Raw genomic sequence first — 60,948 nt, 5'->3', positions numbered from 1 at the left:
TTAATAACCAACAAAAGAAAGAGACTCAACGGGCCATAGAGATTTGGGGCAAAGGGGCTCCTTCGCCCTCTTGCGATTGGCTTCTGTATCTCGCCCAAAAGGTAATCGGGAATCCGCGCTCTCGTCTTTCTCGGTCCATAAAGTCAAAGGGCCGAGATAAGAGGAGATAACGAGTCAGACTCTCTGTCAGGAGGACTCACTCTCGCGGTGTTTCCAGATCCGCCGGCTGAGAAGCTCGAAGGAATGGGTGGAAACGTTTCCCTCCGGGCAGGCCTCCCCCTACTTCTTTAAAACAGCCGCTGACGACCCAATCGCGCGCTCTTTCTGTCGGGTGTAGGTGGGGCTAATATTATGTAGGGTGTTGTAAAACCTGCCTACTAAAAGGGTTGTTGATCAGTTAATTTTTTTTCAAGGGGTGGGGTGAAATAAGATACATAAATAAAAAAGAAATTACAAATAATTGTAGAGGAAGCCAACAGAAAACTTCTTAGAAAGACGATAGGAAAAACAAAGTATGAAGTTCCCTGGTGGTCTAGTGGTTAGGATTCGGCGCTCTCACCGCCGCGGCCCGGGTTCGATTCCCGGTCAGGGAAGATCTTTTTAACTGCTCCTGGTGGTTTTTCTTTCTGATTACAATTTACCCGGATGTTAAACTACAAATTATTGTATATATAATGAACATTTGCTTTATTTAAAAGGTGTCGGGGGTCAAGACGGGGCTGTTTGCATCACTCTTTGTTTTTATTTAATGTGCAACTTGTTATTTTACAGATCGCGCGCTTTTTTCCCTGTCGCTCGTGCTGCTGTTTCTTTTTCCGCAGCCACGCAAAAGGATCCAGGTTTTCCGCGGAAGCGTCGCCTATTTAAACTTGTCTTGCAGTTGTTAAAAGCAGAGAGATGCAGGACCGGTTTTGAAAAACTGGTAACCGATTGTACTGCCTCGCTGATTAGCTGTGGCAGGCACTTTCTGAAGCGGACGCAAAACCGAACCAAAAGTGCACTTAGAATCGCAAGCTTTGAACAAGTCCCTGTGTCTTCAGAATTGGCTTGGTCTATGGGCAGTAGCAAACAAGTGATAAATAACGAAGAGCAGAACCAGCTAAACAGACCATGTTAAGGTTGTGTTTTTTTCTGGTCGGTTGGCAACCATAGCCAACTGCACCACTTATTCAAAAAAACTGTTTCTTTCTAAATGATCCATTACTCCTAAAGACATCGCAAAATAAAACAAAGAATATAATCAAAGTGTTGGAAATAGCAGAACACAGAGGCAACATTTTATCACATGTGATTAGGGTTGCCAGCCTCCAGGCAGTGGCTGGAGATCTCCCGGAATTACAACTGGTCTCCAGGCCACAGAGATCAGTTCACCTGGAGAAAATGGCTGCTTTGCAGGGTGGACTGTATGGAATTATGCCATGCCAAGGTCTTTTCCCTCCCTTAACTCCACTTTCTCCAGGTTTCTCCAGGTTTCACCCCCCAGATCTCCAGGAATTTCTCAACTTGGAGCTGGCAACCCTACATGTGATGGCCAAGCAAAAAAGCAAGAAAATATTGGATACAGATATATGAAGAAATGCAAAAGATATTAAAAGTAAAGTTTGTGATGGATCCGAAAAAACATGTAATTGAATATCTTACCAAGTAATATTACAAAAATACACAGTGAATTATTTAAGTATATGCTGATGGCAGCAAAAGTAATATTCGCAGCAAAATGAAAGGAAGTAAAATATACATATTTGAAGAAATGGAATAATAAAGTGAATTAATATGCGACAATGGCAAAATTAACATCTTTTATACACAATAGACCAATTCCAGAATTTCAAGAAAAATGGAAAGATTTTTTTTAAAATTATATAGCTGAAAATCAAGATTAAAATTAAATTAAAACAATGACAGAAAGAAAGTCTTGGGTAATGCATATCAACAGATATGAAGATAGATAGAAAAGACAGAATAAAGGTATTTAAACAAATATTAAGTAAATTTAAGTAAGTTCTATAATGTACGATTTAATTATAAAAGATTATAGATTATGAAGTTTATGTTTGCATATTTGTAAAATGAAATAAAAAAGGGAGGAACCTCTTTCTTTCCTCCCTCCCCGGACTGAAAGTGCCCTGGACAATGTTTGTTTTATGAAGACAGGAGGCGCTCTGTTGGATCAAGTCATTCTCTTTCCTGCCTACAACAATCCCCTAAGCAGAACATGATGAAAGAAGGTCATTCCATACAAAGAATATATTCCCCTCTCATGTTGATTCAGGGTAATAGCAAACCATCATATATACATTTTTTAAAGCAAGAGATACACATTTCTAGTGAATACTATGATATAGCCTTAGTCCAATGAAGCACTGGTAATCAATTCAATTAACAAAAGTGCTTGAATGTCCATCAGAACATGATGTCAGGCCAGAGTTCCTTTGGGCCATGCATACGGAAGCCAGCTGAAATGGTTTCAGCGTAACAGCCAGGGCGTAACCTGTTGAGCAGTTTGCCACATGAATCTCTTGCATCATATGAATGGTTTCCTTGACACCGCTAGATTATCCAGTCAAATGTAGTTAATGGCATGGAACACCTTAATGTGATGAATAGGAATGTATGGCAAGCTACAGTTCCCATTTATTGCAACTATGTCATGAAACACAGAAGATGTTTCAGCTGGTTACCACACAGATGGCATAGGGTGGCTGCCCCTGTCTGTGTGTGAGTCAATTATTTAAATCCCTTAAGGTCTATATCTAAAAGGCATAACACATGCTGTGGTGGTGGGAACCCCTCCTTCCTCTTCTTTGATCTGTTGGCCAGAGAATAAGTGGGCACTGCCTGGTAAATGACTGTATGATGTGGTTACTCTGAGGATACTTTAACAAGTTATTTTCCAATTCTGGAGAGGATCAAAGTGAATTGCAGAGTCCCTGCCATAAAAGAGAATTCAAGGAGCAAATTACTGAAAACCACTGCACAGGTATTCCACCAGGGGGCATGCTAGTTCCATAGTCCTACTTTGCTGTAGAGAAAGAATTTGTAATACGCACGCATGCACTCTCAAAGCAACTAGGCAACCGATGCAATTAATATAGAATAATAAATAAATAAGCCTAAATAATGGGCCAGCTTATTGAAATTGAAACGAGCTGCTCCTAGCAACAGCACTGCCCTGCTTATCCTTCAACAAGGCCTGATCCAAGAGCACCTCTAAGCTGTTAACTTGATCTACAAAAGAAAACTTTTATCTAGGTCAGGTAAATCAACATTCTGCCTTCCCAACCAGCATCACCACCATCTTGTCTTGATTAAGCTTCATTTTGTTAACCATCAGTCACTTGACCACAGCCTCCAACCACTGGCTGAGGACCTTCACGACTGCTTTTGGAGATTTAGATAGCTGGATGTCATCCACATCCATCTCTCCTATAGAAACTCTCTGCTTCCTACCAGCAAGAAAAGAGCAAATCCAACCAGGGACTTGACTGTAGTTGATCCACCAAATATCACAGTCGACTGTGTCAAATGCTGTTAATAAATCTAACAGTATCAACAGTGACATTGTCCTTATCCAACCATAGTTGGAGATCATCCATCACAATAAAACAGAAGTTCAGTAGCACCTTGAAGACTAACACACTTATTCCAGCTTGAGCTTTTGTGAGTCACTTCTTTGCACCAAACCTCTCTCTCTGCTCTGAGTCATCCTCATATTTTCCTTTTTTCTGAAATGATTTCCTTCGAATAAGCATCTGAAGAAGTAAACTCTGACTTACACAAACTCTTGCTGGAATAAAGTAACACAGCTAATCCTCTGAAATTATCATCTGTAAAAGCCAGTAATACTGATTCAGTCCTGAATCTTGGCCTGAGGCCAGACAGAAATGGGTCAAGGGCAAATATATATTTGATTTGGCTTAAAACTGCAAAGCCATGCACCCAAAGGAGAAAATAAAACATGCTTCAGGTCATTTTTAACTAAGCAATTTTGTGTGTCATTTTAATTTATCTGAGTATGTAGTTTTTGTAGGATTGATGTATTCATGTCTATTTTGAAGTACTTTGCCTTACATGAAATGTCCCTAAGAAATGGGTTTATAAGAGGAGTCTTTCTTACTGTACCCTTCTCAGCTTTATGAATAATACATTAAAAGACACTTCATAGGTTTGCATAAAGGAGGGCTTGAGTTTGATCCCCACATCTCCAGTTAAAAGCATCTCAGCTGAACTGGGGGGGCTTTTTCTACCCGAGGCCTGGCAGAGCCATTGCTGTGAGTGGAGAGTATTGGATGCACCAGTGTGGCCTTAAGGCAACTGCCTATGCATTGGATATAGTCAGGCACTTGTCATGGACCTGGGCATCCTAACTGAATGCAATGACATGAGTGATGCTTGGGGACAAAAGCCATTTGTGGCAGAGAGACTGGTTTATGTTTCAAATTGGAGGGAGGTGTTGGTTACAATAGGCTACAATCCACTTCCTAAAATGCAGAGGAGGGGTCTAGTCCGTGAAATCTTCTGCAAGAATAAAAACTTGTTAGTCTTTGAGGGGTCCAAGACTCCTGTTTGTTTTTGCTGCAGCAGACTTACCTGGCTATCTTGCCATCATGAGTGAGCTTGCTGCTATTTTCCCAGTTACAGCAGAAGCACACGTGGGTATGTAGAACTGGACTAGAAATTGCACTTAACAGTTGAGCATCGTGGCTTAACACATCACAATGCTGGCAGCTGGAGCTAACCAGGGCTTTAAGTTGAGCCAGGGTTCAGCAGGGGCAAGTTCTGGAACCTATTTCAGACCTGGTGTATATTTAATAATAAATATTTAAGCATGTTTGAAGTGTTCCCAACTTGTTTCCACAGATCTTAGATTTGGGGAAAGGGTTTCTAAGTAAGAGAATGTTACTCCCAGACAGGCCTGTGCCACAACATCACCCATTTTGGTACCTAAGTACTACTGTGCAAGCTGTGGTGAGAACAGAGTTAAACCACCAAAAACACCTCAGGTGATATAGAAGGACAACATGTCCTAAAACCATGCAGGAATCCAGACTGGTAAAGGTCAAGATAAGCCTCTTTATCCAAGATCTGACATGCAGATAAGCTGGGATGTTTGGAGCCTTAGTGGCTTAGGAAGATTTCCTTTTTGTTATTTATTTACTTTATTTATAGTCCACCTTTCTCACAGAGATTCAAGGCAGATTACATATGGCTGGGACATCTAATAAACAATGCAATAGGTTTTGGAATTGCAGAAAATTGAAAAACAAGCAAAACAATGCTGAAATAGAATTAAAACAATTTAATGTGACACACTGAACCATGCAAAAATTACCTAGGAGCATACTTATAGCAACAGACAGCACCTAGTAGTATAGTCTACAGTCCCTGACTTCTCCAGATTAGAATACCCTTTCCAAGAAGAATTAAACGTATCACTTTGTTGCTATAGGGGACAGCTAAAATATTTTAATTCACTAAGCATTTTGATGCTAATCCTTCTTTTATGATGTCGTCTTTTTAAAAATTGGACGTTTTAAGTTTTTGTTACATTGGGATTTTATATTGTTTTCAGTGTGAACCATTTGGATCAATGTGAACTAGCAACTTACCGATTTTAAAATCCTGTTACCACGTTACAATTTTGCAGCTCTCTCCCTCCACCCAAAAGAAATTTTGGGGAAGCATGTATTGCTTTGTAAGCGATAAATATTAAACACTTATGGGATCTTTGTAACATCTGCCTATTCATAGCAGAGGGAAGAAGGCAAGCACCCAGACAATCCAGCTAGAAAGCAACTCAGGTCCTTCAAAAGCCACCAGCATGCAGAAATGGGCTCACCCCCTTCTCCTGCCAGATACAGACAAGACACCTGCAAGAACTCTTTTGTTTACTTCATTTCAGATGACATACACTTGGTCTGCAACTCTGACCCAAGAAGCACAATGGTATCAGTAGCCACTAGACATCAGTGCTAATTTGAGGAAGTTCTCCTCTAGAGAATGATCAACTACCTATTTTATGCTCCACGTTTTTCCTGTACAGCCAGTACCTTCATAGAGGAGGAAAACATGTGCCATGTACCACACAAGTGCCTCTGTGAAAGGCCAGGTGTTTAGAAGGATCTTCTGATCTCAACCATGTAATTCTCTAAGCTTGTAAGGAAATAATAGTTGTGTCTTTTGTTTCTAGAACACTTGGCAAAACAGTTAAGAGCTAGTGTGGCAGCAGTTTCCTAGCATTGTCTTGACAAAGATTACTTCATGGATTACATGTTTCTTCCACAGGCAACATTCTATGTGATGATCACACACGTTTGTATTTAACAGAAGTGTACACACAAAAGATGGGGCTGAAAAACAAAACAGTTACAGGGAACAACTGGGGAAAAATGATCTGAAGTTAGGCCCTTTTAAATTCCCGTTTTACCCAATGAAAAAAATAAGTATGTGCTAAATTGCTTTAAAATGCTAGAATTTAGCTGGCTCGTGCTTAATATTGATATTAGGTTTAGAAATTTTATTGTTAAATAATGTTCCAAATACTACAGCAGTTACCTCCTTCTGTGATTTCTTTTGTACAGAAGGAAAAAAGTCTAGAGTGAAAATGACCGCTTAAATGTAGGCTTTACATATTTCTGCCAAATTATTACTTCCGTTTTGTTTTCCTTGTGGCTCCGGCTACTGCTGTTGGGCATCCTTGGGTTTTGATGGTCACATCAAAGGGGCTGTTGTGGCATGAGAACTGGTCAATGTGAGCCAGATAATGCCTGGATTTATTACCAAGGTTGGTTCCCATGATTGTCAGTGGGCAGCAGGCATTGGTGTCGTAATCCTCATTCTCTTGGAAAAGCACATTGTGCTGTTAAAAGGTTTAATGGTTGAATAGTGATTTACTAATGTGACTCATTCTTATGGGTTTACTAGGTCCTGACAGAGGATGCCGTGGCAAACACTCAAAGGTCATATTGCTAGCAGTAGTCAAATATGTTTTTCTCATTATTATTGCTTATAATTGTAGCTGTACAGATCAATGCTTGTAGCTTCATCAAAGGAATAGTTTTTATTCTTATTAATGGAAGTCCCTTTTTAAAAAATGATGCTGGATGACATTTGAGACTATGACAAACCCATTGTGATAAAGAGATAAATGCCACCCGTGTCTTTAGTATGGTTTGCTTCAAAAAGGTTTTCTTTATATATATGATTGGTTGACTGGTCTGACCCCTAGTTGTGGGGGAGGCCAAGAGGAGAAGGGTACAGGCCATGAATAAATTTTGTACTTCTATTAAATGTGCTGTGAAAAATGTAAGAGATATAGTTAAAGCCAAGCCCCTGCAATGTACAATCACACACGCAAATTGTATCTATCTTATGATTAAAGAATTTGTTCTCAGAAGTGAAAAAGCATCCCATGGAAGGTATGGATAGCTGTTAGAAGAGGGGCTATGGCTGTGCTCAAGTCCATGCTTTACAGGCACAAAGTCTAGTTCCAAGTCCTGGATTTCAGGTTAAAGATCTCAGAGAGCATGGAGAACCCATGTCCCTCCATCAGTTGGTTTTATTACTGAGTTTGGGGTACCAGCTGCCTAACAGTGTTAAGACAGTTTCACCTCTACGTTCAGGAGCCTCTAGCAGTTCCCGAGCCCTTCCAGGTCAGCTTCTTATAACTGAGTCAACCCATTTCGGTCCTGGTTAGTTCACTACAAGAAGATTGCCTCCTGTATGACTTTTCAGTGCTCAGGGTCCAGGGGGACTAGTTTTTTTTCTTCACAACGTACTTGAAGGATAAATGCAAATAATGCAAACCATCTCCTTGTTTCATCTTAGTGACAGATTTGAAAAACAGGACAATTCTTTCTTGAGGAACACAGCCACAGTTATCAGTCTTGTTACCTGTTTTGTCAAGGACAGCTATTTCTAAACATTTCAAACCAATACAAAACCATTTTTCCAGGCATTTGGAAAACGGGATTTAACAAAGAACATATTCTTTAGTGAGAAAACCCATTCCCATACTTGTACAAGTATGTTGCTGGCAGCAGCCATGCAGGAAGCTGCCATCTGGGCTTCCTGTAACGTTAAAGCCATTCAGACTTTTTATTCCCCGCAGGCATATCAAAACAATAAGCCACTTCTAGAAGTCTGTCAAAAAGGACTTCATTTAATTAGTGATATGTAAAGACTTTTGCATAGAAAAACAGTTAAAATAATGCACAATTCCACCCCCACCCCAATTTAGGAATAGTATTTTTAAAACAAATATTTTAAAAGTATACTTTGCATAATGTTTAACATTCTCAATGTTTATTGCTTTCTCCACACAGCAGAGAAATGAAGTGCATAATAATACATGCTGTGCTTTTATTTATTTCCCCTCCAACATAAACTCTCTAACTCTTGAGTCAATTAATTAAAATACTTAGGCTATTTCATGATGCTATAATAAAAAGCAAAACTTTTTTGCAGCACTGCTTGCCCAGGTACTGGAGAAATAACTTGCTTTCTCTAACAGATTTGTTTGAAAACATTGGCAAGGGAAAAGGTCAGCCCAAAAGGGTCCTCTTTATGCACACTATAGGTATTCATACCTAGGAAGAAAATTATTTCCAACAAGTGCCAAAGAGGAGAAGAAAGGGTTTGCATCCTGCCAGGAGGAGGCTAAGTATGAGTTTCCAAAAGGGAAAGACAAGTCAGCTATCGACAAGTCCAAGTGCAATCTCTTGGTGTGGTACAAGTATTCTGAAAGACGCAATTTCAGGCCAATTGTTTTTAAAGAAAATGGCCTGAAGCTTGCATTTTATAAAACCAAGCACTGGAAAGTACAGCACTTGTATTAATGCTATGTTGCCTATCACCATCTGACAATTCTGCACACACAGTGAGCCAAGTATGTAAATGTATAAAGCCTCAGAAGTCAAATTGGTTATTGCTTTAAGGTGGCAATCTTGTAGAGAGTTAAGGTTGTTTTAATCCCATTATATCAAAGGACTGAAGTCTGTAACCTTATGTACACCGTTTCAGAATAGTATCAAACGATTCCCCATCCCTTTTATTCTATTCAGTGTTGTTTTCATTTGCCATCAAAAGGAAAACATACGCATACAACCACACATTTGCAAAAGGTCAGGCACTTCTTCAGTTTGAATTTTGCATTCTTCTTTCTTGAAAATTGTTTTAGATATAATCCATGTCCCCCCTCCCCCACAAATGAAAACAGCTGGCAAGAGGATTCATTCTACTGGCAAGAGGACTATAAATTTCTTGGGCAATGTCTACATGGTAACATGAGAGTCATCGTTTTGGCAATCACCACTGTCCCGTATGATGCCTTAAGCAACAAAGAATAAAAATCTCATGTCCATTCTGAAAAGCTTTGCTGTGTCCCAACTGTTTTTTGGGCACCCCCAGGGCTACTTTACCTGTTAATCTACATTTTGTGTGAAGAAACTTCTGTTGTAACTTGAAGAAGAAACTTCTGTTGTAACTTGACAACATCCCAAGAAGGCTTATGAAGATTTAGAAAGCCCCAACTTCAGTTCCCCAGGGTCGGTAAGGTTTACTGTTTCCATTACTGCTTGCTTGCTGAGAGCTGGAAGTTGCAGATGCAGACAATGGTGGGCTGACTGCTGTTGCAGCTGCCACAGCTGCAGCTGCACTAGGTGGAAGCATTGGGAATGCCCCAGTGAATGACAGAGGGAAGCTTTGGGCAGCTGCTGCCGCTGCAGCATGTACAGTGGCAGAGAGCGAGAGAAGAGAGGTAGAAATCGGTGGTATGCAGGGAGCAATGCTGCCAGCAGAGGGCACTCTTAGTGTGGAATCGGCATGAGCAAAAGTGGCTGTAAGAAGAGCAGATCCGTGGGGAGGCACTTCTGATGCCGTTGAGAGTCTGCAAGGAGAGATGTCAGAGGAATGTAGTCCACTCTGCTGTAGTAAAGCTGTAGGAAGATGGTGAAAAGCTGCTGCCCAGTGGTGAGGATGCAAAGGATGGTGGTGGTGAGCCATAGACGAGGTCATTGCTGCAGCTTCCCTCTGAGAAGCACAGGAGCTGAGATGAGAAACTAGCCTAAGTCTTAGAGGGTCAGATGTGTCCAGACCTTCCACAGAGCTCAGATATCTTGCAACTTCAGTTAAACATTCTCGAAACCCGATACTAATAAAATCCATGGCAAGAGCATGTGCATCAAAGTAACCTGGAACACAGAAAGAGTAAAAATACTTTAATCACTCACATAATTTTTAATCTCATTTGAAAAAAAGAACAGATCTGTAATATCCTACTTCTGATTCTAGAGGTTTTTTTTAATGTAGTGTATATTATAATATGCAGTTACAGTTTTTATTGTTACAGTCAAGATCAGCACAACACAGAAACAGGAAAGCGCACCACCCCAAAGCATGATCCAAAAGTACAAAATCGACATATGATTAAAATATGATACCAATATACATTAGTGGTTAAAAGTTATATATATATATATATATATATATATATATATATATATATATTTACTAAAAAAAGTTGTAATAGTTATAGCAGCCTTATCCCTAAAATTGTGCTGTCTTGTTTGTCTTCCTTCAGTAATGGCTTACTACTACTGTTGATACTGTTCAATACGCTCCTGCTCTTATTAGAACACTCCAAGATAAATATTTGTATCTAGACTAGATAAACTGTAAGATACAACAAGTAATAAGTGCATTAATTTTAAAATTTACACATGTCTAAGAATTAAGTACAGCAGTGTACTAAAATGGATAAAATCATTAAAATCTTAATTAAAATTTCTAGAAGAAATAATAGCGTTCTGTCTGATTACACTAGCCAGAGCACAGAACCTTGCAATCTTAGCAGTAATTTCTTTGCAGCAATCAGTTAAGAGGAGGGCAGAATAAAACTGACTTGGTCTGCCTGGGTGGGCTGCAATAACTGGTGAAATGTACTTTGTTCGAATCTCCTGATAATACTGATAGTATAAAAGAACATGCTCTATTGTCTCTACCTTTCCAGATTGACAGGGGCAGAGGCGTTTTGCATATGAGATATGAATGTATCTCCCCTCCAAGACAGCAGATGGGAGAACATTAAAATGTGCTAAGGTAAAAGCTCTGCGGTATTTTGGAAACGCCAATGAAAAGATATAGCTGGGTGGAGTAATTTGTTTTCTGTTCCCCACTAACGTGACATTTAAGGCCCGTGCTCTATCTACTTGGAGAGAAGTGTCCCATAGTCTCTGTTTGATAATCGTTCTGGCTCCTTGATGGTCAGGGTGCATCAGAGCTGTGCTGGAGAAGCCCAGTAGTGACAATTTGCATTCTATTGTTGAGATCCAGCTTGAACAGAAACTGTCTAGGAAAATTAGAGGAATTAATCCTGAAGGGGGAAATTTTATCTTGAGCCATAGACAGATAGCATGGAACCAGGCCTGGGTTTCCAATGATACTAATCCAGCTTCTAGCCTAAGCAAAGCATTATTGATGCATCTTGGCACTCCTAATAAGGATCTTAGAAATTTTTATTGGATTACTTCAAGTTTGGAATAATCTTTGTACAGGGATACCTGCACGCCATACATAAGCTGAGGTATTGTCTTGCCTTGTGAGAGATGCACACAAAACAACTCATTGGATATTGAAAGTTTTGACTAAGATTTTGCTTTTTTCTCTCATGCATCTAAAACATGGCATTTAAATACTGTGTTTTCTCAGTTACAAAAAAGCCTTCACCCTACCCTTCACTCTTTTGCTTTTGGCATTATATTGTTGCGACAAATGAAAAGTCTTACATTTACTTCCCAAATGGCTTTGAACTATAAAAGAATTACCATAATCTAAGGATATTTTTTCCTGGCCTAGAATATTTCATATATTTCCAGCGGAAGAGATGTTGTAATTGATAGTGCCTCTTAGTCTAAGAGCAGCCAGAGCAGCTCAGTTTGGCCTGAGTACATTAGGGCCTGGGAGCTAAGCAGGGCTTGCCACAGTCAGTACTTGGATGGACCACCACCAGGAAGACAGGGGTTCTTATGCAGAGGAAGGCAATGGCACACCACCTCTGCTCCCCTCTTGCCTTGAATGCCCCATGGTTGGAGTCGCAGTGTCAGCTGTGACGCAACAGAGGGTTTTTCCCCCTGTTAGTCTAAGATCATGATCAATTTTGTGATACCAGGGTCTGTGATGTCCTGCTGAATCATAACGTTACTGCTATCATGTTAAAGCATAGGGCCAAAAGGAGATACTAACCCTAACGCTGAAGGTGTGGTATTGCTGGATCTGATAGTCTCTTGATCCATAATTTCAAAAATGCCAGCCTTCAAAATACTTCTGGAGAGGTCAGCATGCCTCCCTCGGTTTGTCTATATGCTTTTCATGGGCAATGCACATCACCTTTTATGAGTATATGACCAGTGAATGCAGAAGTAATTCATATTCCAACAATACTGCCTTAATACTTTAACCACCTCAATGTTAGGTTTCAACATTATCTTATACCTTGGCTATGTTTATGTGTACCAGGTTTGGGCCAGGTTTGCTTGCGTACTGAAGAATTTGATGCTAAAAACACCAGGGCCGTTTTCACACAGCCACGCACCTGGAAGATCGCATGAAGCTCACGGCATAAAAGCATCTTCCTAGCGTGATCTCCCAACACGATCCCATTTAATGGCCCTTTTTCTGACATCATCAGGCCATTAAAGGGGATCGTGCCAGGAGATCGTGCTAGTAAGATGCTTCATGCCCTGAGTTTGTGCCATCTCCCAGGGTGCATGTTAAAATGGCCCAGATAGCATCCAAAGGGTCATTTAAAATAATCATCATAGCTCTTCTTGGGAAAGGTGGCTTTGAAAACATACAAGCTAGGATTTTTAAAAGGTTTCTAATGGCTTTCATTAAAAATTTACAAACTGCCTGGTCATACAATCTCCCCTGTTATCACTCTGTGCCAATGGGCCTAGTCACCTTTTCCTACAGCAGTAATTATGGATTTTGATCATTTGCCAGGTTTACACAGTCTTAAATTCAGTTGCATGCTCCAAATCAACAAGACAGAAAGCAGAAAACTTGTCTTTCATGTGATCAAAAAAAATGCCCTACAAAGAAATTAGGTTAAAACAGATCCATTTCTATTGTAAGGTGACTGATTCTTAAAACAAACAACATGAATATCAGCCAGCTAAATCTGCTGCAATTAATAAATCCATCTATCAAGGTCATCCTCCGAAGCTCTGTATCACTGCAGCCGTGTTTGTTTGAGTATTACAGACAGTGACATATTTCTATAAACCGGGAGTGCAGAAAGATCCAAGCTACCACTTTGTTTTAAAAAAGTATGAAAATATAACTCTGAGCATAAAGCATACATCTAACAAAAAATCAAATTAGAGAATTTCTGCAATCCATTTTAACACAGTACAATTTTACAATCAAGATCTATCAAAATTTTACAAAACTGATGTTTCATTCTCTAATGGATAAACTTTGTTCCAGTAATTAATAAATGGCTTCTACTATAAGTAAACATCTACATATATTTTTTTCCAAAAGGTGATAATAATTGGTCATTTTGTTCATCATCATTACATGCCACACCTTCGAAGTCCACATATTAATACCTGGCAATAGTTTTGTTTTCAAAGCTGTACCCAGGGGATTCTTGCCATTATTAGTTTTTTTTCCGGTAAATTTATGTTTCTTTTCTATTATTTTTCACAAACAAAAAGAAGCTTCAAGAAGTGAAATTTAATATACCTGTAATTTCTGATTAATACTAACTTGCCAAAACTTTTCAGCTTCTAACCTGACAGGCTGCAAAACATCCTACAGCTATGTACACTTAACTGAAAATTAATTACTCTTTTTGAAAAATCTTATTTAATATGATGTGGAGGTAAGTTTCCTTTTTTGGAAAAGAGTTTGATTCGTCCCCCCAGCCCCAACACTTCATGAGCAAAATTCTAAGAAAGATCTGTAGGAGTGTGACACTAAGCTGAGTTGCCCAATTGTAAGCCTACTGAAGTTAATGCCTCAAGGAGAATAGCCTAGATGGAATGTTTCAGCATGACAATGCCCATTTTAAGCTCACCTGTGTTTACATGAAATATCATGGGTAGGTAATTTCAAATCAGTAGCCATGCTAAAGACTATCATTCAAATTAAAAAGCTGCCACATTAATCTTAGTCATAAGGTCTACCTTTTCCCAACAAATTGCTTGCCTAACAAACAATATTAGCAGAAAATATTAACTACACATTATGTTTTCCCCAGGTAGATCCCTATTTCAGGTTACAGGCATAGTCAGAGAGTTTTGTGCTTCTCAAATTCACAGTTCAGATCAGGAAAGAAGCATGAGTGGAGAAGAAAGCTGAGGAAACTGGGGATATCATCTATCGTATCCATATCTATGTTTGCTTCAAAGCCTCAAAGTCACTTGTATCCTCACAACAAACATGTGAGACAGGTTGTGCTAAAAAGCCTACTGTCTTGCTTAAGAAAAGTGTGTACAATCTCCTTGGGACCTAAAATCCTGTCCAATGATAACGTTTAATATTTTCATAGTTCAAGCGCCATCTATATTATTTCAAATTTTCACAACTCCATTAGACAAGTAGGCATTGTTGTGATAGAGGAATGGGGATACCTTGATTAACTCTCAGGAAGGCCCTGATCTTAGAAAAAACGTTCTTTTCTGGAAAAGAAGCAATAATCTCCTTGGATTTCAGGCTCAGACGAAATGACTTCTCCTTTTTTGAGACAAATAGACAGGACGGAGTTTACCATTTGCCAACTTGCCATGAAGGTGCAAGAGAGATGGCTACTTGGATAACTTGAACTGTGCTGTAAAAAGTTTGGGGATGTGCACCTTGATATGACCTAGGGTTGCCAGGTCGCCCTGGCAACCATTGGGAGGGTGCGTGAGAGCACGGGGGTGGAACTCTTACTGTGTGTTCTGTGTCCTGCCACTATGATGTCACTTCCAGAAGTGACATGGTTGCATGGGAATGAGGAGTGTGTATGCTTTGTGCTTGGGCCGATTCCTTAAAAATCAGCCTGAAACTCTGTATTTCTTTCATGCCCTGTCAGAAGTGATGTCACTGTGGAGTGGCGAAGAGGCACATACACCCATTTGCCTGGGATGCCTGCTGATGGCACGCAATCACTAGGCAGCTTGCCACCTCCTATTGATTGCCAGAGATCAGTGGGCAGAGGGGCAAACTGCCAAGAGTTTGCCTGCCACTGGCAGGCACGTGGCAACCCTAATATGACTGGAGAAGGGTAAAAGGCAGTGCATGTGGTGACTCACATCAATTTCAAAATGAAAACCTCCCTGCTGGAAAAGGAAATGGGAAAGCACACAAACAAAGCACCAGGGAAGGAGGGAGAAACTGAATGGACTTGACCAGCTTCTCTTTCAAAGTTTCAGCAGACTTCTGTTCACTCCACAGGAGAGGCTAAGGTAACACCGGTGACTTGTACAACTTAGCCTCACGTTTTTGTTTCTTAGTTCTATAACACCCTCTAGTGTTTTGATGTGGTTTTTCCAGTGCTCTTGAGCCCTAGTGAATTGAGACTAGTAAATAAAGATCTTTTCCATCTAAAAATCCCAGGCTGTGTTCAAAGATCTCACCCAGGGTGCCTTCTGCTTGTCTATGCTTAGACCAGAAACTCCTGACTGGACCAAGGTCAGTTAGCAAGCAGGGAAGGAGGGGATGTGGAGCAGTGCGCGCGCGCGCACACACACACACACACACAGCCTCTATCTGCACCTCAAGTCAGAGCTTGAGTGGTCTCATACTTCCTGCTGCACGGAGAAAGGGCAAGCCCTCTTACATACATCAACCTTCTCTATTGCCTCTTGCTTACATTAGGGTAAGGAGAGCAAGGAAGAGGGGGGTGGAGGATCATTTTTATAGGCAATACAGTCCGTGGGGGGGGGGATGGTGAGGCCAAGAGAAAAGCATGTATAAGGCTATCCAGGAAGCTCATGGCTCAGGATAAAATTGAATTGGTTTCACAGGACACAATTGTAGCCGTTATGCTAATCACTTAAAATGATCTTCCACATAAAACATTTTTCAATACTTTTAGAACAGTAGCATAACATGATAATATGTTAAAACTGCATAAATTTTCAAAGGTTTCAGAATCTTTGGCATGTATATTTTCAAAAACCTCTAGAACAACAGCAATATTTGATATATATATATCGCCCTTCAGAACAACTGAACAACAGCTAGTGACTTACTCTTGCATAAAAGCAAAGAGAATTCCCTTGGAAACCACACTCTCTTTAAATTCCCTATTGCACAAGGTGCACATGCAGGCCCACAGAATGAGCACCAACTGTGGAATGTTCTTTTTTTAAAATTAATACTGGATCTCCCCTTAAATGTCCAACAAAACCCAGAAGACCCAAGCATAGATGTTGCCCTGGTGAATCAATGGCACAGCCTAATTTTGCATGGAAAACACCCTTTTTAAAACAAAATGTAATACATAAACAATAGGGAAAGTTTCCTCTGAATCCACCTCCCATGGCATAGCAGCTGCATAATGAATTTTAACTTTGGTTTTGTTTCTTGCTGCACAATCGTTGCTGAAACCCTCCTTGTTTATGTTTGGGGGTATTTGTTTTGTCTCCCTTGTGCTGTTTTCAGTGCTCTTTGGAAACCCCAAACAAATCTCTGACGGGGCTGCCTGTGAATGAAGGCTTTACTCTCCCACAGTGTTATGAAAGCAAACACAAGCCTAGGGTCAAGTGCTTCTTTTGTCCCACTGGTTCTTTCCCACGAGTTCAGCCCTGCCTTTAGCATTGATTTCCACTCCTCTAATCTAGAACTGTCTATTCCAGCTTGTCAAAAAGAGGGTTTGCTAAGATTTCCCCAAATAGTATTAGAAACAGTGCAAAAATCAATTCCTTACCTTTCCCGCCCGTTGCCTGGAGCATCTTCAAATGATCCACTGTCATTTGCAGGATTTCTGCTTTTTCTAATTTGGCAGATCCCTTTAAGATAAGAGGCACAACCAATAAAGGCTTAAAAGTATTGCGTGCTTTGATTTGGTATACTCTTTTGAGCTCCATCTTATGTTTTCAATTTTCCCAACCATTAGAGCATTCTCAGCTTAAATCTTCTACAGAGCATCTGTATCCCAGACTTCTTTTGAGCACAAGGACTCTATCACAGCATCTAGCATGACAACTATTCACCCACTTAGATGTAGTACATAACAGCACAGACTAGGGGGAAAGGTATAGGGAGTATGCACATAAAGACACCTGCAACTTTTTTAAAAAAAAAACAATTTTAAAACAAGGTACAAAGATCTAGTCAAATTCTGAGCAGCACAGAAAATTTTAAAAAGCATAATCCACTGGAAACTTCTCATAACTACAATGAAATGAATGGGACTATAAACAGCACCACACCTCATTCCTGAGACTTGCCCAAAGGCTAACCACAAGAGTCCATATATTGGTTAGAATTTTAAACTGGATCTGCAGTAAGAAAACTGATTTTTCTCCTTCAAAATGTATTTTTATCACCAAGCAATATTCATTATACTGCTGGAAGACTGAAAAAGAAATAAATAAAAAATGGTTTTTAAAGGCAAGGGGACTTTTCAATTTACACCTCCCCCCCCCCCCACGAAAGAGAGGTTGGAGGGGGGGGGGATGTTGTGATATCATGGGTGATGATACAGGTTCACCACAGCTAGGGTATCACAAGTTAATTTCTCTTTCACAAAAGTAATCAGCTGTTCCCTACCCAAAACTTGTAGGCAGTGTATAAATAAAGTAAATAAATAAATAATAAGGAGGTTCAAGTGACTGTTATTTCCAAGTAAGGTGTTCAGAATGTGATACAAAGTTCAGGGCAATGTTGGAAACCTTAAAATATTTAAATATTATTACATGGATAAAATCAGTAGTATTCTCATGGCTGTTAATTGATTTTATAGTTTCAGGGATAGCCAAAAACCAGGCGGCCACAATTTTTTACAACAATTTTCCATGACTGCTATGTGCATTCAGCCAGCTTCTCAAAAGAAAAGGTTGATATTTCTCCTTAAAAACTGATCCAAAGAACCACATGAGCAGCTCTGCTGATGTGACACAGAGCTTTCCTATCTCCATCTTCCTGCTGCAGTTCTTTGCTCCCTGAAAGGTTTCTCTGGAGGCTCAGAGGATCTGAAAGACTGCCACTCGAGAGAGAGGTCTGCAGAAATTTCAGACTTCCCTCTTGAGGAAACAGAAGCACACTCTATTCTTGCAAGTGCTAATCTGGATCCTACCCTGGACTCTTTTTGTCTATCTTTGTAAAATACTTCTGTACCTTTCTGCTGGGTGGCTTGGATTACATCAGACCAGAATACTAATACTTGAGGGGAAACAGCATTTTATAGGAATGTATAAACTACAACTAGGTCAGAACACAACAGCCTAACTACTGTCAGAGGCTAGCTAATGGGAATGCATCTCGCCTATTTGAAAAGATCTATACTGGCTACCAGTCTGTTTCCAAGTGCAATTCAGGTTGCTAACTATAACCTCTAAAGCCCTTCACAGATTGGGACTCCTGTATCTGAAGAACTGTCTCTCCTCATATGTCCCCATGTAACAACTATGGTTTTCTAGTTTTCACATTCTAGTTATCGCCCCACTTAAGGCTCCTACTGTGTGGAACAGACTCCCCAAATAATTGAGGGGGTGCACCATCTTGAGACGTTTCTAGGAGGTGACTGTTCAGTTTGTGAAGGCTATTAATGTGGTTTAAGCTGCAGGCATTTTCTTGCAGATAAATAGGAGTTTGCCATATTTTTATGTTTTTAATCTTTGCACTGTAAATGACCTTAAGGTCCAAGTGAAAGGTGGGATATAAATATTTTAATTAATCAATAAAGACATCTGATTTAAAGAGTTAATAAAAAACAATAATAATAATGAGGCATGGGGCCTAGCATATCATATGAAGACTATTCTTCCTCCCACTGTTGTTGCTTAGTTGATATCTACAGAACCACGGTAGTTATAGAGTTTGTGTGTTTGGGGTTCTTGGACTGTTTTATAAAATGTTATTTTAAAATTCACACGCTCGCACTAACTTACAATGTGCTGTTTTCTGGGTGCTATGCTTTTCTGTCATCCCAATACAAGCAATTTCAGTGATGGTTGAGTAAAACTCCTGAGCAATTTCAAAGGAAAGGGGTCTGGAGACCTTGCTTCCTAATGTTTGTCCCACTGCATTGTTTACTTCTTGAAAACCACAAACAACTCTTGTCTCTTGACCCAGTTTCTTTGACTAGCTTCCATTCTTCCATGCTGCCAAAGCCTGCTAAATGGTGCTGCTTTGCAAATTGCTCTAAGTAGCCTGGCTGCCTACTCTTTGTCAGCATGTAGAGTTAGGCATGAGGCAGACATAGTGTCTTCTCTGTACTATAGGCCTGTTCTGTAATATACTGTGCCCAACTATAATTTATATAGACTTTCTCTACCCTGATAGAGAAGTTGAAAAAACTAGGAACATTATATGTGATCTAGATAAATAAGTGTTTGTTTTTTAAAACATGCATTACAGTCTTAATGGAATGTATGGATTTAAGTCAAATGCTTAATGCTATCCCATGAACTACTCTAGCATTAAGTGATGGAGAACTTCTAACATGTGGATTTAATTTATATGGTTTCTCAAACATTGTTAAATAGTTACACTGATGCATGTTGATTACTTGTTGTATTGACATTCCTGCTTTCTTCTGTGTAAGCAAGACTTCTACTCCAGCCACAATCTCCAAACTTCTTTCTCCAAAGCAGTTGTGAGGTAAACTCACTGAACCTGGCATACATTTTGAACAACTGAAATCTCAAGGTTTAAATAAAACTTATGACTTCTTATATCAAAGAAGACCTTTATTTTCATCCCGAGAAATCAAAATGGCTTCTTCCCCTTCTGTCAGGCACCAGAAAAAATTACAACTGAATACAGGACAGCCAGAAAGCACTAAAAATAAAAACATTGTAATCATTTTAATGCATGGGCTTTGTGTGTATGCATGCACATGTGTGCATACTTAAAATCTAACCAATCAACCAATGCGGAATAGTAAAGGGATTTTCTTCCAACTCATATAGCTTGCGAGTGTGGTAGGGTTTAACTTTCCCCTCTGCATAGGGCACAGCTCACTGAGAGTACTTGTCTATACTTCCTCAGTTGATTCCATAGGTGCTTCCAGTGTTGTGTGCTCTGCCCCTCTTACTCCCACCTTTGGCATACTAAAACTTGGAGAATAAAGTTTATTTTTAAAAAATAGGGTGGGTTGACATAGAATCATAAAGTTGGAAGGGATAGACCATCTAGTCCAACCCCCTGCCCAGTGCAGGAACAGCCTAAAGCATCTCCAATAAGTATTCATCTAGCCACTCCTTGAAGACTTCCAATGAGTCCCCTACATGTTACAAATCCAAATGTGCAGCTGAAGTCTTTTGAAGTCAATGGTCATCTCTCAGTGGCAGAGGCATCCTGTCATCTTGTACAGTTGTATGATCTTACGAAGTTAGTGAGAATCTTTGTATTGAAACTTCCCACTTTTCACTTTGTATTCAACAATATCATTAATGATATAGCACATGTGCTTTCATCAGGATCAATAACTAATGTTTAACAGTGAAATCCTAAGCAGAGTTACTCCACTGAAATCAATGGCCTTAGACTGGAGTAATTCTTAGGATTTCACTCTTGAGTATGGGGATTGTCTAGACCACGTATTTCATCAAAAAATATTCTGCTCTCGCTGTGATTTTTTTCAAAGAGATCCTATGATGACATATACATACCCATGGGAATCTAAAAGACTTCTTGAGTGAATTGCAAAGTGGAGTAGGGGGGGGGGAATCCCTGATTTTCGCCTCCAGCTGTAGGTTTCCCTATGTCTCACACCATACTGTCGTGAGAAAGAAGGGAGAGAGGGTCTGCAAAGGTGAGCAGAAAGAGGATGGGGGATAACCCTGCTTTGCAAGCAGTCACGATAGTCTGGATCCAAACTATTATGCTGGAACGTTTTGCATGTAACTTTTGCTGGGACGATTCCATGAATGGGATACAAGTTTCTGTTGCATCTTACTTGTGCAATTATCCTGGGAAAGCTAACATTAGACATAACTTTTCCACGTATATAGAAATGTGTATGTCTCAAGACCCCTGAAAAGGTAATCATTATCTGAGAAAAAGCACAGCAAGAATTGTTACATTCCTTTGCAGACATTTTATAAATATTACAGGAAGTGAGCCCATACGACCATCTACATATTAGGCAAACTAATCATATAATTGAAAGAATGAAAGTGCAAGAGAAAATTATAATGCTGTTACAAGGTTTATCCAAAAGGGAATATGACATTTTTTAAACTATAAGGAATAAAGCATTTAAAAAGGGGAAAAAACCCACAACCAGAATGCATCTAAAGAACAGAGGCAACATGAATACTGTTGCCCTTAAGGAATTAGCAAACCAAAGTATGGAAATGTTTTTCAGCTTTGTAGAGGATTTTTCTTTTTAATAGTTTTGCCACAACAAAGCATTTTACTGAAGTTCCTGTTTTGTGCCAGATCAGGATACATCAAGTCTCATTTTAATGAGCTTTATGAAACATCCAACATGGCCAGCTAGATGAAATGAGATTCAGAATATATATATTTATGTATGCTTACTTGTTTTTCAAACGCTGTAGGCACAAGCCGCCTCAGTTCAGACAAACTGTTATTTATACGATCTCGGCGCCTTTTCTCTATAATCTATTCCCAAAATAAAATGAGATATATAAAAGGTGAAAATGTACATGTTAAAAAATAACACAATAAATGTGACTGTAGGACTCATAATACTGTTAGAAGAAAACCTACCCCTCTTCTTTTTTTCCTGGCCATAATCTGTGATGTTGTAGTAGGAGAATTTGATCGGATCACAGAACTGACGCTATGCCTGAAGAACAGTTGAAAAGACATGTCAGGTGTTGAATCTCATTACTGTTTATATCATATGTCTCATTCACTTCCATCCCCCAAAATAATACACATACATTGTACACTAAAAAAATCTGAAAGCAGTCAGAGTAAAAGTCTCACTTTAACCTTACCATGTCCATTAGATTTTATGGCAAAGCAACGTGATGAAACACTCCACAGTCTGAATTGATATCGACTGAGTCGTTTCAACTATATACCAAACATTCAGTCTAATAGCACGTGACCATGAGTTTAACTGATAAAGTGAGACTTCATACACTCAAAGAAGCATTACTATTAAAAGTCTGCTTCTAAGTACATTCAAGGCTGCTGCTTACAGTCGTTTTTTGTACTCAGCTGCTTATGCTGTAGTACAAAGTACATAAGCCTTCTGTCACTTTTAAGAAGGGCACAAGTTTGGTGCAAGCTACAACTTTTTCAAGCTGTAAAGGCCTGGGATCACTCCCATGTGTTTGGCTGAGAAAACCAGCAATTTAAATGTGCAAGAAATGTTCTTGCACATATATGCAGGTATATATTCCCTCATTCGACACTGTTACGGTTATGCCAATAAAGGTTCTGTCTCGTCTTGTCTATTTCCTCATACAAGAAGCATTGTTAACTTGTGGGCATATGTATGTTCCACTAAGATGAATGGAACTTTCTTCCAAGCATACATATTCAGGATCCTAATATAAAGTTCTTCATCCGTATGGCCTTAATTATTAATTCCATTTTTAGGACCTTTTAGTGCTCATAATCCAGTGAAACAGTTGGGTTGCAAGCCACATCTTCTGTTCAGCATCTGCTTCGATAAGGCATTTACAACCTGAACTTAACATCCACAGTCCCACTCTGTAGGTTGAAGCACTACGCTGCTTGGAATTTAACCAAGCAATCATATGCAGGTCTACTCAGAATCCTACTAAAGTCTATTAATGGGGTTTACTCCCAAGAAAGCATTGTTAAAATTGCATTGTAAGGCAGCCTGACAGTATTATTTTCTCATAAGTCTCATTGCTGTATTCCACTCCAGTTTAAACATCTTAAAACTTTTTGGCATGATCCAGCTGAGATCAAATACTTGAATATTTCATTTCTTTCAGTGGGTGAGACTAAAGACATGTTTGCCTCAGCTTTGTTGAGACTATACTATCTGTTTTAAAATTATTGATTACACACACACACACACACACATATATATATAATGTCAAATATACCTAGCTATCAACAGACGGGAAATTTTGTCTGAAGTAAGTTTCTCAAATATTGACCATAGAACTTGATTTAAAAAAAAAAAGATTGCTAGAATTTTCCATCCATTTCACCCAATTAATTTTTGGCTTTAGCCTAATAGTGACATCAATTGGAACTAGCTTTTCCCTTAGGTTGATGATTCTACAATCCACTTAACTCTAAAGCAGACCCACTAGTTTTATGTTATAGTAAGACATTTAGAGCATGTCATTTCAACGGGGTTTAAAATTTAGAGTATACATATTGCTTTTATAAAATTATGAATGAGTTAAGAATAATTAAGAATTATAGCTTGGTTGGGATCAAGACTGAATTGGTCCACTGTACAGCAAATGTGTCAAACTGGTGATCATTAAATGCTAATACTATGTATACGCCCTGAAGCACAATATTAATACAGGTTAATTTAAAATGGATTAGAAAAAGTGATCGGATTAAATCCATCATGTGAGCAATGCCTTTTAATACTCATATTCTACTTTAGCAAACCTGGGAAAAATTACAAGTCAAAAGGAACTATTGTTCTAAAGATGAATTTTTATCAGTTTTTACTTCTAAAAGTTTCTCTGTTGAGAGAAATCAAAAACTGCTGCACTGTACTGGCAATATTTAATTAAGCTCTTTCTAGTATCATTAACTTCAGTGGGACAGTTTTAATTATGCCTTTAATCTTCCATTGAAATCAATGGGATTTCTCAGTGCCTAGCTTTGGCTGATCTGTTGTTCTGCTCTCCTATTTTGATTCTGGTGTGTTACTGTAATACAGAATTAAGGTGAAGACAAGGAGTGTTATCTGTGGTTTAGCTGTTAAACTATCTTATGCAGAAACACAAAAATAAGCCCTATATTGAATTTTTCATAATACTCGCATTTATCTAGGTGAATAACAATGCTATCCCCTAAGCATATACTCAGAAGTAAATCTTAGTGTCTTCAATGGGACTTGCTCCTTATTAAGTGTAGTACAACAGTCTAACAGTTAAGTGTAGTACAACAGTCTAACAGTTAACAGCACTCTTGTCTTGCTTCTTCTCCCAGTAACATCATTGGCATCTTGAGTATTGTTAGATAAGCAGCAGAGCAGTGCTGAGTAACAGATGCTCTGAAGTGTACCTTGCTGAAAAAAATGTTCCGCCTATTCTGAAGCAAAATAAAATCAGATGCGTTTTAGACCAGATCAGCAATAGTACAATCTATTAACCCCTTTATTTCATCAGATAAAACCCTGGTTATCTCAAAACAACATTCATGGATTATCTCTTACACATGCAGAAAGATTCTAGCAACACACATCATTCAAGAACACAAGAAAGGATTGTCCAAAAGCCCTAGCTCAAGAGTTGATTCCTGTTGTAAATGATTGCCCTTTAGGACAAGGAAGCATTTCTTCCCTTGCATCCTTTCAATACTGCTCCAGAATCAACAGTGTGTTGCTAGGTGCTGTACAGGCCATACAGGTGACACCATTTAGATCTTATACATATATTTCTTAAAATACTTCTAAACATCTGACCTAGAAATTTCCTTTTACTCAGAAGGATATTCCACACATACCTTTGAGATAATTGGTAGTTTATTTATTATTTAATTGCTTCATTTACACCAGACCTTTCTCCTCAGTGGGTCCCCAAAACAGCTTCACTTTATCCTCACAACAACCCTGTGAGGTAGATTAGGCAAGAGGTGAAAAATATATAAAGGATTTGCTTGGTAAAGAAACAGTGAGGTCAGGATAAGCTACAGGGGCCGTGGCCAAAACTCAACAGATCCTCCATTCTTCTAATCTTACAGCATATCTGTTTACCAGGATGCTACACAGAAGCCCAGGATTCCACATTAAGGGGGCATCAAGGTTCCACTGACGCACGTGCGCACATTTTGATGGTCTCATTTCTAGAAGATGATGTTTTTTTTTAAAAAAATCCATCCATTCACCAACAACCCGCACCCTGACAAACACACACATGCACGAAGCAGGAGAGATACATGCCAGACAATCTGCTTACCCAGAGTAATTATTTTCACTTCCTACGTCTATAGTCTCGTCCATATCGCTGTCTGAGGTAGTTTCCTCGCAAGGCCGCTTCATTGTGGTCAAAAGAGAGAGTCCAGCTTGCAACGCAGGAGGTAAATAATGCCAATTTCAGAGGGGGGGGGTAATTCCCTTTTGGACACCCTCTGGATTAAGTTCGCCTGTTCCTCCCCAGCCGGCGCCAGCAAACCAAATGAATATCTGCGGCGTTTTCCCACGCTGCAGCTCAGCCTCAAGCACCAAGCCCCACCCCATTACCCTCTCAAACCACACCCCTCTCCCTCGGGATTGGAGAAGAGGAGGAGTGAGTGACAGGCCTTCTTCCCGAGCGCGTTTTCATTGGCTAAAGCGCTGAACGCTCCCAGCGCCAAAGAGTCTTGGGTGTCTTGGAAGCGTGGGAAAGCCCCGAGCGCCTCTTGCACACAAGGGAGACGGGGGGCGGGGGCGGCTGGCGCTGTCTGGGAGGCACCTTTAGGTCTGCGGAGCCTGGACGGGAGAGTAAGGGGAGGAACCGATCACAACGTTTGTTTTTCGTTGGCTTCACAGATCTCATAAAACCAAAGAATGGCGCTCAGCACAGCTAGCGAAGCAAACCACACATGCACACACAAATCCGCCGGATTGTTTGGATTTGTTTCACTTCTCCAATCTGACAGAGCATGGAAAGAAAAGTGACACCAAAAATAAAGCGCGAGGCGACAAAACTGTCGTCGGTTATTCGTGTTTCTATGTAGCGCGTTGGAGTTATTGGGGACGGGAGCGGTTTTCTTTCTCTGGTGCGGCTCTCCGAAACGATAAGCGCCGAGCCTTCTCTTTTTACTTGCCAGGCTGAGAGCGTATGGCGGGAAGAGGTCCGCGCGGTCAGGCTGGCTAGGGGGAGGGGAAAGTAGGGGTATCCAACGCAGCGGAGTGGATTAATTTAATCACCGTAGTTAATTTGAGCGCCCTTGATGTGGGAATTTCCCTTATGATCACTTGCGCAGCCAGGCGAGTTGGCGGAGCTCTGCTTCTTCGGACAGCCCCATTAAGGGATCAGTGTGAGACGGATGCGAGGCACAGAGGTCTAGGCAGGCTGAGTTGGCTCACTCGAGCATTGAGTGTCTTTAAGGAGAACGAGGGTGACATCCTGACTGACAGCAGCCTCACACTTTTACTTGATCTTTTGCTGGGAAAGTTTGCCACCTCGTTATCGAAACCTTCTTCTCTCTCGGGTCACATTTGGCTTTGTAGCCCAATGCACACCCCAGTCACAAAACAAAACTGAAAGAGCTTGCTTTAAATTCTTTAAGACTCCATAAACGAAAGCGCACGAGCGGGGCTATATCTCTGCCTCAGCGGACAGGGACTCGCCCGGGGCTTAGCCGTGATCACGCGAATCCTCTTCTCAAAGGGTTCTTTGTCTTGATGGGTGGAACTGACAGGTGAAAACGAGTAGACCTACATTCACTTGGCTAATCACCACCATCACCGCCATTATTTCTTAAGTTTCTTCCTGGACAGAGATAGGAGGCGTGGCAGGCACAGAAGAGCGGGAATAGATAAGGCGACGGATAATAGGAAACATGACCAGTCTTATTTTCTGCTGTCGCTTCATCGGTTCCTCTTACTTTCCGCTACCACTCCTGCTATACTAATATTATTGCTAATAATGATGGCGTTAATAGAGCGCGCGTACGTTTCTAAAATACATCCTAAAGAAGGGCCGGGGCAAGAAAACTGAAATCGGAGTGGGAGGACAACTGGGACGCAATTCAGCAAAAGGACAGAGGGTGAAGTTAGAGAAAAATAAAAAAAGACGTTACCAGGGCCGTGAGTTTGTTTAAAATATTTATATGCTGCCTCTTTAGGAACCTGCCGAAGGCGATTCACAAAATAAAATAAAATCGTAACTATGTAAAACCATTAAATGTAGATGAACGCAGAGATTTAGGATGCAAAAACAAACGCCATGTTTATTAAGAACAACTACAATAACACAAAACTGTGCACAAGCTTTCTCCTTCTCTTGAACTCTTCATCAGGGGGGCTAGATCATGTTGTTAAAAGGTAGTGGAGATGCTTCAGGGCCTCTCTTGACTGTATCCTGTACAGAATGCTAGGTAGACCCGAAAAAATGGTGCCGGTGGATGGAGGTGTTATCAGTTGCGCCCCGGGCCTGATGAAGGGTTCAGCCGTGTTTGCAGGCTCGCACACTGTTCTGTGTTATTTTGGTCGGTATTTACAGGACTTAGGTGTTTAGATTTTGCTTTAGGCTGATCTGTCTAGTGTAACAACTGAGACCCAGAAGTGAAGGGCGATTGCAAGGAGTCTGGGAGTGGTGAAAGAGGAGGCTCGTAGAAACGTGGAGGAGGTGCGGTGGGAGGAGTACTGTCTTGGGTCGTTTGTCCGTTTTGCTGGCGGCGGCTTGGCGCCTTCCCCGTGTGAACAGAAATCCAACCCGTTTCAGCGCGGGTGGCTTTTGAAATGCGACCTCCGCCGCACAATTACCCAGCTCTTCTAGCATGATCCGCCCGGCCGCCCCCTGTCCCGAGAAGGGTGCGCGCGGCGGTCGTTCTGCTGCTCTCAGACCAGTCCGCTGGCCAAGCCCTGTCCTCTCCTCTTCCTCCCGCACAGTCAGCCTCTTCCCAGCCAAATACATTACTGCGGGGACCCTTCGCGGTCAAACGAAAGGAGCTTTAGATCTGAGAAGGAAGGCGTTCTTGTTGGGGTGGTGGGAGGGAGAGAAACAGGGATTTGGCAGTGATCTTAAATGGCACAGAAATACGTTGCAACTGAGTCTTTCCGACTTATCGTATTTAGGACCGAAGTGAACAAGTCGACTCGCTAGTCCTTCCATTCCTCCTGTGAACACGTTGAGGGGGAAAGGGAGGTGGAATCTCCCCTTCTTCCCTAAGAATGGCTTGCCCGTCGGCCTTCCTTCTCCCCTAACGTATCATGAAAGAAAACTTTCGCTATTCCTTTTAGAAGGTAATTAGGCTGCCTGCTAGTTAATTTTCTTTCTCGTTTTTATGAGATGTGACAATATACGCACAGTTATTATTATTATTACTATTAAAAAGGCCTAGAAAGGTTCACGAATGAAATTTATTGCACAGCATCTAAGATTTGCTCCATTTTGGTTGGTGATGCATAATGTTTCAGGTCCGAACGTTCAAGGTGGCCACCACATTTATGAAGCTCGCAGAGGCAAGAAGGATCCTGGGTTTAGGGAGCTGTGAGGTCAAATTCCTTCTCAGCTCAATGGGTTGCCTCCTCCTGTTATTCTCACCCTAACCTTCCTCACAGAGTTGATGCGGGGATTGAAACCGGGTAACCACGCACACTACCCAGAGGACAGGTGGGATATAAGGCAACAAATAATATTAGTATCGAATCATTTGGATTTGGAGAACACATCTATAAATATTATTCCTGTTCCGAAGATGTTTAAAAGTTGGATTTTAAGGAATTACTGAAGGGAGGAGGGGGAAAACCGCAAAGCATGTAAAATCCTGAATTAAGATGAACTAACATAAAAGGGCGCAATGTGTAGGGGTCAAGGAATAGAAGAATCATATATTGGCTAGTAATGGCGAAGTTAATCTGCCCCTGTTGGACGCCAGGGGGTTTCAAAGTGCTCCCGTTTTGCGGAAGCATCTCCTGCATAGCGTATGGCTTCTTCTGACCATGCATTCTCTCAGCCGCTCTCTCACACTGTACGCGCACGTATAGTCAAGCGAGCGACTCCCCTAGAGAAGGCGTGCGGCGAATTCTTCTCAGAGAGGCAGACTCGCAGCGCGCGCGCTCGCGCGCGTCAGTCACCCACTTTTTTGGCGCCACGCTTCCAGTCGAGCATCTTTGCAAGGCCGCGCGCGCGGTACTTTTCTGTCCTGTTTACTGAGGCGCGGAGGTTGGGTGGGCAGGGGCGGGTTACGTGCGCGACCCCTCCAAAAGGCCGACACTGAAGTCCAGAAAAGTCCCCGGCCAAAAATCCTGCAAGAGAAAAAGATTCGACGCGAAAGTTCTGGGCGCTTCACAGTGAATGGGGCCGCCAGCGGCTCAGGTGTGCAGCGAGTTCAAAGCGAGCCGCATCTGTGTCAAAAGCCTGAGGGCAAAAGATGTGTGAGCGCGAGATGTTTTGTACTTAGGGAAACAGCTTTCAAAAGTCAGACTTAGTTGTATGCCTGCTCGGTTTTAGGAGGGAGTAAATCGTCAGGGACAGTATGTCTGTTAAATGCGAGCGTATGTGCTTAAAGTCGGTGGGAAAATGTTGGCTATGTGAATTGGGGGTGGTTTGCCTCCACGCGCTCGCCTGTGTGAAGCGTTAACGTGTGTGAAATGAGAAGGGGATGGGAGGGCATGAGTGCAATAAATTACAAGCGAGAAGCAACCCAGAATCTTGTGTGTGCGTGCGTGCGCGTGTCTTCTGCGTTCGAAAAGAAAGCCTTCCCAGTTCCTTTTCCACCAACGCCCCAGGCAGCGTAATTATAGATAGTGACATGTTGCATGTTGTTCTTTCATGTGGCTGTTGTTACTGCGTAAAGGAACTGTGGGATTTCATGCCTCATTGCCTCTACAGGGACATCCTTTTCATGCTAATGTTTGTAGAGTTACTAAAAACTGCACTGCTAACTCAGACACAACAAAAGCAACAGTCCTTCTCCCCCCCCACCCCCAAGCAAAAACAAGCTGCAGTTCTCAGGGGTTTTAAAAACATTCCCAACAATGGGCTGATTTAAGGAACTAGACACACTCTTGCAGTTTTAGGGACTTTCACAGAAAATGAAAGAGTAAGGAAGGGAGCATGTGGTGGCAGAATTCTGAAACAGTTTAAAAATGAGAATGATCAGCTTTTTCATTTTAAAGGGCTTTCACTTGGGGGAGGCAGGATTGGGAAAAAAATAACTGAGTTTTCCAGCATGTGAGTTTAAGTAGGATTCCAGTCATTTAAATTATAATTAAATATTCATTACGTTGGATTTCTTTACTACCATTTCTTCTGCTCTTTCTGCTGCATCTTTTAAATTAAACCAAGCTGAGCAACTAATCTTTCAAATGAATATGATTTAACTAATAGAATGCTAAACTGACACATTATGGAGAAGATTAAAAACTTCAAACTAGTTGAAAATTGACTCTTTTCAGTTTTCCATTTTAAAATATTTTAATCTGCTTTTATATACCAGTCGGTCCATCTCACTCATTTTGATAGCAATTTCTTCCAAATAAGTGCAAGCAGGGAGCAAATTCCACTTTTGCCATGGACTGTGATGCTTTTAGCAGATAATTGTCAGCCACAAAAGATAAATAACAGTTAATTGCTTTTTGCATTGTGTAGAGGGCTAACACATTAACAGCACAATCCTAAGAAAAGTTACTCCAGTCTAAGCCCTTTGATTTCAGTAAGCTTAGATTGGAGTAACTCTTCTTAGGATTGCTCTTTAAAAGTAGTAAAGTAGTGTGCAAAACTTATAATGCTACATACACAAGTGCAGTAGTAATGTTGCTACTAAACATGATTTTTATATTTTGGCTGCTCCTAGAAACAGTGCATAGTGAAAAAAGAAGAGTGACTCTAGATGTTTCTAAATTAGTAACATTTTGACATACATTTCACCTAGCTCCCAGAATATTTGGTCTAAATTCTTGGGGAAATGTATCTATATTAAAACTGTTTCCTTTCAAACATTTTCAAGAGATTTTAAAAATCATTTTGATGAAATTGTAACTCTTTATTATTGTAGTTTGATCTATTCAAGTGTTGAACACAGCTCATCTGGGGCAGCAATACGAAGCATTCTTGTGTGAAAATTTCTACATAAACATCATTTACTTATTTATTAGAAGCATTTTTACTTAGCTCGTCCATCTTCAAAACAGATCCTAAGGTGGAATATAATAGATTTAAACAATGTAAACTACAGCTTTAACACAGTTCTTAAAAAAAAAACCTGGCCAAAATCTGCCCCCAATTTCCGAATGTAAAACTAATAAAAATAATTGACAGACTCATTACATGCACATATTAGACACCAGCAAAAATAATTATAGAAAATAAGTAATCCTTCCTTTCAGAGACTGACCACAAGTTAAACCTATTTACAATATTTGACCTCAGTGTAAAAAATGAATATAAGCCAAAGACCCTTTTAATGATGATTATCTTCTGCAGTCTATGGCACATCAGTAAAGCTGCAACCTGGCAGATTTCCTTTGGGAGGATGTTCCAGATTTGGGATGCTTAGATCAAGAAGTGCTTCACTCACATAGCCTAACATAATTAGAACTGGGCTATAAATTCTACTATATGGAATTAAAAGAAGAAGGCTGGAGCCTAAATAGATCTTTTTGGAAGCAGATTCCACTGAAAGAACAATGACTGCTTCCAAATCCAGATTCTTGGCTTTATACACACACACATGAATGGAACGTTTCTTAGTAAATTTATTTAAGATCAGAATAGCAGACTCATTCTGTAGCTCATCTAAAATACATTAAAGCAAAACACTAGGGTTTAAGTCAATTATAACTTTAATCGGAAACATTTCCATGAACAATTTTTAGGGAAAGAGTTTAGGGGGGGAAATGGCAATATAGATTTTGAAAGGTTGAACTCTGGCAAGCATGAGCTTTTAGATAGGGAGTCATATGACTACATTTTCTTGTTTGATTCTGTTAATGTTCAGCTATGACTCACATCCTGGTTGGGTTCCAGTTCAGGCCAATAAAGGTCCATAAGAGACCCAAGGGCTAGATGCTGAGCAATCAGTTAAATGTGCTATCTTCATGAATTATTCTGAAGTTTCCTCCTGTTTTAGAATATATTATTCAATTCAACACATTTGCTTTAAACTCTGCCAGGGATGATGCCTACAGGAAACTACATAGTCTGACAAGAACCTGAACAGTGCTTACTGCTTTGACTTGTATTGATTCTCCAGTGCCAGGTAGTATTGGCACTTGCATTCTTGGCTGTGGGGCAACTGGGACAGCTCCAGCCACCATGCAGATAACCAAGTTGCCTCTACCCTTTCTGTTACTGCTGCCACAGTGACTCATGGAGCAACGAAGAGGGCAGAGGCTGCCCTCTTACTACTGTGCTGCAGTCCTGTACTTGCTTGTGCCACACAGGAACTGAGTCAAAGTGGGAAGCAGAGAAAGAAGGGATGCAGTGCAGTGCCTGCTTGCTTCTCTGCCTGCTGAGCCAGCTAGTTCCAGCAGACCACTGACTGGCAGGTGGTTGAATGAGATGGGGGGCATTGTATAGTGACCACTTTCATTGTATATCCCCCACCAGTCCTTCTTTGTTGCTGGTATAACCTCTTTTCTTGTAGGTTCTATGTGGCTAACTTTGGGACACACGTTTTTAAAAAACATAATGATCCTCCAAGATGCAGATCAGTGCAATATAATAAAGTACAATAAAGATAGTTAAACACAAAGATGTAACAGCAATCAGAAACTTGCAAAATATATTGTTTCTATTAATAATTGAATATTCATACCACTTCTGCAGCTTGATAATAATAGCTCTGAAATAACAATGTGGTTACCATAATCTTCCCACCCATTCTAAATTTACCTCATTTTCCAATCAACATTTCACATGTAACTATTTCAGTGATCCTATGCAAGATGATAAAAGCCCAACATTTTATAGAGCTCCCAGACAAATGGACTCTCCTTGGGCTATGAGCCTCCTCTCACTGACTCCGCCCCTGCTGGGTTAAACCATTTAATTCCTGCTGGGCTAAAACATTTAGTTCCTAGGGGTTACATTAGCAAAGAAGGCCTGCACTTGCACAGCCAGCTGCATTTACTGTCATACTATCAAGCGCACCAGGCTGCAGCTGTACCAAAAAAAGACAGCATGTGACATACGACTGTGCTGTGCTCCTTCATGTCTATAGTGCAGCCACGTAGTGGCCATTCACACACTGCCCACTGTCACTGCAACAAGCAACTCATAGGTGACAGAGATATATGATGGTGGGAATAAAGGAGGCATGGGGGGGGGTCCCCATTGTTGATTTTTTCTGTGGGATTGACCAGGGATTACCATGTTGAATGCAAAGCAAACACTTCTCCTCCTCCTGGGAACAAATTATCTGAAATGGCAAACGTGTGCCTGGACTGAACTATTTTGAAATGTTAATGGAGGATGTCATGATTTAATGCTTCTGCACAGAAAATTAGATGCCAGTTTTCTACGCAGGAAGGGTTTTTTCTATATGGAGAGGAGTATTCATGAGATCTGCAACCTTGAGTCTGAAGTGGTACATTCTAAGTACTGGTAATTCTAACCCTAGGGAGACTAATACGAAAGTTAAATCAGAAGTCCCCAACCTTTTTGAGCCTGTGAACACCTTTAGAAATTTCACAAAAAGTGGAGTCAACCACAAAGTGACTGCTGTGAAAAGTGAAACTACATTCCCAGAGGAAGCCCAAGTGCAGATGAGAAGAGGGGGGGATTTTAAAAAATGCACTGGGAAAGAGAGATGAGAGAATAACCAACACTGTAGTGGTAGCTGCCACTTAAACAAGGTTATTTTAGTCTGCACAGCCAATCAGATGTCCATAGGGCAATCAGAAGCCCTACTGGACAAGAGCTGAACAGAGCCCCACCCACTTTCTAAAAACACGTGGTGGACACCAGAAAAGGTGTTGGTGGGCACCATGGAGAACCCCCTGAGTTAAACTAATTTAAATATATGTAGCATAAATTATATACTGTATTGTATTTTATACATGCACATACAATGTGTGTGTTCTACATTTTCTACATTTTACATTTTAATCCCCAAGGAAACACCAAATGGAACACCAATCTCAAGCCAAAGCTCTGTTCTGTGATAAATACTGCATAATATCCCTAATGGACATGCAGTTCAATACTGGGATTTCATTGTCAGAATCCTAAAGACAATGATTTCAGAAAACTTCATTGCCGCTGTCTAGATGCTTGCAAGAACCAAATCAATGCAGGAAATCATGACATACTGAGACTAGCTATGTGTGAGCCACCTTGAGACAAGAAGAAAGGCAGGACATATCTTAATACATAAAACAATATTTACTAGTTTCTTCCGTATACTATACTTGGTCCAGAGATCAGTGTGTACCCTAAAGCCCACATGGGGGATTTATTTAAGAAGACTTCCCTATTTTCTTCAATGGTTGCAACTTTGCAAGTAGTATCACTATGGAAGTAAGAGGTAAAGGTCTTGTACATATGAAAGTTTTGTGTACAATAGACACAATAACTACTAAACAGAGCAAATATATTAAATTATTAAATTAAACAAATATAGCTTCACTTGTGCCTTAGATAGGTTATGAATTAGGCTGTAAATATGTTCTGGCATGTTGTTTTGAAATCCCATTGTCAGAATATTTAATTGCATTTTCTTGCTATAGATAAGTTGCCTTAGCTGTTCAAAATAATGGAAAACCCTTTTTCTTCCTTGCTTACTTTGCAGAGTCAAATTAGATGTTTCATTTAAGTGTGTTGAATGAGGATGGAAAGCTAGTGGTGAGATGAAAACATTCATTTTATATGTGTCCTTCATACTTATTTGCTTTAAATACCAACAGAGCAATGGTTGTATTAGTGTCTAAACCACTAACTATTCCCAAAGAAATGAATAAACAAAAATCCAGCGATTCAAAAAACAAGTTTGTTTGGATCTTCGCCAGAAAAATAAACCAAACTTCTTTCTGAAAAACTTTTTTTCTTTAAATATCACAAAGCAACATGGAAATGAAGAATGTCACAATTTAGAACCAAAATCATGCCCATAAAGCAAACTTTAAATATTGTTCTCTTAAGTTATATTAAATACATTTTCTGACTTTCCCCATCTTACATGCACACACATACATTTTGTTCCAGTCCCAATAAAGTTATGTTTGATAGATCACAAACAGTACCACATCCATACTTTGGGGGTGGGTGGGTGGGAAGCATTCATGTACGTTATATGAAAACTAGCTTGATATCCGTGCTTTGCAACTGTGTTTAACTACTTTAAATCCATTTATAATACTTACAGGTATGTATATGTAACAATTTTTTGGTTTGTGTATTTTTTTAGTTAGTTTTGTAGTATAATAGCATAGTACCTGAGCTTCACAAAGGTGTTTAAATAAAGTGAAGTATGTTGAGGCCAAAAAGCGATGAAGTAAATTTTGAAATGTAACATTTATTGAAGAGGTTTAAAAAAGAAAAGATTTTAGTATAATAAATAAAGTGAAAAATATGTACAACTGGGTTTTTTTCCTACTGAAGGACCTCTTTGTAGACCACATTGGTGGTTTCCTCCTCAGATGCTAAGATCACCAGGCTGCTGGTTGAGCTCACTCTGGAGCAGACCACGTAGAACTGCCCATGTGAGAAGCAGTGGCCCCTAGAAAGGTTGTGCAACATCTCCCCATGAACTTTTAAAAACTCAGTTGCCATACTGACTTTTATATAAAATCCCTATTCAGGATGGAGTCTTGTACCGCCTTTCTTCAATGGTCTGCAGCTTCCTTTACCTGATTTTTACCTCAGAACACAGAGTTCCACAGCTGACCAATCAGAGGGAGAGGGGTGCATGCAGGCAGGAGCCTGCCAGCCACGCAGGAAGACCAGGCCCCACAGGGAGATTGGCAGCCCTAGTGAAATTTTAGGGGAAGATTGGGAGGTGCATTTTATCTCAGGATGCATTCAATGACTCCCAGTACCAACTGCATACTGTTTAGAATGTTGGGGGTGAGGATCAATCGGGCTGCATATGTAAATAGCTTCTGTGTTCCAACTGTCTGGGGGGGAGGGAGGGATGAGGCATGGAATGTTGTAAGCCCCAATCAGCCCACATATGCAAATGACTTTGAAAGGCTGGGCCAATCAGGGAAGAATTGCCAAGCTGGCAGTGGACGAGGTGCAAGCAGGCAGCAGTCTGCCAGCCACACAGGGAAACTGTATCCATTTGGGAAAACACTTTTTACTCCTTTTTACCCCCTTAGGGGGTGAAATTCAGAAAATCCCTTCTTAGGGGGTGTTTACATCATGAAAGGAATGTTCTCAAATTTCATGTTTCTAGGTCCAGGGGTTTGGGCTGGCCATTGATGAGTCAGTCAGGACACTTGTCTTTACATATATAGATTATATTATTTTGTTGTCTGTTCTCAAGTAGGCATTCATTGCTATGGACTTCAAAATCTGAATGCATTTTGTATTAATGAATTACATCGTCTGCTTTTCTGAAAATACTCTTTGAATGCACACAATAGCTGGGCAGTCAGGTCCTTTAAAGTAATGTTCATGCCAGATCCTGGATATTTTTATTTACTTTCTCAGCAAAAAGAAATACAGGAATTATTGCTGGCTGCTGTACAGTGACTGAAAAAGAGACTTTGCTGAATAAGCAAAGGAAGAAGCCAGAATACCTCATGGTAATTTATATCTCATAACTAAAGTGGTGGCAATGGTGGTGGCAAAAATATAGGAAATACGGTAGACCTACAAATACCCTAGTTAAATACAGGGTGAAGAGGCAATAGCATACATCACTGACATGCAAACTTAGCTCTCCCAGTGTAGATAAAATGTCAGTTTCTCTGAACTCCCTGTTATCTACACATTAATGTTTCTCCAAGCCATTCAGTCTTTATGTAACTGCATCAGAGAGACAAATTTGAAACTTGTTAAAAGGGCCAAGCTAGTCATATCACAAAAAGTCTTTCCCTTTTGGAGCTTGTCAGTCATGCATTCAAGTAAACTGCACCAATAGTCATTTCACTAATTTGTGTTTTTATTTTACAGCACTTAAAGACTCAAAGTGGTTTAAGCCAGGCAACCCTTCAAACTTGTTTTGGGGCATAAACCAAATGTTCAGGCTCTAGATTTGGGGCAAAACCTGGGCACTTTTGAATGGATCTTTGAACACCTGGCAGGACCAACCTGCTGTTTTCCTAACTTGTTGAACTCAGGATGGATAGGGATTGCATTGATTCTACTTTGGGAACACCATTCCCTTGTAATTTATGAATGTATAAATAAACACATTTGCCCAAATCATCGTGAGGCTCCAGGGTTCTCTCAGCTTTGAAGGAAACATATTTTATGCTACTTTAAATTGACCATCAAATTTTGCATTGTTGTTTGATGTAGCAAGATTAATTTGTATGCAATGAAAATTCCCTACCTTAATTATGCCTCCTCTCTCTCCTGTTTTTCCTCTGCCACACTTGTTGTCTGATAATTTTTCATGTCATTATATCGTTGCATAACATTGTTACCAAAAGTTTCCATTAATTTTTAGCCAGGCATCCTTTAACGTGTCAAGGACTCTCCTCATCTTTCCCCACAGCTACCTATCACCAAATAGTAGCATCAGCACATCCTGCAATGATGCATGCCAGGAACAGTTCACAGGTTATGTTTTTCTTGTATGCCATTGCTTGTCTCATCTTCCAGGCAACATCTATATCGTCATGGTGTGGTGATTTGTTGAACTCTCATTCAACGTGCACTTGGCAAATTGATGTGGTTGGGAGGTAATCCAGTGCAATTCTATGGAGAGTAACTCCAGTCTAAATCCATTGACTTCAATGGGTTTACACTGGAGTAACTAAGCAGAGGATGCACTGTTATAGCATATATACTGCAGGTCCACAATTAATGTAAGAAGGGGAAATAATTTGGAATTCCCTGCCACCAAAATTTTCCTCACCAAAGACCTATAAACCTTCAGGGGCTTGTGCAGACTAATCTTTTCTTCTCCCATTTCCCTTTAATCTTGCTCTCAATATTTTGTGTTCCTGGAGCATATTCAGAACTCATCAGGCTACTATGGATGTATTATTATCTTGACTGGTGGTGGAGAGTGCCCTCAAGTCAGAATTGACTTATGGCGACCCCTGGTGAAGTTTTAATGGCAAGAGACTAACAGAGATGATTTTCCATTGCCTGCCTCTGCAACCCTGGTCTTTGCTGGAGGTCTCCCATCCAATTACTAACCAATGCTGACCCTGCTTAGCTCCTCAAATTTGATGAGATCAGGCTCACAATTACAAAATAATATTTTATACACACTTGGAGAATATATAGAAACCCCTCATAAGTGGGAAGCCTCAAGGTGCTGTTTTTACTCAGCCATCAAGTTTACAATTAGATATAATCAGGGATCATTGCGTGGAAAAAGAACTGCAGCAACTCATTAGCATATCTCATTAGCATTTGCCACACCCCCTGACATCACCGGAAGTGTGTCAGAAGGCAACACCCACCCCTCAGGCCCCTTTCTCCAAAAATCTCCAGGTATTTCCTGAAAATAAAACAGAATGAACTCAAAGCAGCTTACCCTCCTCTGGAGAGCCAGCCCCAGCTTGCACGGATGCACTCACTCACTAGTCACGAATGAAAATAAAGCAGCAGAATGAATTGAAGCAGCTTACCCTCCTCCTTTGGAGATCCAGGCCCAGTAGCCTGGCTTGCACTCATTCTCTCTCTCTCTCTCTCTCTCTCTCTCTCTCTCTCTCTCTCTCTCTCTCTCTCTCTCTCTCTCTCTCTCTCTCTCTCTCTCTCTCTCTCTCTCTCTCTCTCATCACGAACGGAAATAAAGCAGCAGAATGAACTGAAGCAGCTTACCCTCCTTTGGAGAGCCAAGCCCAGCAGCCCAACTTGCACTCTCTCTCTCTCTCTCTCTCTCTCTATCATGAGTCATGAATGAAAATAAAGCAGCAGAATGAATTGAAGCAGCTTACTCTCCTTTGGAGATCCCGGCCCAGCAGCCCAGCTTGCACTCACTCACTCACTCACGAATGAAAATAAAGCAGCAGAATGAATCGAAGCAGTTTACCCTCCTTTGGAAATCCTGGCCCAGCAGCCCATCTTGCACTCACTCACTCGCTCACTCTCATGAATGAAAATAAAGCAGCAGAATGAATTGAAGCAGCTTAGCCTCCTTTGGAGGGGAGGCAGAGGGAAGGAAAAGGAATCACGTGGGCAGGGCCAAAACCCACGTGACCACTTTTCAGCTCTACTGGAACGCAGTTCCGGCATGTTCCCCCTCCAAATGAGCCCTGAATGATGAATAGGTGACTTGTAAGTCATCAGCAGGGCATGTCCCCCACCCCATATTCTATAACTCTCCAGGATTAGAGCAAGCTAATTTCTTCTCTCACCTCTCATTTTTCTTTGCCCTTTTCTTTCAGATACTCTCAGAAATCTGTCCCCAGTTCTCAGCTGTTATTTTAGGATCTCCCCTGCCTCTTTTCTTCTAGTATATTTACATAAGTCATATTTAATTGTCCGTCTTCTTGTGCAGTCCCACAAGAAGAGCAAGGTTCTTTAAAGCTATTGTCCACTAGGGGGCACACATCTCCTCAGTGTGCATGCACAGCATTTCCCGCCGAACATGCCACCAGGAGATGGCACTCCCTTACCCTCAGTTCCTTCTTCGCTGCTGGCCAGGAAGGTTCTTGCAACTGCTCTGCTTCTACCTAAAATGAGAACAAGAGAGAAAAGATTATTGAAAGTACAGCAGAGGAAGCACTTTTCAAATGTTGCACTACATGTGCAACAAAAATGACAAACGCTGATGGGCACTCCATTTGTCTGGAATATCTGGGGGAAGGGCACAATGTGCAAAATTGCAAGCATTGCCGTAAATTTACCCTAAAAGCTTGGACTAAAAGAACTGCAAGACTGAAAGCGCTCCTCTGGGAGAGGGCCATGAAAGCCTCCGATATACTGAAGGTTGCATTCCCCTTGGCGGGAAGCAGAGAGCAGCTCAGACTTTGACTTCGAGGACTATATCCCCTGTTCATCCTTTGAATCAGTTGGCTAAAACGGTTCCGATGACTTCAGATCCGGCTCAGAGCTGTCAAGGACATCAATATCTCTAGACTCAGAGCCTTACTGAGGTCCCTCAGATCTGACGACTGCCTTTGAGATCGTCATCTAGATCGAAGCTGGCCTCGGCTCCATGAAGCTGAAGAAGAGACATGCTGAACCAACATCCATTTGAGATCTTCGGATCTGGCCGCCGTCTCAAATCCACTTGAAGAACACGGAACTGAGATCTGCAAGCCACACTAGGGCACCATCAGAGGGTGTGAGCCAGGGGATTACTGATTTCATAGAACCCCCAGGAAAAAAGGCAGAAAGTAACAAAAACACAAGGAGAAATGAAAAGAGCAAGTGGAGAGCATTATGATAGAAATACCATCATTCCACTCCAGGTCTCTCTCCTACCACTCCCCGGCGGAGGAAAGGGAAATTGAAGAGGTTATTCCAATGGACCTACTCTGGACCAGAAGGTATGACAACAAGCAACCGTGCTGCTCCCATTCCTACTGAGAATGGCCTCAACACACCCACCAACTAAGATATGGGCTTGAGATGGGAGAACCTTACGGGATCCAGTCCATAACATCAAATTTCAGAAGTTTTGACCAACCAGGGGGATCTGGGATGCAATATGAAATCCCATGCTCATCCCTATTGTACCAGCCTTCTTAACTCAACAGAGAAAGGAGCCCCAGTCCTGCATCCAACCCATCTCTGGACAAAGTGGTGATGGGAACCGGTCAAGTCTCCCCTACAGGCGATTATTGCCTATATGCAGGACAAATTGTCAGGATGGCACAGTCCCTTGATATTGAGATTTCAGTGGTGGATTCAAAACCAAAAGACAAGGTCCTACAATACCTGTGTTCAGGGCATATGGCCAATATCACCTTCCCTGTCATTGAAGGTTTTGTAGAACTCATCAACTCTATCTGTGAGAAACCAGCGTCAACCCATGCTACAGCCAAGAAATCTCAAGGGCTGTACAAAACAAAGGAGGACATCTGTTTGTTTCTATTCAGTCACCTGCCTCCATCATCTTTGGTGACCGAAGAAATGTAGGCAAGACAACAACAGGGATCATACTTGGCACCTATGGATAAAGAAAGTAGAAAACGGGACACTCTTGGCAGAAAGCTCTACTCTTGATCAGCGCTCAGCATAAAGATTGCAAACTACACCATGATCATTGGGGCCTACCAGGTGCTCCTATGGAACCACATGTCCATCTTTATCGATAAACTGCCCAAGGACCAAAAGGTATTAGCCTTTTGGTCCTTGGGCAGATAAAAGGATATACTGGAAGAGGCCCTAAAGCTGTCTAAACAGCAAATTAATGCAGGGTGGAATACAGTGGAAACATCTGCCAGGTCCCTTGCATTATCCATAGTAGGATACATGCCTGGCTACAAACTACCGCGCTACCGCTTGAGATGAGGGCCAAGATAGAAGATCTACCATTTGAGAGGCAAAAGTTATACTCTTCCAAGATAGATGACTACCTTTCACAGAATAAAAAAGATAAGCAGACTGCCCGCTCATATGGGGTACTTCTCCTGAAACAGCAATTTACCCAATGTTACCCTTATCACCCTCAGCAACCCTAAAAGGGCACAGTACCATTATCAAATGTATCCTCAGTATACTCACAGTACAGACAACCCCAACCTCAGCAGAAGCAATATCAGTGCAGAAGATCGAATAACAGATCTCACCAAGTGCAGCATGTCTCAAAGAGCAAAGAGCCTCAGGGCCAACAGAAGCAGTTCTGGCTAGGTGTAGAACAGTCAGTCGTGTTTGAGAACTGGTTAATCAAATATTATGCAGCCTGGGCAGAAATTACCTCTGACATTTGGGTATTGAAGATTGTTAAAGTTGGTTATAAAGTTGAGTTTTCCAGTTACCTTGTTCAGAGTCCTCCTGATTTTTCTGCAAGTGTTTCCTCTGATAAATTACAAGCAGAGCTGATAGAGTTACAAAGCAAGGGGGCTATACAGGTAGCCCAGACATGTGGACCCCAATGGGGTTTCTATTCCAGAATGTTCCTTATGGACAAAAAGGATGGGGATGTTAGACCCATATTGGTCCTCAGGGGCCTGAACAAGTTCATATGTACTAGGAAGTTTAGAATGGTAACATCAATATGATGTTACAATCACTCCCCCTTAATACCTGGTTTGTAGTCCTAGACCTAAAGGATGCATATTTTCATATTTCTATCCTTCCGGCTCATAGAAAATTTCTGAGATTCACCTGTAATGGCAGAATTTTTCAATACCACGTTTTACCCACCAGCCTCTCCATAGCCCCTAGGGTCTTTACAAAATGCATGGTGGCTTACCTAAGAAAAGAGGAATGTTCTATTTACCCCTACTTAGATGACTGGCTGATCTCAGCCCCGTCAAGTGAAACTCTAGAACAACATGTAGGGCTAGTGATTAACACCTGCAAAAGGCTAGGATTGGTGGTTAACTTTAAAAAATCTGCACGTACTCTCTCAAAGGGCACAATTCTTAGGAGCCGTTTGGACAGAGTTGCTAAAACGGGTTTTCTGCCCCAAGAGAGGGTGAACAGAATTTTTTTATTGGTGAGACGGATTACCTGCTGTAGGTTTCAATCAGCGTTGACCATTCAGACCCTACTGGGACTTATGGCAGCCACCACAGTTGTGACACCTATAATAAGAAATATACAGTCCCCTAGGGCAGTACTTAAGTCACTGGAATAGTGGAGTAGGGACTACAACTTACTAGCGGGAATAGAATTCAGGTTACCACAGGTGGAGATAACCATATCCACAGATGCTTCTACATCCGTTTGGGGGCCCATTGCAGTTCACTCAGCACTCGTGGGAAATGGCTGAAACATGAACAGGAGTTACATATTAATGTTCTCAAATTAATTTAATCAATTATACCCTTACTGTTTTTGCAGATATCGTAAAACAGAAAAGAGTACAGGTGTTGACCAACAACTGTAATGCTATGTTTTATTTAAACAAGCAGGGAGGCACTACTTCCAGAATACTATGTGAAGAAGCAATTCTTATTTGGGAATGGGCATCAAAATGAGAAACAACCCTCCAGACTGTACACATACTAGACACTCTAAATGTAGTGGCAGACAAATTGAGCAGACTCATCACAGAGAACCACAAGTGGTCTCTAAAGGACACATATTTAGAGCAAGTGTTTCAGGAGTAGGGACACCTGGATATAGACCAATTTGTGAAGGAGGGGAATCAGAAAGCACCAACGTTTTGCTTAAGGGGAGGCATAGGCCAGAATTCCCTAGAGGATGCATTCCAACTATGTTGGAAGGGAGAACCACCTTTTCTATGCCTTTCCCCCTATTCCCCTGATTGCCAGGACAATCAGCAAAATACAGAGGCAAGTCAAACATAATCCTAGTAACACCATACTGGCCCAGACAGCCCTGGTTCTGGCACGTGATGCACCTCTACAGGGGTTCACTGTTTCACTTTGGATCAGTGAAAAAAGGAGTATGGTATCACAATTCATCCAGATTAAAGCTGACAGCCTGGCAGATAACAAGACAAGGGGACTCTCAGACAGAGTAGCAGAAATCACTCTTAATTCTAGAACAGAGAATACCAGGAAATCCTATGGCTTTAAGTGGAACAGATTTAGCACATGGGCTACACAAAAGGGGTTAGACCCCACTGATGGTCCATTATCACAGGTGTTGGAATTTTTACTAACCCTCAAGGATGAAGGACTATCTGACTCATCAATTAAAGTGTACTTAGCTGTCATATTGGCCTTTTACCCCAGAATCAATGGGAAAACAGTTTTTTCACATCACATTTCTAAGTATTTCCTCAGAGGATTAGGGAATCTGTTTCCACCCATCAAAGAAATTGTACCATAGTGGTCTTTGGAATTGGAACTAGCCAGACTTACTTTGTCTCCTTTTGAGCCAATGGCTAGTTGTACCTTGAAATACTTTCATTGAAAGTATCCTTCCTAGTGGCCATTATGTCCACAAGATGGGTGAGTGAGTTAGTGGCTCTCAGGTCAGACTCTCCTTTTCTCAAGATACATCAGGGTAAAGTAGTACTACGCCCCTGTACCAAATTCAGACTCGTGGTGGTGAGCCAGTTCCATTTATCTCAAGACATAGTACTCCAGGTGTTTCCCCCCACACCTACTACCACAAATTCAGAGAGGGCCTTACACATGCTTGATGTATGTAGAGTGATTCTATTTTACTTAGGTCACACAAAACTCTTCAGAAAAGACAAACAACTTTTTGTTTGCTATGCTGGCCTAAAAAAGGCGAAGTGGCCACAGCACAATCCATAGCGAGATGGGTAACATTGGCCATCAAAACATGTTACACAACAGTACACTTACGTTGTCCTTTGCACTCAATGAGATCCCAGGCGTCTTCAGCAGCTTGGATGAGAGGAGTGCCCATCCATGACATCTGTAATGCAGTGACTTGGTCCTCTTCAGACACGTTTGCGAAGCACTATGTGCTGGATATGATGAAGAGAAAAGAATCAGCAGTAGGACAAGTTGTACTCCATTCACTCTTTCAATAGAGCACACCCATCTTCAGGGTAAGAAGCTTGGAAGTCTCCCATGTGGGACTGCACAAGAAGATGGACAATGAAAACAGAGTTGCACTTACTGTAACTGTTGTTCATTGACGTCTTCTATGCAGGCGCACACACCCTCCCTCCTGCCCTGCTGTGCCTGTTGAATACTTACTTGGGCTGGTGACTCAGGAGAACTGAGGGTAAGGGGGCGCTGCCTCCTGGTGGCATGCTTGGTGGAAAAAGCTGCACATGCGCACTGAAGAGACGTGCGCCTCCTAGTGGACGATAGCTTTAAAGAACCTTGCCGATCGCCAGGCCTATTCATGCACAGTCCCATGTGTGCTTGTATAGAAGACATCAATGAACAACAGTTACTAGCAACTCTATTTTTTATACATACCCAAGGTTTCCCAAAGTATGTTGAGATCTTTACCTTGTTCTGAACTAATTTGCTGCTTTTATTATTCACACAGAAACCAGCCAATTATAATTATTTTGAATGATTTCAGGTATTTAAAGCACTTTGCATGACTGTTTCATTATTTTTTTACACCAGCCCTTTATGTTATGCCATTATTATTACCACATTGCCTCTGGTGAACTGAGGGTATTAAAAATAGGGATGTCTAATGCCCCAACCTTATGTAGAGTTGCCTCAATCTAAGCCTAGTGAAAGTGAATTTGTGAACTGGGCACTATTGACACTATTACATACAATTAGTCTCAATATGGAGAAATGGCTATGCTGCAGTTACAGCTGAAAAGAAATAATAAAAGCTCCTCTCCAAAAAAGCTCATTTCTATAATTTCTTTAATTTGCAGTTTATTCAGCTTCTACTAGACACAGGCTGGAGTCATGATGAGCCATGTACTATGCAGAAGTCTTGGTTATATACTGTAAAGTCTACCTTACCAGCATTAAAAACAGATTTTTTTTTCTTACAAAAAGGAAGTTGAGATTTTGAGGTGAAAACTAGACAAGACACTGGCAGAGTTACCCCCTTCTAATTCCATTGAGTTCTTAGGATTGCACTGTGGGAGATTCAAGTTCTTCTCGGTATTTTGAAATGCAACTGCATGAGTTCACAATTCAGATCAAGGCCATGCTGCTAGTGGAGAAGAGGCTTAACCCATCTCCCAATCAAAACCATCATCACCCTGGGCTGTTTAGCCCTGGAAAGAGGGAAAGACAGGCATCATCTGCTTGATCTTTTCTAATTGGGTAGTTATGCTGATTTCTGTAGCCAAGATCAAATGCTGTGACTTTTATGGCCCTTGCATGGAATTGCTAAACTCACACTTAAAAAGAAAGTAACACACCACTAATAAGTTACTTATCTTTATATCCCTGTTATAGATAGTATAGTATTTCTGAGTACCTGGCATAATAATATAGGTTTGAAGGTAGTCCCAAATATTCCTAGGTTTTATTAGTACATGACTTTATGAGTATCTCCTCACTGACCTCTCACCTCAGAGTCACCTTTTTATCAGGCATGCCACAGTTGCAGTCTCTGAGCGTGCCACGGAGGTATCGCAGGGTGCCAGATGTGGGATGTGACATTTTAGAGAAGTGCTTCTTAGTCAATTGGTTTCTTGCCTCTGTTTTTTTTAAAACACAATCAGTGGGGATTTTGTTTTCTTGATAGGTGGATTCCAAGCATTAGACAAAGCTCTTTTGATTTTGGCACCCAAGGGGTGAGAGGAACAGTCTACAGTAGCCTCGCTGTTGCTATCCTTTAACAGAAGCCCTTCTGTTGATGGTAGAAGATGAGGGACTGAGGCTGGTTCTAGTATTCTCATTACTGCTTCTTTAATTGGCACAAAAGTCAAAAGGCTAAACTAGTGGAGCTTTAACTGTATTATTACAGACTTTATGGGATGTTTTCTTTCCATTACAAGAACTAAAGAAAAAAGAGCTTGCTTACAATTTTATCCCACAACAATGTGTAATATTTAATTTTCATACTGATACAAAAGGGAACCTCCAAAATAGGATTGTATAAAAGCAACTGCCGTGCTACATTAACATTTATAGAATAAAGGTTATAGAGAAAGAACAAAATTCTGTCCCCCCCCCCCATCTTTTAAACTGATAAACTTTGATATGGAACCTAAATTTAACCCTTAAAATTTTTGTCAGACCTGTTTTACAGGATTAAATTTTGAGATTTCAGGAATGGTGATAAAGTACTGTTCAACATTTGTAGCATAAATGATTTAATGTGGGAGCTTCTTTCAGGTTAGAGAAGATTGTTTCCAAGACGTATGATACTTACACCGTATGTATCCATAGTATTACCCAAAATATATCAGCCATACTTGCCTTCTTGACTTCTGGTGAACTGCATCTTTATGCTGAGAGAACCTAGGCCAATGATACCTCTCCACAGAGGTTACTGGACTCAATTCAGGGTTTTGGCTACCACATACAAAGCCCTTCATGTCCTTGGTTCCCCATATCTGCTGGATTGCTTCTCCCTCTATGCTTCCTCACAGCAGCTGCGCTCATCTGATCAGGGCCTTCTGCAGATCCCACCCTGCAAATGGGCAAAATTAACAGCTGCCTGTATATGGGCATTCTCTGTGGTGGCCCCACATTATGGAACGGTCTGGTTGATGAGGTTAGGAAGGCTCCCACCATCCTGGCTTTCCACAAACTATGCAAAACTCAATTATTCAAGATTTTTTTGTGCAAGGATGTACTATAACAACATGGTTTAGAAAGAGGCTTTGGTAAAGGGATAGGGATTGTAGACTATAGTACTCTGTATTGTCTGTTGCTGTAAGTATGCTCCTATTAGATAATTTCTGTCTTGTATAAATGCCATGTTTAAATTGCTTATGCTTTGCTTCAGTATTGTTTAGTTCTGTATCAGATTTCTGCTTGCTTCTGCTTTGTTTCTGCTCTATATTAGACTTATGCTCATTTTCAAATTTTCTGCTGTCCAAAACTCTATTGCATTGAATGTCCCAGCCATAGATCATATGGACTTACACTATTTATTTGTTTGTCTTATTGTGTTTATTTCTTACTGAGACAACAGATTACACAGAGTACGTTAATATGATCACCAGCTGGGACATTCAATAAATAATGCAATAGGGTATGTAAATGAAAATTTGCAAAGATTTGAAAACAAGCAGAAATCTGATACAGAATTGAAACAATGCTGAAACAGAGAATAAGCAATTAAATTCTAAAGGAAAAAAGCCCTTGCTACTTAGTACACCCTTGCCCTCACTTTCTCATCCCCTTTGATTTAATAGGAAATTTATTCAAAGGAAGGGTGAAATTGGTGGTCTTTAGATAGGGTTGCCAACCTCCAGATGGGACCTGGAGACCTCTCAGAATTACAACTGATCTCCAGACTGAAGTTCCTATGGAGAAAATGGCTGATTTGTATTATACACTTGAGGTCCCTCCCTTCCCTAAATTTTGCCCTCCTTGGTCACTGCCCCGAAAACTCCAGGTATTTCCTAGCACAGAGTTAGCAACCCTAACTACAGGTCATGTGCACAGGAAAAACCCACTTTCTGTTTCATTTTGCCACCTTGAGAGCCTTAATTGTGTGAAAAGGCATCATACATTATATTTTATTTATTTAAAACATTTGTATGTTTCTTGAATACAAAAATGTCACAATGCACTCCATTCTCAGAATGAATTCACCTTATACTCTGTAAGCATTTATTCACATTTATGTTGCTAGCAGAAATCCAGCCCCTCTTCCTTGACTGTTTCATCTGTGTGAAGATGTAATGCATCTCCTATAGTTCAGCATTCTGATCTTATGCATGTTTTTGCTTAGTCTTATGTGGAATACTGCTTTTTGTTAATGTACTGCATGGCCTGAATTTTGATTTTATGTGAAAGAATTTTTAAGTATGTCTAATAATCAGGATACCTTGGACTATGTATGTACTATGTATTTCAACTTCATTAAGTACTTTAATTTTGAAGCACATTTTCAGTCCTTTCATTTGAGGGACAGATGCATCAACATCCTTTTTCCAGATTGTTTAGTAACCAAAATTCATATGTACAAAACTTAACTTTTCTAAGGGCAAAGGCATTTTTAGAGAAGTAGGGCCAGTCTGGAAGCATCTTTCATTGTGTTTAATTCAAATTTAATTTTTTTTCAGGAGTTTCATGATGGAAGAAAAATCAGTTCTGTTTTTGAAATAAATGCTATCTAATGTTACTGATTGGTCTTCTCTTCAGTAAAGGCATCTTAAACCTTAATTTTCCATTCTCAGGGCAGTTTTGCCATCAAAACAGAATTCCCTAATGATAAATGAAGAGATAAATGCATGAAATAAATGCCTCTGTCCCATAACTCCTTAGGCGCTTAAAAAGGCACGGGGAGAGGAAACACTTGTGCCTGGTCCTGTCACGTCAGCCCTCCCATCATTTTCAAATGGCCAAAATCTACTTTAAAATGGCATTGGCAGCCACTGGTTGAATTTATGGCCACTGTAATATGTAGTTTGGCCCTGACACTGACCAATGATTGAGAACATATTTTAATCGTAAGCTACCTCAAGCAGGACTCTGAAGAGGAGGTATAGAGAAAAGTTAGACAGGAGTTTGAAGATAGTAGAAACTGCCTGCTAGGACATATTTGTGTGCACTTTTGTTGCCAAGTAGGCCCCCTCCCCTGCTTTGAAGCCTGCTATGAACTGTGTTAAAGTTTCCTGCATTACTGTTTCACTGCTACACAAAGACTGCTTTGCACGCGTGTGTTCTGATACACGTGTCAGTTTCCTGCCTGCGTGTCAATTACCTTGCTGCTGCAATAGACTGTGTAGTTCGCTGACTCCATGTTTGGTTAACTGCACAAAAGACTCTTTTCCTGGGCAGCCTTGCCCTGACCTGTATCTGGACTTCCCAGTGTGCTTTGAACTGTGTTCCCCGTGCCTGCACTACCATCTGCCATGGACCGTGCCTGTTCCCTGCTTTGGACTGTGTTTTAAAGTGTTGTTCCCGCTGCCTCCATGGAAGCCTGCCTCATATGGGCCCAAGCCGCTGCTAGCAGCCGGGCGCCTGCCGGGGAAACCTCCAGCGAGCCTGGCTAGGCGCTCCCTGGTCAGTTCCCGCCTGGAGCCTCCCGCGGGCCGGTCGCCGAGCTTGCCCTCGCTACCGGGCAGCCTGCTATCCAGCCCCAGCTATGCCCAAGCCAGCATCCATGTTCTTAGGCAGCCAGAAGACCCTGGGAAGAAGACTGCTTTGAGAAGCCATTTCGGCGAAGCGGGCACACCACGTCCGCAGCGAGAGCCCCTCGCCCCGCTCTGCATATCTTAGGAGCCGCCCCGGAGAAGGAACTAAGTGCCGACCATCCCAAGCACTTAAAGAATGCATCTCAAAGAAACCTCCGCATTCCAAAGCTGATGACATCAGGACAAGCCCTGTCCGCTGGAACATCCTTTCAGCCCACTTGGATTTCCCCCTCCCTCTTTTGTCCCCTCTTCCTGAGGTGTCACTTATCACAATCTGATTACCAAAGTGGCCCATCCAAGCCATTCAGTAGCCCATTAGACCCTTTGTTTTAATCTGTGAGAACCACCAAGTACAGCACCAGCCCCAGGGTACGTTTTGGGGTATTTAAGCTGGTCTCTCAGACCACTCGGTGCCTCGGCCATTCCCATCCAGAACCCCTCGCTGTCTGTGGCCTCGGCCATTCCCTATCCAGACCTCCTTGCTGTCCGTCTGTGGTCCCAGTGCTGGCATTGGGCCACCCTCGCTGCTGTGTCTCTGCTTCGCTCCAGGATAAGTGAGTATTTCCCCTATCATCGTTGGGAACCAGCTAATGTGAACGTCTCTGTATTTCATACCCTGTATTTCTTAGGTCTTGTGTGTTCTCTGTATGCTTGTGCAAGTTTAGGCATTACGCCACACTAAATACACGTGTTTGGAACTTATTCGCTGTCTGCCTCTTTTTCACTAGAGTGTCTGGGATCGGGACCTCCGTAAACATAGGTTATGATCCTCGCTTAATATTAATAGTTACAGACTGCTATAGCTAATTCCCCATTATAACAAAGAGCAGTTCTGGTAACAGTTTACTGGTGGAGAATGCGGGCATAACCCAGTTCGTGTGAATACACGTGAGTCGACACGCGTGTTTTCGGCGAACTGACGTAGAGGAAAATTTTCCAGACCTCAGTGTAAAGAGCGCAATTTAGCTTAGGGAATTAAAAGTGTGATTGTGTGTGGCTCTAGTGAGCATTTCTATCTTGTGGGTTGGCTTTTCCCCATTTCCTCCTTCAGCCAGCTTTGGACTACTTGCCTTTTGTGGTGCACCGCGAGGCCCTCCAGCCGTTATAACCGGTGTACTGTGGGTGAGGACCTCTGAACTGGTGAAGTTCCTGGCCACCTTCCGGGCCGCCTAAACGCGTCTATGTGGGTGGGATCCCAGAAGTAGGCTCTAGATATATACGCATATATATACCTCCTGAAGCAGCACATATAAAACTCTCTTCCGCCCTCCCCCGTCTCTCCTAAGCCCGTCCAAACCCCCGTTCCTGCCAGCACTTAGGCTTCAATCCCCGCTCCGGAGGAAACGTGAAGGGATTGATAGTCCGTTTGGTTGTTCAGTCAGTTTAGCTTTGGGAATCTGAAGCCAGGTTCCTGAAGCCCCGCGGCAACCGGCCGCACCGTGCTTAAGAGTTTTAAGTTAGACTCTTGGGCGCCTTTCCGCTTGCGAGTTTTAAGTTAGACTCGTGAGCGCACCTCGCTTGGGAGTCAGTGGGACTCTTGGGCACACTTTTGCTTGGGAGTTGTTAGAACTCTTGAGCGCACCTCGCTTGGGAGTACAGTAAGCTTTACTCCTGGGCACTTTTGCTTGGGGACTTGCAGAGGCAGTCCTTGAGCGCTTTCAGTCTTTTGGTCTTGGCTTGGAGACAGTTTAACCGTTTGTCTCTGAGCGTGAGGCCTGGGGACTTTTTGGAGTTTAGTTCTTGGGCAGAGAGCTTGAGAGCATTTGTAGCTTCTGAGCAGAGGCTTGGGAGCATTTCTGGTTGCCTGAGCAGAGGCTTGGGAGACCCCTTAGTTGCAGTTTCTGAGCAGAGGCTTGGGAACACTTTTTGGTTCTCTGAGCACATAGGCTTGGGAGACCCCTGAGTTTTGGTTTTCCGAGTATAGGCTTGGGAGACCCCTGAGCTTTGGCTTCTGAGCAGAGGCTTGGAAGCACTGAGCGTTTTTGGTTCTTGGGCTTAGAGAGCTTGAGGGCACCCTCTGAGCCAGTAAACGTTTCCTGGTCCCGTGGCTTGTAGGCAAGCTTGAAACGGGAATAGGAATTTTCCCCTCTCCCCCGGAGGAGGAGGATTGAGTGTAGGACCCTTAAAATACCCTTTAACCCTAAAAGTTGAGCCCTTGAAAGCCCCCTGGTAAAAACCCTTGAGGACCTGAGGGAAGGATAAACCTCCCAAAAGGGACATAGAGAGGAAGAAGTTGTTAAAACCCTTGAGCAGCTTTAATCGCCCCACCCCTGGTGTCGCTGATCCACTCTTTAACCTCCCCCGAGATCAGCCTTAAACGAAAAGGAAAAATGTACCGGGCAGCCCCCACCGTGCCCCGCCTGGAGAAGTGGCTAGTTAAGAAGGGAGATTGCCCTTGGGAAGCCGGTTCCTTCAAGGGACCCGACCCGCTCCAGATAGTCAGAAGCGCCTTCCAAGATTTTTGCGAAAAAGAGAAACCTAGGTCCAGTAAGAAGGATAGGTATGGAGCCTGGGCACTTTTCACCGCCCTACAGGACAGCGTGTCCCTAATTAATAAGCTACAGGTAGCTCAGGAAGAACAGGAACAGGAGATAGAAAAGCTAAGGAGAGAAAAGAAGGAACATGAGGAAAAAGCAGCCGAGTGGCGTTCAGAACGCGTTAACTTCATGCTGGAGAAGCAGGGACTAGCCGCTGCCCTCCAGGACGCCCAGCACCAGGCTGAAGTGGCCACCACTCGTGCCGATATGGCTGAGCACGCAGTAATTGAAGGACAGGAGAAGATTGCAAAATTAACCCACGCTGCCCAGTTCATGGCAGAGCAGAAAGTCGCTAAGATAACCGCAGCAGACCACTCCGCTTGTAAGAGGGAGCTAGAGGCCCTAAAGCAGCACCTGGGAATGCAGCAGGCCGTAATTTCCGCCGTGCATCCCGCAGCCCTCTTGGCCCTCCCCGAAGGTAGTACCGACAGCTGGTCATCCCCTTCGCCCCAGCCCGAGGAAGCCCCACAGCCCCTCCATCCGATAGCCACTAAAGAAATTGTATCCATGGACGAGGACGGCAAGAAGACAGACCGGGTCGTTAAGGAAACCCGCAATTGGAGGCCCGACGAGCTCCAAGCCATAGCTGATCGCATGGGGCCCCTAAACCAAGACACGGCCATTCAGTGGTTCACCCATGTGACCACCTCCCAGCCCTCCGCTAGTGGTTCCGATGTGGCCCAGCTGGCCCGCCAATGCGCTGCCCCTGAAATAGTCTCGGCCCTGAATGCCTATATCTCTAACCGAAGGTTAGCCACCCGCAGTCAGTACGGAGCAATTAAAGAAATTTGTGCATTCCTGTGGCCCACCAAGAGCTTGAAAGCCCTGTATATTGCAGAGTCTCAAAAACCTGGAGAGGACCCAGAGGCATATTTAGCCAGAAAGCAGCTTCTTGCTGAGCTAGCAGATGAAGTAGATTTAGATGCAAGCGATGTACCCGACTTTGACGAATTAGAATTTAGGAGGGCAGTTATAGATGGACTCAACAGCACCACTCGCCTAGCCCTAGCAGGAGTCGAGCCCGGGAGCATTACATGGGGAGAGCTGGAATCCCGCATCAGGAGCATTGCTGGCCTGCTGCGGGAGACCGGAGCGATCCGCCATGTGAAGTCCCCGGCCCCCCATAGGAAAGAGAGTGAGCCCATCAACACAGTCACGTATGCCAACCATGGTCCCCACTCCCAATATCGGCCCCAAGGGCATAGCTCGTACTCGGAGCCTAGAGGTGGCATCTTGCGTGGGAAAAGCGGTAGCTTCACTCGGGGCCGCAGCCAGAGGGACTCCCGTCCAGGAGTAACCTTTGCGCCCACCCCCAGTCACTACCCTTCCTCCCCGCAGGGACCCTCTGAGCCCTGGAGATCTGCGCTGCCCTCGGCGCCCCCGCCCCCTCGGGCACCTCACCCCTACAATCACCAGGTCTACCCTCCCCCAAGTCAGGCTGACTCCTGGAGACCGCAGCCAAAGGACCATGAGGAGCCCTCTGACATAGGAGAACCGCCACCAGCTGGGAACCCCTTTTTCCAATAGGGATGCCCGGGGGTCACACATTACTCTCCCCACTTAACTGCCCGTGGGAGAAAACCAAAGGTTGAGGCTAGCCTTCGACCTCCGGGAACTAAAAATAGCTTGGAACTTAAAAGAGAGAAGGAAAGATTCCAAAGGGTGATTCGCACCCAGAACCCAGCACCAACTTTGCCAGACACCTCTGAAAGAAATCTGGCAGAGCTGCAAAATAAAATTCAGGAGCTCATAAGTGTGAATAGGGAACAGAATTTAAAAATAAATGATATTAATAAAGAGAAAGAGGTATTAAAAGAAAAATTAAATGCTTGCACAATAGAGAAAGAGCAGCTCCACAATAAATTCCTTAGCATGCAGACTTTGCTGGAGGACCAGAATAATGAAACTGCCACTTTAAAAACCCTGATGCAAAATCTCCTGGAATCCCAGAGACTCACTGAGGCCAGATTAAAGACTTTAGAGGAACAATCAGTGATTGAATCAGCACCCCGCCCCGCCAAAGGCAGTGAAACAGGTAGTCAGTCACCTTTGCCTCCAATTTCTGCCTCAGCCCCCATGCCCAAGAAGCCAGAATTCACTTTAGCCTCTGAGCATGTGCAGAGTTTGAAAGTCATTCCCCAAGAAATTGTCTTGGCTCCCATAGACTGCCCCCAGCCAAGCTATACACAGCCCACCGTGACAGTGCCCTCTTGCAATGACCCTGAAGAACAGGTAAACAAAAGTAAAAATGCAGTTCCTTTAAAAGAATTAAATTGCTTTGAGAATCCAGTGCTTGCAACTACGCACCAAATAGCTTTCTCTCAGCCTTCCCTGACTAACACCCCTGAAGAAAACCTTATGTTGTGCCTGTGTGGTTTAGTAGTGCTTGAGCTAATTCAGAGACATGTGTGCAGCTGTTTCCTCATTTTAAAATGCTCAAGCCCAAAACTTAATGAAAAGGTAGAGCCTCCAGCAGTAAGTGCAGTCAGGAATGTAATAAGGCAAGTGAGCAAACTCCAGAAAGACTTCCAGTTGCTAGCAGCATCTAAAGCAGACTGTTTCCACTCAGCGCTACACCCCCACCCCTCATTGAAATGGAAAAACTGGCCAGACCAGGATTCTGACCTCCTCCCAGTTCTTCCTTTTGTCCTCTCCCAGGCTGAAGTAAGCCCAAATAAATGTAATCACTGGTTCCCTGTCAGAATTTGGAAGGGATTGGAACCAGGAGTGGAAAAGCCACCTTAAGGAGACTTGAGTTCAAGTCCCTGCAGCCCCCGTCCCTTTTCGTTGTGCAGTCTTAACTTTATGTGTGTGTGAACCTGAAGCCCAATTCCCTTTTGAAATTAGATATAAAAAGCCAACTTGGCTTCATATAATCATTTAGTGTTTTTGTTATTTCTTGTCAGTTCTATTCTTTAACTTCATTAGGCGGGCCCCACAGTTGGGACCCTTAGGGAAGGACACGGCAATCAAAGCCAAATAGGACCACCACCGAAAGTGATTCTTAATTGGATTGTAAGCCGCATGTTCGGGAAAAAAAATTGCACAGGCAAAAGAGATTTGCTGTGTGAAAGTGGTTGGAGAGGCTTTAGTCCAAGGGTGCATACATTCTTTCGAACATAGTGGAACCACCAAATAAGGTGATCCCTGTATTCGAAAATATATCACCCGCCGTGCTGGTGAAGATCCCGCATCTACGTAGATTCGGGGTCTCACCTGCCAGACCCACGCCTTCGCATGATGGTCGGCTTTGGCTTTGAGGGCCGTGCCTCCCCTGGAAAAGGATCCCCAAATAGCCCAACATCCCTCTTTCACTAATGTTCATATTCGTCATGGTGAGTTGCTATACGGCGCCACCAGCCAGTACGCTTTAGTGCAAAAGTAAAAGACCCGCCAGTATTTTGTAGATATGTACCCTCTGGAATATGTTATTGGGGTGCGTTCGCCACGCACAAGGGGCAGCGTGCCTCATTTACATAGCCAGGATCCCCTGCGCCAAGATGACCCCAGAATAACCCAGACCCAGTGGCGCCGGCAGATCTCGGCCGCCTCCGCCGCTTTTCGATAAACGCTGCCGAGCACCTTCGGCTCCACTTCGGCCCTTTCCGCCAGCAGCCGCCCGCCCCACGTAATCTTTTCCCTTGCCCGTACCGCACAAGGGAAAAGAAGGGGGGGAGACATATTGAAGTTATAGTAAAGCCCTGCCAGGCCTTCCAAGTAAGGGCAACCTGAAAATAACCCACGCCCGTGTGCTTTTGCTTTGTGTGTTTCTTTCTTTTAACATGAAATTGGGGCCTCCCGAGGGAGTCCCTCCAAAAATTGATCCTAGGAAAAAAAATGGTCCACCGAAATACATACATGAGGTCCTGCAAAAAAGCAGAGGGAAAAAGGCAAAGCAAAAGCAAACCATCATAAAACATACCTTCAACCCTAACCACCCCTACTTAAAAATTATTTTAGAAAAATGGAACGAAGGTCTCCTTTAGCAGCAACCCTTATAGTTAATGGAAACCGCTCTCTAGTTTTTTTTTCTTTTTAAAGCGGCAAGGCCAGGCCGAGCCGGACCGATAGCTCTCAGCCCGCAAAATAAAAGCAGCCCGCCGCCAAGCAAGGGGCACCTGGAGGCCACATAGTCCAGGCACCCAGGGACCCCTGGGGCGAGTTTGCATAATCCCGCCTAACGCACAGCCGACCCTTGCTCGACGTAAAGACGTTACCCTCTGAAATATACATGCTATAGGAAGAAGCCCCCGCACAGGAGTTCCCCAGAGCAACAAGCTGGAAGGCTCGCTTAGTGCTCCGGGACTTCTCGTCTGTACTTATATCCGCAGGTCTCCCCAGGATAATTTTCACCACAAAAGGAAAAGGAAGGCCAGGAGATGAGGCACCTGGCTACTCTGTGTTTGCTCGTGCTGGCAGGCACCCTAATAGAGGGACGCCCGTCCAAATTAATGCCCTACCCACACTGGAGATGCATCAATACGCTAGCAGGAAATGAAATGATGGTCTGCAAGGTTGTGCAGCAGAGCAATATGACCACCCCCACGGATCGCACTAACTTCCGCAGTTGCGAAGAGCAGTGGATCCGACCCCCAGAGCTTGTTATTTTATGTGTGGGAGTGAAAACCATGTCCCAAGAGCTAGTGTGCTATTCACCTACTGACACAGTGTCACCACTTGCTCCGATCCCATGTATGTTCCTTCCCCGTATCAGGCCAGCCCCCACCGCAGTCCCGGTGGTAGACAAATATACCACCCCTGCCAATTTCGAAACCTCGCCATTTGTTACTGAGGCTTTCGGACCATACTGTGAAGTAATTTTAGTGTCGGCCGCAGTATGGAAGGCAGGAGACCCCTTGAGAATGACCATCCTACTAGGCACCACTGCCACTGAGTCTGCATCAGTCACTATCACGCCCCCATCAGGTGCAGTTCTCTCCTTTGTTATAGAATGCTGGGAGAACCTGACCTGGATTGTAAAAGAGAAAGACCTAGCCAAACACGGCCCACCCGATTGGATACTGGTTCAACAGACGCCCGAATGCCAAACCAAGCCCCTAGTAGAGAAATTTCACCGGCTTGGGCTGCTCTTTGTAAATTTGACTCATGAACCAGGCAATTATTCCCTGCTGATCCGGACCCAGGAGACCCACACCATCCAAATTGACCCTTTGATTGCTAGCAATGAACGATTAAGCCAAGGCGGCACGCATATAGTGGGCTCCCATGTTTTGAAAACTGACATTCGAGAGAGAGTTCTAGTCCGCCCGCAAATGTCTTTAAAAGAGATCCGCATAGACTTAGCTGAGCTAAATATAACCCAGAGGCTGCCGCAGTGCGCTCCCTATCTGGAGGCCGGTAGCAAGGGTTGGAATGCATGGCTACAACTGTGGATCGATCCCTCCCCCTCTCTCTCGCGTGCCAGACGAAGCATTGCCGACTGGACTGCTCCTGCAGCCGGAGGCTTAGCAATCATGGATTCGGTCAATATTGAGACTCTCGCTAATAAGTTTGCCCATGTCACGACTAGCATCTCCGACTTAGGTAAACCGGTGGTGCAGTCCCTAAATTCCATTTCGAATGGGCAACACGAGATCAGCTCCATTTTAGTTAACTGGGAGAGTCAAATTGAAGGAGATTTTTCTCTGCTGCTCAAAGGGACACAGTCTTTGGAACGCAACATGTCAATAGCCATGGCATGTATGCAAGCCCAACAATTAAACCAGGCTGTGGCCATGGGGCTAATTCGGCAAGCCACGGACGGGCACTTGCCCCTGGAAATTAAAAGATTGATTACGCCCAAATTGTCACCCATAGAACTGGAGCTTGAATCCTGGTGGTCTCTCGTAAATTCCTCCTTCTCACCGACCACCCAGGAGCTTAAATTATTTTTATTAACGGCCAGTGCGCACGAGTCATTCCACGTGTATCCAGTCGTGCCTCTGGGACTCCAAGTCAGCAACACCGAAGTCCTCTACGCCCGCCACCCCGACCATTGGGCTCGCTTCACCCCAACCGGATGGCAGCTCGTCAGCCTCCAAGGGTGCCAGCATCGAGACCAGACCGGCTTCATTTGCCAGGACCAAGCCTTTGCACCTCATCACCCCTGTGTAGCCCCGCAAGTCGACGCCCTCAATGAGTGCCCTTTTGAGGTCGTCCGGGAGAACAGCTCCGCTGTGGTCTACATTGGGAAAGGATGTGCCTGCGTGCGAACGGCCTGCGACTTTGTGATCCTGAACTCGTTCCAGCTGAAGCCCGTGATCCCGGGAGTCAACCGCTGCTTCTGCAACCTGTCTTCGGTGGCAGCCTGCGACTTCACCTACACGGTACCGGTCTGGACCCAAGAAGAGATCCTGGTGGCACCCTCCATCTATCGATATGTGAAGCCAGTCTCCCTTGGCATCGGCCTGGAACTAATACACGAGCTCCTGGCCCACCCGCAGCTCCACCGCACCCTCCAGAGCATCCAGAGGGACGGGGACACTACTGCTTTGGTTGTGTCCCACAACGGAAAGGAGATTTTGGATCTGGTCCAGCGGATTAAGACCACCGGCGAGCACTCGTGGTGGGAAACCCTCTTTGGCTGGAGCCCCACTGCCACTGGAATTTACAATTTGGCTCTGCACCCGATCGTTGTTATTCTGGCCTTTCAAGTTTTGTTGTGTGCCTCACTGCTTTATTTGGGCTGTTGGAGCCGCCGACAGCTCCAGCAACTCCAGCTGTCTTTCCGTTTGGACCATTACAATCCAGACCTCCTCTTGCCCTAATGGTTATTCTTGGCGCCCCGTTTTCAGCCCTTGTTTGTTTTATTGCTTGTGCCGGTATGGACTATGATTATGTTTATTACTATGTGTACGGATCCTGCACCGGCCCCATGGACGCTCTGCTGCCGGACACCGCTCCGAGGCCCTCTTGTGGACTAGGGGGGGACATATCTCTCTGCCTCTCAGCCCACGGCCCGTCTCCAAACGACCGCCAGCAGCGCCACCTCCATGAGGACTAGAACTGTGTGCCTGAAGCCCTTCTCGCCGCTCACCGACCCTGCTCTGTGGATTGACGCAGACAGCAAGGGGGGGGGTGGAAGTGTGTTTTGGAACACATGGACTAAGTTTGCTTGTTCCTGTATATATGCAACCCAGTCCAGCAGCTGTACTGCGGACTGAGCCGTCTGTGATCTTTGTTGCTCTATTGTTTTATGAATTTCGTTCCATTGCTTTTATGAATTTTAACTTCCATGAATTTAGCCCCGGACTAGTCCCTCCCTCTATCTACTGCAAGTGCGCCCATGAACTTTATCCCGATGAATTTGATTTTAACCTTTTGAATTGCCTTCTTAACCCAACTCCCTCCGCCGAGGCAGTTCCAGTCTATGAATTTGATTTTAATCCAGCCATATTGATTTGGTTTTTAATCGCAGAGTTTATTTTTCTGGCCCCCATGAGCCCTTCCGCCGCCTACCCCCCCTCATGAATTGTTTCCACGCACTTGCTTTTATGCTTGCTGCTTTTGACTTCATGAACTATTGCTTCTAATCACATATATGTATTTATGATTTTAACCATTTATGAATTAGCCTACCCTCAATGAATTATGCCATGCCTGCACATTTCACTTTACCCTGTATGAATTGCTTTTAATTGTCCCTGCTTTTAATCCTATGTATCTATTTATGATTTTAACTATCCATGAATTGATCCATGTATATTAATTGCTCCTGGTTTTTAGTGCTTTTAACCCATCATGAATTCCGTATGAATTACCTTCAATCATGAATTAATCAATGTACACAATTATGAATTGTTGCTATTTATATGCATGAATTGCTCATTGCTGCTCATATCACCATGAATTGTTATTGCTTATGAATTATTACTATTTATTCTGACGATTGCACTTAGCACACCCCCTGGTGTGAACCCAGAGACCTGCAGCCCATTGGCTGATCTAAATTGCACTTATTCGGTTAGGTGGTTCTCCAAACTAAATTTTTGAGTGACGCCTCCCCCTCCTTCCCTTCCCACTCCTTCTTCGCTCGAAGCTCGACCACCGGACATTGCTGACCACCTCGCCTTTGAAGCCAAGTTCGGAGACCCGCGCGCCTGACGTCCCGGGGTCTCCGAGGGGGGGAATTGTTGCCAAGTAGGCCCCCTCCCCTGCTTTGAAGCCTGCTATGAACTGTGTTAAAGTTTCCTGCATTACTGTTTCACTGCTACACAAAGACTGCTTTGCACGCGTGTGTTCTGATACACGTGTCAGTTTCCTGCCTGTGTGTCAATTACCTTGCTGCTGCAATAGACTGTGTAGTTCGCTGACTCCATGTTTGGTTAACTGCACAAAAGACTCTTTTCCTGGGCAGCCTTGCCCTGACCTGTATCTGGACTTCCCAGTGTGCTTTGAACTGTGTTCCCCGTGCCTGCACTACCATCTGCCATGGACCGTGCCTGTTCCCTGCTTTGGACTGTGTTTTAAAGTGTTGTTCCCGCTGCCTCCATGGAAGCCTGCCTCATATGGGCCCAAGCCGCTGCTA

General features: G+C 42.7%; 1 protein-coding gene and 1 non-coding gene across 2 annotated transcripts; one reads left to right on the top strand and one right to left on the bottom strand.

The window, feature by feature from the left end:
- Nucleotides 1-521: 521 nt before the first annotated feature.
- TRNAE-CUC (transfer RNA glutamic acid (anticodon CUC)) lies at nt 522-593 on the top strand. Its single transcript has one exon. It is a non-coding gene; the product is annotated as a tRNA-Glu (tRNA).
- Nucleotides 594-8,183: 7,590 nt separating this feature from the next.
- On the bottom strand, nt 8,184-25,414 carry HEY2 (hes related family bHLH transcription factor with YRPW motif 2). Its single transcript, XM_054984800.1, has 5 exons — nt 25,260-25,414; nt 21,895-21,973; nt 21,703-21,786; nt 16,919-17,000; nt 8,184-10,190 (listed from the first exon to the last, which is right to left on the bottom strand). Exons 1-5 carry the CDS (start codon nt 25,340-25,342, stop codon nt 9,517-9,519), a joined length of 1,002 nt encoding a protein of 333 aa, XP_054840775.1. The 5' UTR covers nt 25,343-25,414; the 3' UTR covers nt 8,184-9,516.
- Nucleotides 25,415-60,948: the final 35,534 nt, after the last annotated feature.

The sequence above is a fragment of the Eublepharis macularius genome, chromosome 1 (assembly GCF_028583425.1).
Source record: "Eublepharis macularius isolate TG4126 chromosome 1, MPM_Emac_v1.0, whole genome shotgun sequence".
Taxonomy (NCBI): domain Eukaryota; kingdom Metazoa; phylum Chordata; class Lepidosauria; order Squamata; family Eublepharidae; genus Eublepharis; species Eublepharis macularius.
Note: the sequence above shows the minus strand (reverse complement) of the source record. Positions and strands in the feature narration are given on the sequence as shown.

Bases quoted from the DNA above. Each gene is read 5' to 3' on its own strand.
- HEY2 (XM_054984800.1), bottom strand. From the start codon at position 25,342: ATGAAGCGGCCTTGCGAGGAAACTACCTCAGACAGCGATATGGACGAG. The intron at 21,974-25,259 runs GTAAGCAGATTG...ACTGTTCTTCAG, and splicing joins AGTGAAAATAATTACTCTGG to GCATAGCGTCAGTTCTGTGA. The intron at 21,787-21,894 runs GTAGGTTTTCTT...TTTTGGGAATAG, and splicing joins CCAGGAAAAAAAGAAGAGGG to ATTATAGAGAAAAGGCGCCG.